This window comes from Mus musculus, chromosome 7 (genome assembly GCF_000001635.26).
Source record: "Mus musculus strain C57BL/6J chromosome 7, GRCm38.p6 C57BL/6J".
NCBI lineage: Eukaryota > Metazoa > Chordata > Mammalia > Rodentia > Muridae > Mus > Mus musculus.
This window is the reverse complement of record NC_000073.6, coordinates 142,706,974-142,779,062: the sequence shown is the minus strand read 5'-3', so window position 1 is coordinate 142,779,062 and position 72,089 is coordinate 142,706,974. Positions and strand designations below refer to the sequence as shown.

The 72,089-nt window shown below is 42.2% G+C and overlaps 1 long non-coding RNA gene and 1 pseudogene across 1 annotated transcript; both read left to right on the top strand.

Annotated features, from left to right (window-relative positions):
- On the top strand, positions 21,180-21,883 carry Gm7290 (predicted pseudogene 7290; annotated as a pseudogene).
- Gm39116 lies at positions 35,817-65,266 on the top strand. Its single transcript, XR_870062.1, has 3 exons — positions 35,817-35,862; positions 43,672-43,806; positions 65,212-65,266. It is a non-coding gene; the product is annotated as a predicted gene, 39116 (long non-coding RNA).
- Positions 65,267-72,089: the final 6,823 nt, after the last annotated feature.

Genomic DNA, 72,089 nt, shown 5'->3' with positions numbered 1-72,089 from the left:
CCTCCCTGATAATACCAGGGAGAAATTTGCAGGACCTGAGATAAAGAAAATGGGCTCCTCAGGAAATGATTCTGCCTATTTGGTTGTATCTTTAAATGATAGACCTAAGCTCCGCCTTAAGATTAACGGAAAAGAGTTTGAAGGCATCCTTGATACCGGAGCAGATAAAAGTATAATTTCTACACATTGGTGGCCCAAAGCATGGCCCACCACAGAGTCATCTCATTCATTACAGGGCCTAGGATATCAATCATGTCCCACTATAAGCTCCATTGCCTTGACGTGGGAATCCTCTGAAGGACAGCAAGGGAAATTCATACCTTATGTGCTCCCACTCCCGGTTAACCTCTGGGGAAGGGATATTATGCAGCATTTGGGCCTTATTTTGTCCAATGAAAACGCCCCATCAGGAGGGTATTCAGCTAAAGCAAAAAATATCATGGCAAAGATGGGTTATAAAGAAGGAAAAGGGTTAGGACATCAAGAACAGGGAAGGATAGAGCCCATCTCACCTAATGGAAACCAAGACAGACAGGGTCTGGGTTTTCCTTAGCGGCCATTGGGGCAGCACGACCCATACCATGGAAAACAGGGGACCCAGTGTGGGTTCCTCAATGGCACCTATCCTCTGAAAAACTAGAAGCTGTGATTCAACTGGTAGAGGAACAATTAAAACTAGGCCATATTGAACCCTCTACCTCACCTTGGAATACTCCAATTTTTGTAATTAAGAAAAAGTCAGGAAAGTGGAGACTGCTCCATGACCTCAGAGCCATTAATGAGCAAATGAACTTATTTGGCCCAGTACAGAGGGGTCTCCCTGTACTTTCCGCCTTACCACGTGGCTGGAATTTAATTATTATAGATATTAAAGATTGTTTCTTTTCTATACCTTTGTGTCCAAGGGATAGGCCCAGATTTGCCTTTACCATCCCCTCTATTAATCACATGGAACCTGATAAGAGGTATCAATGGAAGGTCTTACCACAGGGAATGTCCAATAGTCCTACAATGTGCCAACTTTATGTGCAAGAAGCTCTTTTGCCAGTGAGGGAACAATTCCCCTCTTTAATTTTGCTCCTTTACATGGATGACATCCTCCTGTGCCATAAAGACCTTACCATGCTACAAAAGGCATATCCTTTTCTACTTAAAACTTTAAGTCAGTGGGGTTTACAGATAGCCACAGAAAAGGTCCAAATTTCTGATACAGGACAATTCTTGGGCTCTGTGGTGTCCCCAGATAAGATTGTGCCCCAAAAGGTAGAGATAAGAAGAGATCACCTCCATACCTTAAATGATTTTCAAAAGCTGTTGGGAGATATTAATTGGCTCAGACCTTTTTTAAAGATTCCTTCCGCTGAGTTAAGGCCTTTGTTTAGTATTTTAGAAGGAGATCCTCATATCTCCTCCCCTAGGACTCTTACTCTAGCTGCTAACCAGGCCTTACAAAAGGTGGAAAAAGCCTTACAGAATGCACAATTACAACGTATTGAGGATTCGCAGCCTTTCAGTTTGTGTGTCTTTAAGACAGCACAATTGCCAACTGCAGTTTTGTGGCAGAATGGGCCATTGTTGTGGATCCATCCAAACGTATCCCCAGCTAAAATAATAGATTGGTATCCTGATGCAATTGCACAGCTTGCCCTTAAAGGTCTAAAAGCAGCAATCACCCACTTTGGGCAAAGTCCATATCTTTTAATTGTACCTTATACCGCTGCACAGGTTCAAACCTTGGCAGCCACATCTAATGATTGGGCAGTTTTAGTTACCTCCTTTTCAGGAAAAATAGATAACCATTATCCAAAACATCCAATCTTACAGTTTGCCCAAAATCAATCTGTTGTGTTTCCACAAATAACAGTAAGAAACCCACTTAAAAATGGGATTGTGGTATATACTGATGGATCAAAAACTGGCATAGGTGCCTATGTGGCTAATGGTAAAGTGGTATCCAAACAATATAATGAAAATTCACCTCAAGTGGTAGAATGTTTAGTGGTCTTAGAAGTTTTAAAAACCTTTTTAGAACCCCTTAATATTGTGTCAGATTCCTGTTATGTGGTTAATGCAGTAAATCTTTTAGAAGTGGCTGGAGTGATTAAGCCTTCCAGTAGAGTTGCCAATATTTTTCAGCAGATACAATTAGTTTTGTTATCTAGAAGATTTCCTGTTTATATTACTCATGTTAGAGCCCATTCAGGCCTACCTGGCCCCATGGCTCTGGGAAATAATTTGGCAGATAAGGCCACTAAAGTGGTGGCTGCTGCCCTATCATCCCCGGTAGAGGCTGCAAGAAATTTTCATAACAATTTTCATGTGACGGCTGAAACATTACGCAGTCGTTTCTCCTTGACAAGAAAAGAAGCCCGTGACATTGTTACTCAATGTCAAAGCTGCTGTGAGTTCTTGCCAGTTCCTCATGTGGGAATTAACCCACGCGGTATTCGACCTCTACAGGTCTGGCAAATGGATGTTACACATGTTTCTTCCTTTGGAAAACTTCAATATCTCCATGTGTCCATTGACACATGTTCTGGCATCATGTTTGCTTCTCCATTAACCGGAGAAAAAGCCTCACATGTGATTCAACATTGCCTTGAGGCATGGAGTGCTTGGGGGAAACCCAGACTCCTTAAGACTGATAATGGACCAGCTTATACGTCTCAAAAATTCCAACAGTTCTGCCGTCAGATGGACGTGACCCACCTGACTGGACTTCCATACAACCCTCAAGGACAGGGTATTGTTGAGCGTGCGCATCGCACCCTCAAAACCTATCTTATAAAACAGAAGAGGGGAACTTTTGAGGAGACTGTACCCCGAGCACCAAGAGTGTCGGTGTCTATGGCACTCTTTACACTCAATTTTTTAAATATTGATGCTCATGGCCATACTGCGGCTGAACGTCATTGTACAGAGCCAGATAGGCCCAATGAGATGGTTAAATGGAAAAATGTCCTTGATAATAAATGGTATGGCCCGGATCCTATTTTGATAAGATCCAGGGGAGCTATCTGTGTTTTCCCACAGAATGAAAACAACCCATTTTGGATACCAGAAAGACTCACCCGAAAAATCCAGACTGACCAAGGAAATACTAATGTCCCTCGTCTTGGTGATGTCCAGGGCGTCAATAATAAAAAGAGAGCAGCGTTGGGGGATAATGTCGACATTTCCACTCCCAATGACGGTGATGTATAATGCTCAAGTATTCTCCTGCTTTTTTACCACTAACTAGGAACTGGGTTTGGCCTTAATTCAGACAGCCTTGGCTCTGTCTGGACAGGTCCAGACAACTGACACCATTAACACTTTGTCAGCCTCAGTGACTACAGTCATAGATGAACAGGCCTCAGCTAATGTCAAGATACAGAGAGGTCTCATGCTGGTTAATCAACTCATAGATCTTGTCCAGATACAACTAGATGTATTATGACAATTAACTCAGCTGGGATGTGAACAAAAGTTTCCGGGATTGTGTGTTATTTCCATTCAGTATGTTAAATTTACTAGGACAGCTAATTTGTCAAAAAGTCTTTTTCAGTATATGTTACAGAATTGGATGGCTGAATTTGAACAGATCCTTCGGGAATTGAGACTTCAGGTCAACTCCACGCGCTTGGACCTGTCGCTGACCAAAGGATTACCCAATTGGATCTCCTCAGCATTTTCCTTCTTTAAAAAATGGGTGGGATTAATATTATTTGGAGATACACTTTGCTGTGGATTAGTGTTGCTTCTTTGATTGGTCTGTAAGCTTAAGGCCTAAACTAGGAGAGACAAGGTGGTTATTGCCCAGGCGCTTGCAGGACTAGAACATGGAGCTCCCCCTGATATATGGTTATCTATGCTTAGGCAATAGGTCGCTGGCCACTCAGCTCTTACATCTCACGAGGCTAGACTCATTGCACGGGATGGAGTGAGTGTGCTTCAGCAGCCCGAGAGAGTTGCACGGCTAAGCACTGCAATGGAAAGGCTCTGCGGCATATATGAGCCTATTCTAGGGAGACATGTCATCTTTCATGAAGGTTCAGTGTCCTAGTTCCCTTCCCCCAGGCAAAACGACACGGGAGCAGGTCAGGGTTGCTCTGGGTAAAAGCCTGTGAGCCTAAGAGCTAATCCTGTACATGGCTCCTTTACCTACACACTGGGGATTTGACCTCTATCTCCACTCTCATTAATATGGGTGGCCTATTTGCTCTTATTAAAAGAAAAGGGGGAGATGTTGGGAGCCGCGCCCACATTCGCCGTTACAAGATGGCGCTGACAGCTGTGTTCTAAGTGGTAAACAAATAATCTGCGCATGTGCCGAGGGTGGTTCTTCACTCTATGTGCTCTGCCTTCCCCGTGACGTCAACTCGGCCGATGGGCTGCAGCCAATCAGGGAGTGACACGTCCTAGGCGAAGGAGAATTCTCTTTAATAGGGACGGGGTTTTGTTTTCTCTCTCTCTTGCTTCTCGCTCGCTCTTGCTTCTTGCACTCTGGCTCCTGAAGATGTAAGCAATAAAGTTTTGCCGCAGAAGATTCTGGTCTGTGGTGTTCTTCCTGGCCGGGCGTGAGAACGCGTCTAATAACACTGAACTTCTCTATCTTTGTTGGATCTTTCTGTGGTTTAGGTATCAGAGTAATTGTGGCTTCATAGAATGAGTTGGGTAGAGTTCCCTCTACTTCTATTTTGTGGAATAGTTTTTGCAGAAGTGGGATTAGATCATCTTTGAAGGTCTGGTAGAACTCTGCACTAAACCCATCTGGTTCTGGGCTTTTTTTGGTTGGGAGACTATTAATGACTGCTTCTTTTTCCTTAGGGTAATGGGACTGTTTAGAATGTTAACTTGATCCTGATTTAACTTTGGTACCTGGTATCTGTCTAGAAATTTGTCCATTTCATCCAGGTTTTCCAGTTTTGTTGAGTATAGCCTTTTGTAGAAGGATCTGATGGTGTTTTGGATTTCTTCAGGATCTTTTGTTATGTCTCCCTTTTCATTTCTGATTTTGTTAATTAGGATGCTGTCCCTGTGCCCTCTAGTGAGTCTGGCTAAGGGTTTATCTATCTTGTTGATTTTCTCAAAGAACCAACTCCTCCTTTGGTTGATTCTTTGAATAGTCCTTCTTGTTTTCACTTTGTTGATTTTACCCCTGAGTTTGATTATTTCCTGCCTTCTACTCCTCTTGGGTGAATTTGCTTCCTTTTGTTCTAGAGCTTTTAGGTGTGTTGTCAAGCTGCTAGTGTGTGCTCTCTCTAGTTTCTTTTTGGAGGCACTCAGAGGTATGAGTTTTCCTCTGACAAATGCTTTCATTGTGTCCCATAAGTTTGGGTATGTTGTGGCTTCATTTTCATTAAACTGTAAAAAGTCCTTAATTTCTTTCTTTATTCCTTCCTTGACGAAGGTATCATTGAGAAGAGTGTTGTTCAGTTTCCATGTGAATGTTGGCTTTCTATTATTTATGTTGTTATTGAAGATCAGCCTTAGTCCATAGTGATCTGATAGGATGCATGGGACAATTTCAATGTTTTTGTATTTGTTGAGGCCTGTTTTGTGACCAATTATATTGTTAATTTTGGAGAAGATACCATGAGGTGCTGAGAAGAAGGTATATCCTTTCGTTTTAGGATAAAATGTTCTGTAGATATCCCTTAGATCCATGTTTCATAACTTCTGTTAGTTTCACTGTGTCCCTGTTTAGTTTCTGTTTCCATGATCTGTCCATTGATGAAAGCGATGTGTTGAAGTCTCCCACTATTATTGTGTGAGGTGCAATGTGTGCTTTGAGCTTTACTAAAGTGTCTTTAATGAATGTGGCTGCCCTTGCATTTGCAGCATAGATATTCAGAATTGACAGTTCCTCTTGGAAGATTTTACCTTTGATGAGTATGTAGTGCCCCTCCTTGTCTTTTTTTGATAACTTTGGGTTGGAAGTCGATTTTATTAGATATTAGAATGGCTACTCCAGCTTGTTTCTTCAGACCATTTGCTTGGAAAAATGTTTTCCAGCCTTTCATTCTGAGGTAGTGCCTGTCTTTTTCCCTGAGATGGATTTCCTGTAAGCAGCAGAATGGTGGGTCCTGTTTGTGTAGCCAGTCTGTTAGTCTATGTTTTTTTATTGGGAATTGAGTCCATTGATATTAAGAGATATTAAGGAAAAGTAATTGTTGCTTCCTATTATTTTTGTTGTTAAAGTTGACATTCTGTTCTTGTGGCTGTCTTTTTTAGGTTTGTTAAAGGATTATGTTCTTGCTTTTTCTAGGACTTGGTTTCCGCCCTCGTATTGGTTTTTTCCTATTACTATCCTTTGAAGGGCTGGATTCGTGGAATGATAATGTGTGAATTTGGTTTTGTCATGGAATACTTTGGTTTCTCCATCTATAGTAATTGAAAGTTTGGCTGGGCATAGTAGCCTGGGCTGGCATTTGTGTTCTCTTAGTGTCTATATAACATCTGTCCAGAATCTTCTGTCTTTCATAGTCTCTGTTGAAAAATCTGGTGTGACAGGCCTGCCTATATATGTTACTTGACCTTTCTCCCTTTCTGCTTTTAATATTCTATCTTTATTTAGTGCATTTGTTGTTCTGATTATTATGTGTCGAGAGGAATTTCTTTTCTGGTCCAGTCTATTTGGAGTTCTGTAGGCTTCTTGTATGTTTAGGTTTGGGAAGTTTTCTTCTATAATTTTGTTGAAGATATTTGCTGGTCCTTTAAGTTGAAAATCTTCATTTTCATCTACTCCTATTATCTGTAGGTTTTTGTCTTCTCATTGTGTCCTGGATTTCCTGGGTGTTTTGAGTTGCCTCACTTTGGGTTTTCTTTATTGTGTCCACTTCCCTTTTTAGGTCTAGTATGGTTTTGTTTATTTCCATCACCTGTTTGGATGTGTTTTCCTGTTTTTCTTTAAGGACTTGTAACTCTTTAGCAGTCTTCTCTTGTATTTCTTTAAGTGAGTTATTAAAGTCCTTCTTGATGTCCTCTACCATCATCATGACATATGCCTTTAAATCCGGGTCTAGCTTTTCGGGTATGTTGGGGTACCCAGGACTGGCTGAGGTGGGAGTGCTGGGTTTTGATGATGGTGAATGGTCTTGGTTTCTGTTAGTAAGATTCTTATGTCTGCCTTTTACCATCTGGTAATCTCTGGAGTCAGTTGTTATAGTTGTCTCTGGTTAAAGCTTGTTCCTTTTGTGATTCTGTTAGCCTCTACCAGCAGACCTGGGAGACTAGCTCTCTTCTCTGTTTCAGTGATTAGAGCACTCTCTGCTGGCAAGCTCTCCTCTTGCAGAGAAGGTGCACAGATGTCTGTTGTTCGGACTTGCCTCCTGGCAGAAGATGAAGGCCCAAAACAGGGCCTGTCCCAAAAGCTATTAGCTTCTGTTGTCCATACTCTCACCTGTGCAGACTAATCTTGGCAGGATCCGGGAACGAAGATGGCTCCTGCAGATGCTCCAGCAAAGCACTCCCGAGCACGGTGGACACCTCTCCTCTGGCAGGGAAGGTGCCCAGATGTCTGGAGCCTGTGCAGACTAGTCTTGGCAGGATCCAGGAACCAAGATGTCTCCAGCAGATGCTCCGGCAATAGCCTCCCGGGCCGGGCGGACACCTCTCCTCTGGCAGGGAAGGTGCCCGGATGTCTGGTCCCTGAAATGGGATCTGCCACAGAAGCTCTGTGGCTCCCACCTGTCCCAGAAGCTGTTAGCTTCTGTAGTCCACACTCTCACCTGTGCATACTAGTCTTGGCAGGATCCGGGAACGAAGATGGCTCCCGCAGATGCTCCGGCAAAGCCCTCACCTATTTCCTTCTACAAACTACCCTTACCTTCATTGTTAGGAATTAAAAGACTGTACTAATGGCATGTTTCTGTTTCACTCAGATCATACTGGAATCCAGGGCCTGTCTGCATTCCAGCCAGATCATATAGATCCAGGTTTTTAGTTGTTATCCATCTCCAGAGCAACCATGTTGCTGGATTAAAATTCCTCTACACACTTGAGAAAGATATTAGGCAACAGTGAGACCCATAGTAATGCCTTAGTCTCCAATAAGAACCTTGACAAGACTTTAAGACCCAGAGGGGAAAACAAAAAACAAAAAACAAAGAAGGCCTTAGACCCCCGTGAGAACATGGGAAGGTCATAGGACTCAATGAGTAAGTAACTGTAGGTGGTTTAATGCCCTGATGAGAACCTTAGGAAAGGCTTATATGTAGACATAAGTATTTTTGTAACCTACTTTTAATAAGTATTCAACCTCTCCTCAAGCCCATCACCCTGCAGAGGTAATAGAAAAGAAAAGTTATTAGGATAGGGGGAAGTGGACCTGTTCAGCAATAGTCTTTAGGGAGTGAGCTCCATCTTCTTTGGCAGCAGTTCACTCCCATATCAAACACCAAATATAACTTAGCAGCTGCAGACCAGTCTTCTAGGCAGGCAGACAACAGGCACAAGCCAGCAGCTACAGTCCAGTCCTTTCAGCAAGCAGACACCAGTCAGTGTAGTTCAATCCTGAATAAATTGCCAGGCTCACCAACTAGCCTAATGCATGCCCTCAGAAGCAACAAGAGCAAACTGAGAAGGCTGTAAGCCCCAGTGATGACCTGGGAAAGCTCTTGGGCCTCAGAGAAAACTTAGGGAAGACGTATTCCTTAAAAAAGCTGTGGGGAAGTCCTTAGACTGCAGTGAGAACCTGGTAAATGCCTTTCACCTCAATGGGAACCTGTAGAAAGATTTAGGCTACAGTGAAAATATTGGCAAATTATTCAGTCACAGCAAAATACTGCTGTAGAATTTATAGATCACATGAGATGTTGGAAAAAATTTGAGGCCTCAGCGAAAATCTGGGTAATGTCCTAGGTTCCAGTGAAAAGTTTTTCAAGGCTTTAAAATCCAGTAACAACCAGGGAAAGCCTTATGCCCCAAGTGAGAACTAGATGAAAGCCTTAGACAACACTAAGTCTTGGAATGACTTAGTCTCTACCAATGAACTACAGAAAGCCTTCACAATCTCAATGAAACTTTGGGAAAGGTCTTACATCTCAGTCAGAACTTGAAGAAGGCAACAGTTGCAGTGAGAACCTATAGACAGTTTTAGACTCCTGGTTTGTTTGTTTTTTGTTTTGTTTTTTTTTCTTTTACAAAATCTCAAGCCTACAGTTTTACCAACAAAGTTTCAGAAGCCAGAAGCTGGGGTGAAAGACTGCTTTCTCAGAGAGGCAGAGAAAACACCTAGCTGACTTTCCTCCTCAGCTGATGTTTCAAAAGAAAAGGAAGTTCTTCTCCAGGCCATCTCAAAAAACCCTCCAACTGGGTGTCCTGACCTTCTACTTCCTGTATGTCTTGATCCAGACTTCTGACTTCCTATTACTGTCTATCATTTTTTTCCTATGCTCACTTCCTACCAAGATGTTGCTTGCTTTGCTTCTTAACTTATGGTTGATTTTATTTAATCATTTTTACAGTACACTGAAAGATCTTAGATTAAAGGTGTATGCTAGGGCTGAACCACACCACAACTAGAGAAATGTTTTTTCCAGTAAATAACATCACCTCCCAGGTTCACAGAGTGATAAAATATTTTGCAACACTTCTCCATAGTCACATTTATGCCTTAGCCTCCCCCCCCCGCCCCCTGATTCTTACTGTGGTCTGAAACATTCTGAAGATTTGCCTCAGAGTCTAAAGCATTACAGAGGTCGAACTGAGGCCTAAAACACTTCACAAGTTCTCAAAGGTTCTAGGAGACCTTTGATATATTTTCACTTGGTCCGAAGCCACCCCCCCCCCCATGTTCTCACTCTAACCTAAAACTTTCTGGAGGTTCTCACTAAGGCATAAGGCCTTTTCCATATTCTGTGAACTAATGCCTTCCTCAAAGTCTTATTGAGGTTTAAGCCTTCCACAGGTTTTCAAGGGGGACTAAATCTTTCTACAAGCGCTAACTGGGCCCTAAGAACTATCCTAGATTATGACTGGTATCTAAGGCTTTCCCAGGTTTTCAGTGGACCTTAAATCCTTTCCACATACAAGTACTTGGTACAGCCTAATGCATTATTCAAGGTCTCACTGGGGCCTAAAACTTAGTTCTCACAGGTTATATAAGGTCTTTGTCTGTTTTTTTTTATCCAGTATTTGAAGGATTTCCCCATGTTCTCACTGGATCCTATGCCTTCTATAGCTTCTCACTATGCTTGAAGGCCTTCTCCAGGTTCACGCTGGGATATAATACCTTCTAAAAAGTATCATTGAGGACTTGGGCTTTCCCCAGGTTCTCGCCATGGCCTAAAATGTTCTACAGGTTTTCACAGGAGACTCAGGCAATATCCAATGTCTCACTGGGGCCTCAAATTTTCTCAACTTCTCACATATTCTGTAAGGTCTTCCATAGTTTTTCACGAGGTCTGACAGCCTTCTCCATGTTATCACTGGAATCTAATACCTTTTACAGCAGCAGTTCTCAATCTGTGGGTAGCAACTCACAAAAGACATCTGAAAATATAGATATCTATATTATGATTCATAACAGTAGCAAAATTATAGTTATGAAGTAACAATGAAAATAATTTTATGGTTGGGTGTCACTACACCATGAAGAAGTGTATTAAAGGGTAGCAGAATTAGGAAGGTTGAGAACCACAGTTCTAGAGATACTCAGACTGAAGGCCTCCTCCACATTCACACTGGATCTAATGCCTTCTTCAAAATCTCTTTGGAGCCTTAGGACTTCCCCACATTCTCACTGTGGCCTAAAACTTTCTACAGGTTCACACAGGAACTTAAGGAATTCCTCAGTATCTCAGCAAAGGCTATGTGTTTTCCTTATTCCTTTGTTAGTCTTAAGGCTTCCTCAGTTTCTCAGTAGGACTTAAAGCCTTTCCCAGGTTATTATTGGGCAATAAGGTCTTCCCATATTGTCAATGCGGCCTAAGCCATTGCAAAGGGTCTCACTGTTACCTACATTTTTTTCAAAGTTTTATAAGTCTTCCAACATATTTTCTCTAGGTCTGAAGGCCTTCCCCATACTCTCCCTTGGGTTTAATATATTTAAAAGTCTTCACCTGGACTTGTTGGCTTCCCCAGGTTCCCATTGTAACATAAGGTCTTTTCCAATGACAAATTGAAGCCTTAAGCCTTCCTCAGGTTCCCACTGGATGTTAAGGCATTCCTTAGTGTCTCAGTGGATCCTAAGGACTTTTCCATTTCTCATTGAGTTTTAAGGACTCCTCAGTTTCCCACTGTATCATAAGGCTCTTCCCAAGATTGTCCCTGTGTGATAAGGAGTTTCACCAGCGAGGACACACACACAGGACACACTCGGATCCTTCAGCAGCAAAGCTTTAATGCATCTCGAGAGAAAGATGATCAGCTTCTGGGGAGGAGACCCAGAACACAGGAAACTCGGTCCTTAAATAGACCACAAGAGCAGTTGGAGATGTATTTCACCCTGACTGGTTGCTCACCATCAGCCCAGATGATGCCACGGGACAGGCAGGGCACAAGGAATGGAAAAATACCCCAGCACATGTGCAGACTACTTGTTTACCAGTTAGAACACCGGATATCAGCGCCATCTTGTAATGGCGATTGCAAGGGTGGCTCCTCACACAAGATATCACAGAAGCCTATGTCCATCCCAGGCTCACAGTGTGACCTAAAACCTTCTACAGGTACTCACTGGCACCCAAGGCTATCCCAGGTTACCACTGGGTTAAAAGGCCTCCCTGATGTTCTCACTGGTTCTTAAATTCTTGTCCAGTTGCTCACTGTATTCTATGGCATTATCCAGGGTCTCACCAGCACCTAAAACTTTTCCAAAGTTCTCACAGGTTCTATAAGTCCTTTGATTATGTTTTCCCTGGGCCTGTAGACCTTCATCCATTTTCTCACTATATCCTAAAACATTCAGGAGGTTTCTACAAGTTTTCACTGGGGCTAAAGGTCTTCTCATGATTCGCCCTGGAATGTATGGGCTTCTCCAAACTCTCCTTTTAATTGGGTATGAAGTACTTTCCCTATGTTCTTCCCTATGTGGACTTAAAACGTTCTACAGCTTCACACCATTGCTTAAGATCTTCTGCAGGTTTGTGCTTCAGTCAAAGCCCTTCACCCAAATCTTATTGAGGTCTGGGCCTTCCCAGCTTCTCACTTGAGCCACAACTTTCTACAGGGTTTCACTGGGGCTATAGGACTTCTCTAAGTTTTCAATAGAATCTAAGGGCATTTTCAAAGTCCCATGGATTCTTTCAGGATTTCCCAGGTTCTAAGTATGGACTAATATATTCTACCGTGGGAGCGTGGGTATAGGGGAAGAGAGGGAAGGGAGAGAGCCCGTGTCCAGCCAGACTTCTGGTGCTCTGAGTGGGTGGACATGGGAGGACTGCTGGATGCTTTCAACGCAGCCCTTGGCTGTGTGAAGCCACTGGCCCCACATGGCCGGGAGTGGACAAGGGGCAGCCCCCAGAACCAGGTTCTCAGCTTCCAACATCCCACCCTGGATATGGTGGAGAAACTGAGAACAAAATAGGGGCCCAGGGGCGGCACTAGGATCTGGAGATAAGGGAAAAGGGCAGGGGGAGAGGGAGGCACTGGGTGGTTCCCATGCAGGCAAGTGTCTTTAGTCCAGTCCATGGCTGGAACACAGGAAGGCCTTCTGACAAAAGGTTAGAAGTGGCTCGTTAGAAGAAAGCCTATCCCATCGTCCAAGCACAGTGGGTCTTGATGAACAGAGACAGTCTATGGTTTTAGAGCTTTATTGTAGAAAGGCAGGGGGAAAGAGAGAAGATAAAGAGAGAGACTGGCCATGGTCAAGAGGAGAAAAGGTGGAAGGGAAAGACAGAAAGGGAGCTAGAGAGTAAGAAAGGTGAAGGCTCAGAGAGAGAGAGAAAGGTAAAAGCTTAGAGAGAGAGAGAGTAAGGAAAGTAAAAGCTTAAGAGAGCGAGGAGGGGCCAAGCAGCCCCTCTTATAGTGGGCTGTGTTATCTTGCTGTTGCTAGGTAACTGTGAGGAGGAGTCTAGCCAGAAGGCCAGAAGCTTGGGACATTGTCTAAGTGACTGCTAGCCACATGCTTCTCTTCTGGGGACTGTGGGGGCAGTAACTTTGACAGGAGCCAGGGGTCCAGGAGACATGATCAAATGCCTATCATCCCATTTAAGTAGAAATTACTATCCATCAGGTACCACAGGGTTCAAGACCTCAGCTCGACTGGAGACCAGGCTGTCTGTGCACAGCCCATTGCCCCACATTCTACTGGTTCTTGTTGGGACTTAAGGCCTTCTCCAGATTGTAACTGTAATCTAAGGCCTTAACCAAAGTCTGATTGAGGCCTACGGCCTTCCCCATATTATCCCTGGGGTCTAAGGTCAGTCCTAGGTTGTCAATGGAGCTTAAAATCCTCCCGGATCCTCTCTGGTGTCTAAGTTTGTTTTGTTTTGTTGAGACAGAGTTTCTCTGTGTATCACTACCCTATCTATTGCCTAGGTTCTTAATGAAGGTAAGACATTACAAAAGTATTCAATTGGGCCTAAATCTTTCCCAGTTTCTCACAAATGTTGTAAGACCTTTGATATATTTTCTCTGGGTAACAAAGGCTTCCATATGTTTTTAATGTGGCCTGAATCTTTCTGCATGTTGTCCTTGGACTTTAAGACCTTCTACAGGTCCTTATTTCAATCTAAGGCCTTATCTAACTCTTCTTTAGTACTTAAGAGTTCCACAGTTTGTCACAGGGATCTGTTGCAGGATATTTGATCATATTGTGAACCCCAAGATTATTTTATTTACTAGAAAAACCTGGCTCTAGTTTTTGTGTGGCTCAGCTCTAGCGCATACCTTTAATCAAAAAACTTTCTGCTTATTGTAAACAAGATTAAATAAAATCAACCAGAGGTCAAAAGGAGGAGCAAGCAACCAGTTTATAGGGGAATGAACACAGGAAAAAAATTATAGAGAATAAGGGGAAGTTAGGAGGATGGATAGAGATATGCATAGGAAGTAGAAGTGAGTAATATTCAGTCTAAGTTGAGTTCTGAATTGGAGTGGAGACAGAACTTCCTTTTCCTTTTGGGATGTTGGTCAAGGAAGAAAGTCAGCTGTGTATTTTCCTTGGCTCTCTAAGACAGCAGGCTTTCACCCAGCATCTAGCCTCCAAGTTTATTGGTAATATTGAATGTTCAATATTTTGTTAAAAACAGCAGAGAAGGCCTTAGATACAAGTAAGAACCTGTGGAAAGTTTTAACCACAATGAGAACATAGGGAATGTGTTAGGACTCAATGAGACTTTGTGGGAGAGCTTTAGCCTGCTGTGAGGACGTGGAGAAGGTACAAGTCTCCAGTGAGAACCTGGGAAAAGCAAAAGGCCTCAATGAGACTTGAAGTTCTTAGATCACAGTGAGAATGTGGAGACTGTCTTTACCCCAATGAGGACCTGTGATATTTTATAAGCCACAGTGAGAACATGGGGAAACTTTTCAGACCCAGTGAAAATCTGCCGAAGGCATTATAAGCTTCATGGAAATTTGGGAGAACTTCAAGGCACTGGTGAAATACTGGGCATGCCATAGATTATAGAAAGTACATGGGCAGGTGTGAGAGACTGTGGGAAACTAGGTCCTGCAGTTACTCTCACCCTAAAGATCCGGCTGACCCTTTGAAGGGAATTATGTCACCCCCTCCTTCATTGTCTCCACCTGGTGCCTGAGACTGCCAGCTTCACTCCCCCCTTCACTTGGTGCCTAGAACTGCTTAGATTAAGGCAGCTTTGCCTCCTCCTCCATGTCTCCATTTGGTACCCGGGACTGTTTCAGGGCCGACATTCCAAGATAAGCTACGAGAAGCCTGTAATCAGCATTTGCCCCAGATGTCCATCCCCTTCTCTGTATTTTATTATGACCCCTCGACCCCTCCCTATTTTCTCTCACTGTGTGCTTATAATCAGGCTCCTAGCCTTCATTAAATAGACCTTGACAACTCTTTGCTTGGTTCTGCTTCCCTTTCTCCACTCATTTTTCTTTCAGGCCCTGATCCTTCTCAACCCATGGAATAACTAAGTCCTGCTGGATGGGACAGGCAAGGCTTTAAGATTGAGAGACAACCTGGGAAGGCCCACAAGTGGTAGGGGAAAAGTGTTGGGAGCCAACTCTTAGCAAAAAGTGGCTATCATCTCTGCAGCCATCTCAGGCTATTTACTTACAGGTAGTACTTTTCCACCCTGACAAGAGACTTGTTTTCCTAGCACATTTTTGCAAGAAGCCCACCACAGCTGAACACACTCTGATAACATCTTGTTTTTCTCCTACAGATCCTGGACCTGTGGTTAAGTGTCTCTAGCTGCACTCCCCGGTGAGTGAATATATACCCATAGTTGCCTTCCAAATAAATGAGACTCAAAACTTGAGCAGACAGACTGTTTTGTCTCCATTCTTCATGTCTTTTGCCCCTCAGTCCCCACATTCTCTCTTGCAGACCCCATTGACTGACCCGAGAACCAGGTCAGAAAAGAAAGGTTAATAGGAATGGGGGTTGCAAACCTGTTTAGAAATAGTTCATTGGGGACTATTCCAATCTTTGTTGTCAGCACTCTACTGCACTAACAAATACCAAGCATTAATCAGCAGTGGCAATACTATCCTGAAAAATGTCTGAGAGACTCCACCATTCAGCAGGAGTCCTCAGAGTATTATAAAAAGTTCTCTGGAGAATTACTCTCTATACAGTCAAGACAAGTGAAGATCATCGACATGGTACAAGGCAAACCAATTCAAGAGCTTTATAACACTGTCCATGGGTTAAATTTATATTGTTTCTATTCATCCTTTCACATGTCTGCTTCAACAAAACATCCTTTCACCTGTGTTTGCTTCAGCAAAACATCACATGACATAACTGAGTCCCCATAGAAACCAGAAATTTCCGCTTCAACACTGAGACATGGGGGCCTAAACCCAGTGAAAACTCATGGAACTACTTATGGAACTCTTGAGAACTTGGGAAATGTTTAGGCCTCAGTGAGAACCTGGGTCATGATTTACATTCCTGTGAAAATCTATAGGACGTTTTAGTCCACATTCAAAACCTGGGCAATGCATGAAAACTTCACAAGACTTGAGAGAAGGCCTTTAATCACAGTGAGAATTCACTAAGATCTTAAGCCCCAGTAAGAACCTGTTGAAAGTTTTTTGCTCCATTGAGGATCTGAGGAAGTCCTAAGGCCTCAATAAGACTTTGGAGAAGGGCTTAGATCTCATGAAAAACTAGAGAAAGCCTTAAGACCCATTGAGAACCTGCTGAAAGTTCTAGGTCACAATAAGAATATTGCTTTAGATCTAAAGCAACCTGCCAAAAGATTTACAGAACTTGTGAGAGTTTGGCAAATTTTTCAGGCCCTTGTAGCCAGCAATGCCCTTTGTAACACCTTAGACTTCAGTGAGAACCTATTTTGGCTCAAAGACCCAGAGAAAACATGGGCAAAGCCTAAGATCTCAGTGAGTATCTGCAGAAGGCCTTATACACCAGTGAGAATCTGAGGATTCCTTAGACCCCAGTGACAAACACAGAAGCCCTTAGACCCTAGGGATTACCTGGATGAGGCCATTGGCCCCAGTGAGAACCTGGTAAAGCATTAAGACCCAGTGAGAATATGGGAAAGACCTTAGGCCAGATTAAGGATCTAAGCAATGCCTTTAGCTCTACTGAAAAACTGTAAAATGTTTTAGGTCACAGTGAGAACACAAAGAAGCTCAACAGACACACTAAAATCTGCCCATGCCTTCATAGACTCTGAGAAATTGGTTATCCTTTCAGGTCACAGACCCTGGTTAATGTCTAAGGACACTGAGAACCTAAGCAAGGCTTTATGACTCAGTGAGAATATGGAGAAGGCTTAGGTCACGGGCACAATGTGGAAAGGCTTTAAGACACATTGAGAAACTGTTGAAGTTTTTGTATCCTACTGAGAAACTAAGGAAGGCCTTAATCCTCAAGGAGACATTACAGAATTCCCCTGATCTCACGGAAAAGCTAGAGAAAGCCTTATGCTTCAAACAAGACTTCAGAAATGGCCTTTGACTGCATTTGAGAAACTTTGAAAAGAATAAGCCCCGGTCAGAAACTGGAGAAAGTTATAAGATGCCATTTGTACCTGAGGAAGGCCTAAGGTCTCAATGAGTCTATGGAGAAGGCCTTAGATTCCAGTTAGAACCTGGAGAAGACTTTAGGCTCAGGTGAGCATCTCCTGAAAGGTTTAGGCCACAATGAGAACATATGTAATGCCTCAGACAGGTAGAAAACCTGTTGAATTACTCTTAGAACCTTGAGCACATCAGAAGTTTATTGGACACCAGTGAGATTCTAGGTGATACCTTAGCCTCCATTGAGAATATGGACAAGGCTTTAAGACCCAGCAATAATACAGGGAAAGCCTGAGGCCCCAGTGACAACCTGTGTGGACCTTATTCCTCGTAGAGGACTGTAGAAGGCCTTCCTTAAACACTAGTGAGAATCTGGAAAGGCCTTAGACCCCAGTGAAAACCTAAGTTTTTAGGGCTCAGTGAATACCTGGTGTCTTAATTAGGGTTTCTATGTTGGAATGTAATATCATGAGCAAAGGCAAGTTGTTGATTAAAGTGTTTGTTTGTTTTTTAGCTTACACTTCTATATTGTTCTTCATCATCAAAGGAAGTCAGGAGAGGAGCTCAAAACAGAACAGGAACTTGGAAGCAGGAGTTGAAGCAGAGGCTATAGTGAGTTTTTGTTTTCAAAACCAATTCACAATTGGTGGATTTGTACCAAATGAAGACTTAGGAGCCAGTCCCCACCCCTGCCCCCACCTCTGCTACCCCCTGGTGAAAACCTGCTAGCTCAGAGAAGCAGAGCAAGCAGCCAGTTGACCTTCCCACTCAACATAGGTCCCAGTAGGAAAAAACCCATTCATTTCTCTACACTGTCTTTTAAATCCATCCAACTAAATATATCTCTTTTCTACTTCCTCTGTGTCTCTCTATCCATCCTCCAGACTTCCTCTCACTCTATGGTTTTGTCCTATGTTTACCCCCTGTCAATTGGTTGATTCCTTTGCTTCTTCATCTATGGTTCATATTATTCAATCTTGTTTACAATAAACAGAAAACTCTTGGACCAAAAGCATGTGTAAGGACTGGTCCATACAACTATTAACTGAGTTTTCCAGTATACAATCTCACAGTGTGGTTAAAGATCCTGCAACAGGCTGGGATTAAAGATGTGTGCTAGGGATGAGCCAAACAACAACTAGGGACAGGTTTTTTCCAGTATACAATCTCAGTGTGATCAAATATTCTGGAACAGAAGGAGCTGTTCTTTGGCTTGCTTACCTTGCATTGGTATGGAACCCATAGCACAACCTACAGTGGGCTATGCCCTCCACAGTCAATCACTAGTTAAGAAAATGCTGTATACACTTTGTCACACCCCAATCTTATGGAGATATTTTGTAAATTGAGGTTCCTTCCACCCTGATAACTTTAGCTTGTATCATGTTTACAGCAAACGATCCAGCACACTTGGACTAAATCTTCAATTAGAACCTAGTGAAACCTTATATCCCAGTGATAACAAAAGAAATATCGTATTCTCCATTGAGACTATGGAAAAAAACTTAAAGATTCAAGGAGAACCTGTAGGAGGTTTTAGGCCACAGTGAGAAATGGAGAAAGTCTTCAGACCTAGGGAAAATCTGTCCCAGCCCTTATATATCCCATGAACATTCAGAAAAATGTTAAGGCCCCAGTGACAACCTAGTTAATGCCTGAAGCTCCAATGTGATCTGGGACAAAGCTTTAAGACCCAGTGAGAACCTGGATCAGGCCAGAGGAATTGATCAGATTTTGGAAAAGGCCTTTGTAGGACTGTGAAAGGCAGTCTGGTTCCTATTTGAGTTAAGGCTAGAAACCCTGGTGACCCTAATGGGATGGTAGTTGTTTCACCTGATTCCTGGAGATCCAGGCTCCTGGTACAAGGCCACAACGCTCCATAAATTTGTGGCCATAGGTCATGTAAGGGCAATACCCCAAACCCCTCTACAGGTAGAGGATGTGATCTGTGGTCACGTAGAAACAAGACAGATCTCCATTTTAATGAGGTACCTAAAGGCCTGGAGGACTCAGCCAATAAACTCTCCTTCCCAGACACTCTTCCCTGTAAAAGGTATTTAACCTCAGGCCCTCCCTGAGAAATGGGGTATGGTTTTATTTACCTACTTTCTGCCACAACAATAAATGCCTTAAAACCATGGACTGTCTCTTTTCATAGGGATCTGATCTGGGAAATCATAGAGAAGGTCTTTGTCAATAGAGCCACCGTCTAATCTCCTGTAGAAAGTCTCATCATTGTGGATCCAGCCAGAGCTCTCCCCTCTTTTCCTTCTCAGCCCTGGGCTAGATCCAGCCCACAGACCTCCACTCTGTTCTCAGTTCTTCCTTGGCTCCCAGTGGTACCTGGGTGTCTGAGAACCTGAGAACCAGACTGTCCAGCCTTCTTGCAGGTCCAGAGACCCCCAAGTCAGCTCTGGCAGTCCCCAGGACCTCAGAATGTGCTTCCCCATCCCCATCCTCAGAGCAGTGTCCCGAGAACCTGTAGAGAAGGTTTTAGGACACATTGTGAGCAAGGAAAGCTTTCAAACAGCGTGAAAACAAGGAAAGATCTTATGGAACCTGAGATAACTTGAGGAAAGCTTAAGGACCCATTAAAAGCCTGGGTAATGCCTTAGGTTCCAGTATGAACCTGGGCAAATCGTAAAACTTAGTGAGGACACAGGGAAGGGTTTAAATCTCAGTGACACCCTGGAACGTCTTTAGGTCTCAGTGAGTTTGTATAGAAGGATTTAGGCTCCTGGAAGAACCTGAGGACTGTCCAGGCTAGTTGACTCTGTTGGTCTTCCTGTGGAGTTCCTAGCCCCTTCTGGACCTGCAGTCCTTCCTCCTATTCTTCCATCAGAGTCCCCAGACTCTATCCACTTTTTCGCTTTGGGTGTCTGTATTTGTCTGAGTCAGGTGCTGGGTGGAGCTTCTCAGAGGACAACATGTTCCTGTCTGCAAGCATAACAGTATCTTTAATAGTGTTAGGGACTGGTGTTTGTCCATGGGATAGGTCTCAAGTTAGGCGGTTATCGTTTCACCATTTCCTCAGTATCTGCTCCCTCCTCCATGCCTCCATTTCTCGTAAATAGGATAAATTTTGAGTTGAAAGTTTTGTGGGTGGGTTTGTGTTTCTATTGCTACACTGTGGTCCTTCCTGGGTACAGGAGTTATGTCTGAACCACCAACTAAAGAACATACATAGGCTGGACCTAGGCCTCCCCACACATGTGTAGCAGTTGTGCATGTTGGTCTTCATGTGGGTCCCAAACAACTGGAGCAGGACTATCCCAAAAGCTGTTCCCAGTGTGTGCAATATGTTCTTCTAGCTAGGCTGCCTTGTCTGGCCTCAATGAGGAGGAAGCACCTCACCTCTCAGAGACATGAAGTTCCAGGGTGTGAGGATACCCACGGGAGACCCACCTACTCAGAAAAGAAGCTCGGGGGAATTCGGGGAATGACTGTGGGAGAGGGTGACCAGGAGAGTGCAGTGAGCAGGATGTATAGTGAATATAAAAAATAAAAGAACCTGGGGAAGGCCTTCAGACCCAGTGAAAACTTGTCAAAGGCCTTGTAAAACCTGTTGTCAGAAATTGGGGAAACTTTAGGAAGCTGTTAGACCCTGCATAATGCCTTAGGCTCCAGTGAAATACTGGGCAAGGCTTTAAAGCATGAGACCATATGTAAAATCTTAGACTCCAGTGACAATTAGGGAAAGCATTAGGCCCCATGGATAATGTGCAGAACTCCTTACACACCAGTGAAAATCTGGGAGGGCCTTAGGACCCAGTGGCAACCTGGACAGACCTTAGGCCCCAGGAATAACCAAGGGAAACAATTAAAGCTCACTGCTAACCTGAAGAACTATAGCACCAAGTGTGGATATGGAAAAGATTTTAGGTAGCACTGGAAACCCTGAGATAGGTCTTAAGGCCCAGTGAAAACCTGTAGAAAGGTTTAGGTACATTGAGAACCCTGAGAAGGCCTAAGGTCTTGTAAAGGTCTCTGATCACAGAACATATAGAAGCTTTAAGCCCAAGTGAGAACCTATAGAGATTCTAGGCCATAGTAAGAACACGGGGAAGGCTCGGCTGTTCTCCTGTATAGGAGGCAACCATGGCGCCCAGCCGGAATGACATGATCCTGAAGCCCCACTTCCACAAGGATTGGCAGCAGCAGGTGGACACTTGGTTCAACCAGCCGGCGCGCAAGATCCACAGGCGCAAGGCCCGGCAGGCGAAAGTGCGTCGCATTGCCCCTCGCCCCGCGTCCGGCCCCATCAGGCCCATCGTGAGGTGCCCTAGAGTGAGATACCACACCAAGGTCCGGGCTGGCAGGGGCTTCAGCCTGGAGGAGCTCAGGGTGGCTGGCATCCACAAGAAAATGGCTCACACCATCGGCATCTCTGTAGACCCGAGGAGGCGAAACAAGTCCACAGAGTCACTGCAGGCCAACGTGCAGCGCCTGAAGGAGTACCGCTCCAAGCTCATCCTGTTCCCCAAGAAGCCTTCTGCTCCGAAGAAGGGAGACAGTTCTGCTGAAGAACTTAAGCTGGCCACCCAGCTGACAGGACCCGTAATGCCCATCCGGAATGTGTACAAAAAGGAAAAGGCCAGAGTTATCACAGAAGAAGAGAAGAACTTTAAGGCTTTTGCCAGTCTCCGAATGGCCGGTGCCAATGCCCGACTCTTTGGCATCCGAACAAAAAGGGCGATGTTGAAAAGAAAAAATAATTCCGTGTTGGAGAGTTGCAATAAATTTTCCATAAAGCAAAAAAAAAAAAAAAAAAAAAAAAAGAACACGGGGAAAGCCTTCAGACTCAGTGAAACTGGTTGGAGATTCCTAAAACCTGTAAGAGTATGGGAATGTGTTTTAGGACCAAATAAAATCCAAGGTTATGTCTTACATTCCAGTGAGAACTCTGGCAAGGCTTAAGACTCAGTGAGAACCAGGGGACGGTCTTAGACCTCACTAGCAATGTGTGAAGACTTTAGGCCACATTCTGAACCTTTAGAAGGTTTTATAGCCCAGTTAGAATTTGGAGAAGGCCTTCAGACACAGTGAAAATCTATGAGATTTTGTAAGTAAGCTGTTTCACTCACATATAGAATATTTGAGAAATTGATGATAATGATATAATGAATTGGAGTCTTCTATATATCTTAAGGCTTAGACTTTTCTTGGGCATTGTCCCAGCCAGCTCCTAATTTAACTGTCAAGCCTATATCCTGACCATATGGCTAAATCTATACCTCTGTACTCCACTGCAGGCTGTGTGTGTTCCTTTCCATGTCTTCCTCCTATATCCTTGACATGTGCTTTCTTCTCCCAGGGTCCCCCCACCTAGGAAGTTCAGCCCCCACTTCCTGCACAGTATTTGCCATCAGATCTTTATTGTAACCAATCAGCCATGAGATAACCTCTAATACAATTCTAGATCGTGCTTAGGCAGGTGATGAAGGACAAATATTTACAAAATAGAAAAAATGATGATAGGCCATATAAATGACAATACCAAAATCCTGCCAGCATTTAGCTCTCTGCTGGTACAGAATTAACAATTGAAAATATAGAGACATATCTTCACATAATTGAAAAACAGTTACCCCAACGGGGAAGATCTTAGACCCCAGGATAACTTGAGAGGTCCTTAGAACCCAATGAAAACAATAAGAAGGCCTTGGACATCACTGAGAGTTTGGAAAAGGCCTTAGATCCAAGTGAGAACTTGGAGGAAGACTTAAGCCTCGTGAGAACCTGTAGAAGGGTTCAGCTTCTTTAAGAATCTGAGAAGGTCTTACACTCCACAGGGAACCTGTAGAGGGTTTAAGATCCCAATGAAAACCTGGGGAATGTCTTAAACCTCAATGAGACTCAGGAAGGTAGGATTGTAAACCTGGAGAAGGCCTTAGGCACCAGGGAAATCAGTTAGAAAGTTTTAGTCTTTTCAGAAAATGTGGGGAAAGTCTAAACGTCGATGAGACTAGAGAAAGCCTTAGACTGCAGTAAGACCCTGTAGATAGCTTTTGTCCACAATGAAAACATGGAGAAAGCCTTCAGTCTCAGACCTGTCAAAGGCCTTATAGAACTTGTACTTGGTTTCTGTGATCCAGAATCGCTCAAACTTAAAACTTCTATACATATTCCCAGGTTATGAGAACTTGGTAAATATTTTAGGCATCAGTGAGACCCAAGATGTTGTCTTAACTTCCATGAAAACATGGATAAACATTTAAGAATCTGTGAGACCATGAGGAAGACTTTAGACTGCTGTAACAATCTAGAAAGGCCTTAGGTCCAAGTGAAAACATGGGGAAGTCATTGATCCCCATAAGAGCCAGAAACTTTTAGAGCAAGTAAGAACAGGGGAAAGCCTTAGGTACTACTAAGACTCAGAGGAATGTCTTAAGCCTCAGTGAGAATCTGTGGAAAGCTTTAGCCTGCTGAGAACCTGAGCATGGCTCCAAGCATAAATGAAACTTTCAGAAAGGCCTCAGATCACAGTAGGTACATGGAGAAGCCTTGAGACTCAGTGAGAACCTATAGAAGTTTCAAGGCATGGTGAGATTCTGGGGAAGGCCTTAGGCCTCAGTGAGACTTGGGAGAAGTCCTTGGATCACAGTGAGAAACTAAGCCTCAAGCCTCAGTGTGAATATTTAAAAGGTTTTAGGCTCCAGTGAGATCCTAACCAAAGACACTTTGGAGATAGAATTAGTGAGATCCTGGAGAAGGCCTTAAGTCCAAGTGAGCAACCGTAGAATATTGTAGGCCCCAGAGAGATCATGGGGAAGACTTTAGAGACAGTGCCTCAGGGAGAACCTACAAAAAGTTTAAGGCCACAATGAGAACATAAACAAGAATAGCAAAAACAAAACAAACAAATAAAAAACAAACAAACAGGCCCAGAGCAGGGGGGAAAGAGGGGGCAGAGCAAGAGGGAGAAGGGAAGGGGAAAAAAAAACAATAGCAAAAAAACTATCGAATGCCTTACAGAAACAGTGAGAATGTGGAAAAATGGTTAGACCCCCTGAAACTTGCAGAATATTTTAGACCCCACACAGAGCATGGGGAAAACATTAGACCCATTGACACTGGTCTATGTTCTAGAATCTATGAGAATTTGTGAAAATTTTTAGGACTCAGTGAACTTTAGGTTCCAGGAAGAACCTGGACAAGGCTTTAAGACTCAGTGAGGATGTGGAAAAGATCTAAGACCCTGTGACAATCTGGAAAGGGCTTAGGCACTAGTGACAATCTGGGGAAGGCTTGGGCCTCAGTAAGACTTTGGAGGAGACCTTAGATCACAGGTAGAACCTGAAGTAGGCCTTAACCCTGAGTGAGAACCTATAGAAAGTTTAGGATCCAGTGACAACATGCTAAGCCTAAGGTCTCAATAAGATTTAGAAAAAGGCTCTAGAATCCATTCAGAGCCTGCAGAACGCCGCTAGCTCGAATGAGAACTTGCATAAAAATTTAGACCACAGTGAGAAAATGGGGAATGCCTTCTAACCCAGTGAAAACCATGTATACCTTGTGAGAATTTGGGAATTTTTTAGGCCCCAGTGAGATCCTGGTTAATGTCTTAGGCTCCACTAAGAAACCGAGCAAGGCTTTCAGATACAATGAGAACACAAAGAAGACTTTTGCACCCAGGGATAATCTGGGGGATGTCTTAAGCCCCAAATGAGAACTTTTAGGAGATTTTGAGGAAGGCCTAAGACTTCAATGTAAATGTTGGGAAGTTCTTAGATCCCAGTGTGAACCTAGAGAAGACCATAAGCCCCAGTGAGAACCAGTGAAGGCTTTAGGCCCCAGGGAGAACATGGAGAAGGCCTTCAGACCCAGTTTAAAAAACAAAAAGATGGGGGCTAGAGAGATGGTTCAGTGGTTAAGAGCACCTACTGCTCTTCCGAAGGCCCTGAGTTCAAATCCCAGCAACCACATGGTGGCTCACAACCATCTGTAATGAGATATGACGCCCTCTTCTGGTGCATCAGAAGACAGCTACAGTGTACTTAGATATAATAAATCTTTTTTTTTTAATTTTTAATTTTTTATTACGTAATTTCCTCAATTACATTTCCAATGCTATCCCAAAAGTCCCCCATACCCCCCCCCACTTCCCTACCCTCCCATTCCCATTTTTTTTGGCCCTGGCATTCCCCTGTACTGGGGCATATAAGGTTTGTGTGTCCAATGGGCCTCTCTATCCAGTGATGGCCGACTAGGCCATCTTTTGATACATATGCAGCTAGAGTCAAGAGCTCTGGGGTACTGGTTAGTTCATAATGTTGTTACACCTATAGGGCTGCAGATCCCTTTAGCTCCTTGGGTACTTTCTCTAGCTCCTCCATTGGGAGCCCTGTGATCCATCCAATAGCTGACTGTGAGCATCCACTTATGTGTTTGCTAGGCCCCGGCATAGTCTCACAAGAGACAGCTATATCTGGGTCCTTTCAGCAAAATCTTGCTAGTGTATGCAATGATGTCAGCGTTTGGAAGCTGTTTATGGGGTGGATCCCTGGATATGGCAGTCTCTAGATGGTCCATCCTTTCTTGACAGCTCCAAACTTTGTCTCTGTAACTCCTTCCATGGGTATTTTGTTCCCAATTCTAAGAAGGGGCACAGTGTCCACACTTTGGTCTTCATTCTTCTTCAGTTTCATGCGTTTAGCAAATTGTATCTTACATTTTGGGTATCCTAAGTTTTAGACTAATATCCACTTATCAGTGAGTACATATTGTGTGAGTTCCTTTGTGATTGTGTTACCTCACTCAGGATGATGCCCTCCAGGTCCATCCATTTGCCTAGGAATTTCATAAATTCATTCTTTTTAATAGCTGAATAGTACTCCATTGTGTAAATGTACCACATTTTCTGTATCCATTCCTCTATTGAGGGGCATCTGGGTTCTTTCCAGCTTCTGGCTATTATAAATAAGGCTGCTATGAACATAGTGGAGCATGTGTCCTACTTACCGTTTGGAACATCTTCTGGATATATGCCCGGGAGAGGTATTACTGGATCCTCCGGTAGTACTATGTCCAATTTTCTAAGGAACCGCCAGACTGATTTCCAGAGTGGTTGTACAAGCTTGCAATCCCACCAACAATGGAGGAGTGTTCCTCTTTCTCCACATCCTCGCCAGCATCTGCTGTCACCTGAATTTTTGATCTTAGCCATTCTGACTGGTGTGAAGTGGAATCTCAGGGTTGTTTTGATTTGCATTTCCCTGATGATTAAGGATGTTGAATATTTTTTCAGGTGCTTCTCTGCCATTCGGTATTCCTCAGGTGAGAATTCTTTGTTCAGCTCTGAGCCCCATTTTTTAATGGGGTTATTTGATTTTCTGGAGTCCACCCTCTTGAGTTCTTTATATATATTGGATATTAGTCCCCTATCTGATTTAGGATAGGTAAAGATCCTTTCCCAATCTGTTGGTGGTCTTTTTGTCTTATTGACGGTGTCTTTTGCCTTGCAGAAGCTTTGCAGTTTCATGAGGTCCCATTTGTCGATTCTCGATCTTACAGCGCAAGTCATTGCTGTTCTATTTAGGAATTTTTCCCCTGTGCCCATATCTTCAAGGCTTTTCCCCACTTTCTCCTCTATAAGTTTCAGTGTCTCTGGTTTTATGTGAAGTTCCTTGATCCACTTAGATATGACCTTAGTACAGGAGATAGGAATGGATCGATTCACATTCTTCTACAAGATAACAACCAGTTGTGCCAGCACCATTTGTTGAAAATGCTGTCTTTCTTCCACTGGATGGTTTTAGCTCCCTTGTCGAAGATCAAGTGACCATAGATGTGTGGGTTCATTTCTTAGTCTTCAATTCTGTTCCATTGGTCTACTTCTCTGTCACTATACCAGTACCATGCAGTTTTTATCACTATTGCTCTGTAGTAAAGCTTAGGTCAGGAATGGTGATTCCACCAGAGGTTCTTTTATCCTTGAGAAGAGTTTTTGCTATCCTGGTTTTTTTGTTATTCCAGATGAATTTGCAGATTGCTCTTTCCAATTCGTTGAAGAATTGAGTTGGAATTTTGATGGGGATTGCATTGAATCTGTAGATTGCTTTTGGCAAGATAGCCATTTTTACAATGTTGATCCTGCCAATCCATGAGCATGGAAGATCTTTCCATCTTCTGAGATCTTCTTTAATTTCTTTCTTCAGGGACTTGAAGTTCTTATCATACAGATCTTTCACTTCCTTAGTTAGAGTCACGCCAAGGTATTTTATATTATTTGTGACTATTGAGAAGGGTGTTGTTTCCCTAATTTCTTTCTCAGCCTGTTTATTCTTTGTGTAGAGAAAGGCCATTGACTTGTTTGAGTTAATTTTATATCCAGATACTTCATTAAACCTGTTTATCAGGTTTAGGAGTTCTCTGGTGGAATTTTTAGGGTCACTTATATATACTTTCATATCATCTGCAAAAAGTGATATTTTGACTTCATCTTTTCCAACTTGTATCCCCTTGATCTCCTTTTGTTGTCTAATTGCTCTGGCTAGGACTTCAAGTACAATGTTGAATAGGTATGGAGAGAGTGGACAGCCTGTCCAGTCCCTGATTTTAGTGGGATTGCTTCAAGCTTCTCACCATTTACTTTGATGTTGGCTACTGGTTTGCTGTAGATTGCTTTTATCATGTTTAGGTATGGGCCTTGAATTCCTGATCTTTCCAAGACTTTTATCATGAATGGGTGTTGGATCTTGTCAAATGCTTTTTCCGCATCTAATGAGATGATCATGTGGTTTTTGTCTTTGAGTTTGTTTATATAATGGATTACATTGATGGATTTCCGTATATTAAACCATCCCTGGAATAAAATCTACTTGGTCAGGATGGATGATTGCTTTAATGTGTTCTTGGATTCGGTTAGCGAGAATTTTATTGAGGATTTTTGCATCGATATTCATAAGGGAAATTGGTCTGAAGTTCTCTATCTTTGTTGGATCTTTCTGTGGTTTAGGTATTAGAGTAATTGTGGCTTCATAGAATGAGTTGGGTAGAGTTCCTTCTACTTCTATTTTGTGGAATAGTTTGTGCAGAACTGGGATTAGATCTTCTTTGAAGGTCTGGTAGAACTCTGAACTAAACCCATCTGGTCCTGGGCTTTATTTGGTTGGGAGACTATTCATGACTGCTTCTATTTCTTTAGGGGATATAGGACTGTTTAGATCGTTAACTTGATCCTGATTTAACTTTGGTATCTGGTATCTGTCTAAAAATTTGTCCATTTCATCCAGGTTTTCCAGTTTTGTTGAGTATAGCCTTTTGTAGAAGGATCTGATGGTGTTTTGGATTTCTTCAGGATCTGTTGTTATGTCTCCCTTTTCATTTCTGATTTTATTAGGATGTTGTCCCTGTGCCCTCTAGTGAGTCTAGCTAAGGCTTTATCTATCTTGTTGATTTTCTCAAAGAACCAACTCCTCGTTTGGTTAATTCTTTGAATAGTTCTTGTTTCCACTTGGTTGATTTCACCCCTGAGTTTGATTATTTCCTGCCGTATACTCCTCTTGGGTGAATTTTCTTCCTTTTTTTCTAGAGCTTTTAGATGTGTTGTCAAGCTGCTAATGTGTGCTCTCCAGTTTCTTTTTGGAGGCACTCAGAGCTATGAGTTTCCCTCTTAGAAATGCTTTCATTGTGTCCCATAGGTTTGTGGCTTCATATTCATTAAACTCTAAAAAGTCTTTAATTTCTTTCTTTATTCCTTCCTTGACCAAGGTATCATTGAGAAGAGTGTTGTTCAGTTTCCACGTGAATGTTGGCTTTCCATTATTTATGTTGTTATTGAAGATCAGCCTTAGTCCATGGTGGTCTGATAGAATGCATGGGACAATTTCAATATTTTTGTATCTGTTGAGGCCTGTTTTGTGACCAATTATATGGTCAATTTTGGAGAAGGTCCCGTGAGGTGCTGAGAAGAAGGTATATCCTTTTGTTTTAGGATAAAATGTTCTGTAGATATCTGTTAAATCCATTTGTTTCATAACTTCTGTTAGTTTCGCTGTGTCCCTGTTTAGTTTCTGTTTCCATGATCTGTCCATTGATGAAAGTGGTGTGTTGAAGTCTCCCACTATTATTATGTGAGATACAATGTGTTTTGAGCTTTACTAAAATGTCTTTAATGAATGTGGCTGCCCTTGCATTTGCAGCATAGATATTCAGAATTGAGAGTTCCTCTTGGAGGATTTTACCTTTGATGAGTATGAAGTGTCCCTCCTTGTCTTTTTTGATAACCTTGGGTTGGAATTTGATTTTATTAGATATTAGAATGGCTACTCCAGCTTGTTTCTTCAGACCATTTGCTTGGAAAATTATTTTCCAGCCTTTCACTCTGAGGTAGTGTCTGTCTTTTTCCCTGACATGGGTTTCCTGTAAGCAGCAGAATGTTGGGTCCTGTTTGTGTAGCCAGTCTGTTAGTCTATGTCTTTTTATTTGGGAATGGAGTCCATTGATATTAAGAGATATTAAGGAAAAGTAATTGTTGCTTCCTTTTATTTTTGTTGTTAGAGTTGGCATTCTGTTCTTGTGGCTGTCTTCTTTTTGGTTTGTTGAGGGATTACTTTCTTGCTTTTTCTAGGGTGTGATTTCCATCCTTGTATTGGTTTTTTTTCTGTTATTGTCCTTTGAAGGGCTGGATTTGTGGAAAGATATTGTGTGAATTTGGTTTTGTCGTGGAATACTTTGGTTTCTCCATCTATGGTAATTGAGAGTTTGGCCGGGTATAGTAGCCTGGGCTGGCATTTGTGTTCTCTTAGTGTCTGTATAACATCTGTCCAGGCTCTTCTGGCTTTCATAGTCTCTGGTGAAAAGTCTGGTGTAATTCTGATAGGCCTGCCTTTATATGTTACTTGACCTTTCTTCCTTACTGCTTTTAATATTCTATCTTTATTTAGTGCATTTGTTGTTCTGATTATTATGTGTCGGGAGGAATTTCTTTTCTGGTCCAGTCTATTTGGAGTTCTGTAGGCTTCTTGTATGTTTGGGTTTGGGAAGTTTTCTTCTATAATTTTGTTGAAGATATTTGCTGGCCCTTTAAGTTGAAAACCTTCATTCTCATCAACTCCTATTATCCATAGGTTTGGTCTTCTCATTGTGTCCTGGATTTCCTGGATGTTTTGATTTAGGATCCTTTTGCATTTTGTATTTTCTTTGATTGTTGTGCTGACGTTCTCTATGGAATCTTCTGCACCTGAGATTCTCTCTTCCATTTCTTGTATTCTGTTGCTGATGCTCGCATCTATGGTTCCATATTTCTTTCCTAGGGTTTCTATCTCCAGCGTTGTCTCACTTTGGGTTTTCTTTATTGTGTCTACCTCCCTTTTTAGGTCTAGTATGGTTTTGTTCATTTCCATTACCTATTTGGATGTGTTTTCCTGTTTTTTTTAAGGACTTGTAACTCTTTAGCAGTCTTCTCCTGTATTTCTTTAACTGAGTTATTAAAGTCCTTCTTGATATCCTCTACCATCATCATGAGATATGCTTTTAAATCCGGGTCTAGCTTTTTGGTTGTATTGGGGTGCCCAGGACTAGGTGGCGTGGGAGTGCTGCGTTCTGATAATGGTGGGTGGTCTTGATTTCTGTTAGTAGGATTCTTACATTTGCCTTTCGCCATCTGGTAATCTCTGGAGCTAGTTGTTATATAGTTGTCTCTGGTTAGCACTTGTTCCTCAGGTGATTCTGTTAGCCTCTATCAGCCAACCTGGGAGACTAGATCTCTCCTTTGAGTTTCAGTGGTCAGAGCACTCTCTGCAGGCAAGCTCTCCTCTTACTGGACAATGACAATCTAGGAAGTCCATAGTCATCTAAGAAAAACCCAGAAAAATTTATGGCCAAGGTACAACCTTGGAAGTCCTTATATTCCAATTAGAACCTAAGGAAACATTAAGATCCCATGAGGGGATGGAGGTACAGCTCAGAAGTTAAGAGCGCTTGACCCAGACCGCAGGTCAGTCAACAGGGTCTGCAAGGCAGAGAGTGGGGATAGAGGGTCAAGAGACTCTCAAGAATGGAGACAAGACAATCTGTCTGCTCAAGTCTCACTTATTGAATGGCAACTATGGGTGTATAAGCACAAGCTGGGGAGTGCAGCTGGAGACACTTAACCACAAGTCCAGGATATGTCTGAGAATAACAAGACGTTATCAGAGTGTGTTCAGCTGTGGTGGGCTGCTTGCAAAAACATCATGCTAGGAAAATAAGTCTCTTGTCAGGGTGGAAAGTACCAACCTATAAGTAAATAGCCCGATATGACTGCAGAGATGATAGCCACTTTCTTCTAAGAGTCGACTCCCAACAAGCACTGACTGTTCTTCCAGAGGTCCTGAGTTCAATTTCCAGCAACCACATGGTAGCTTACAACCATCTATAATGGGATCCAGTGCCCTCTTCTGAAATGTCTGAAGACACTGACAGTGCACTTATATAAATAAAATAAATAATTTCTTTTTAAAGTTGGGTTTAAAATGAAAATCCTGTAAGAACAAGGGAAAAATTGTAGGCCCCCATTGAGACATAGGTGTGCTTGCCTTAAACTCAAGTAATAGCCTGTAGAAGCTTTTAAACCACAGTGAGAACATGGAGATGGTTTTCAACCCAGTGAAGAGATGTCAAAGGCTTAATAGATTCTTTATAACTTGGGAAAGATTTTAGACAACAGGGAGCCCTTCAATAATGCTTTAGTCTATAATGATAATCTAGGCAAGGCTTTGAGAATCTGTGAGAACACTGTGAAGCCTTACACTCCAGTGTCACCACAGGAAAAATCGTAGGACATTGGAGCCTGCAGGTGGCTCTAGACACCAGTAAGAATTTGAGAATGCTTTAGGGCCCAGGAGAACCCAGAAATGCTTTAAGACCCAGTGAGAATATGGGAAAGACCTTAGGACAAACTAAGACTCTGAGAAATGTCTTAAGCTCCAATCAGAAGCTGTATAAGACTTTAGACATAGTAAGAATGAAGGGAAGTTCTAAGATCTAAATAAACATCTTGAGAAGGCTATTAGTTTTAAAAAACAAAAAACAAAGAACAAAAAACATTGAAAATGCTGCCCGGCCCTCCTGGTCCCCCCTCACAAAATTCCTCTCTTTATTCCCCCCCGCCCCTCACTTTGCCACTGAGTATGTGAAATTCCATGGTATTTCCCCACCCTGGTGCCTCAAGCCTCTGCAAAATTCGGCAAATCCTTTCCCACTGAAGGCAGCCCTCTGCTACATATGTGCTGGAGAGACTGGACCAGCCCAGTATACTCTTTGGTTGGTGGCTCAGTCTCTGTGAGCTCTCAGTGGTCCAGGTTAGTTGACACTGTTGGTCTTCCTGTGGGGTTGCCACCCCCTTCCGGGCCTTCAATCCTTCCTCTAACTCTTCCATAAGGGTCCCATTCCATTGTTTAAATGAACTGCATTTTCTGTATCTATTCTTTGGCTGTGGGACATCTGTGGTTAGGCACAGTGAGAACCTTAGAGGTTTTATGCCTCAGTGAGGACTTGGGGAAGACCAGTGGCTCCCTTGAGAACCTGAGGAAGTCTATAGACCCAGTGAGAAAATGGGAAGGCCTGAGAACCCATTAAAAACATGGGGGGACCTTAGATGCCAATGTCTAGTGAGTTGGGTTCCCAAGAATAGAGCTGCCTTAAGCAGGACACAGTGGGCACACAGCCATAGTCAACCAATGCACACTTTCAGACTCTTTTATACAGTAAACAGAATAAAGATTTCAAACAGTTTCTCCTTCCCACCAGGTGTTGTTTACCTTATCTCGGCTCAAGGTGACCCAAATCTCACACACTGAGAAATCTGTCTGTGCTCCAACTCTTTGGTGTGATGTCTAATTAAACTATAAACAAAGTTACTTCTCATGAGAAAAGAAGCTTGACAGTCACTTCCTCAGATTTGCAGTTTACTCCTCAGAACACCAGGATTCTCTGCTTGAGAGAGTATGCTTCCTCAGTCTCAGTCTGCTGAGAATAACAAAGACCCTGGGTTGCCTCACACTTATGCTCCATTGAAACTCTTAGTAAAGTGTGAGGTACCAGTGAGAACATGGGCAACGATTTAAGACACAGTGAGTACATGGGGAAGATTTAGATTACAGTGATCTGAGAAGGCCTTCAACTCCACTGAGTAGGCTTTAGGCAATAGTGAGAAATTGGGAAGGTCTTAGGCCTCATAAATAATTTGAAAAAGGGTCCAATAGTCAGAACCTTGACCAGTTCTTATGACCAATGAAACTTGTAAAAAGTTTTAAGCTTTACTGAGAAGCAGGAGAAGACCTAATGCCTCAAAAAGACTTTGGAGAAGACCTTATGATATAGTGAAAACTTAAGTAACAACATGAGTGAGAACTTGTACACATTTTCCTATACTGGAAACATGTGAAATGTCCTCAGACCTAGTGAATATCCGTATAAGGCTTTATAAAACCCTAGAAGTTTGGAGAAATTTTTTAGGCACCAGTGAGATCCTGACAATACCTTAGGCATGAAAGAGAATGTGGGCAAGGCTATAAGATACAATGAGAACATAGCAATATCATAGAACAAACAATGGTCATAGGCTACACTAAAGTCCCAGAAGGCCTTATGCCAACAGTGAGAATTTGAGAAGGCCTTAGATTAAAGTGAGAACTAGAAGGTTTTATCATACAGTGAGAACTTGGAGAAGCCCAAAGGCCTCAGTGAGAATTGGAGAAGACCATAGATGCCAGTGTGAACCAAGAGACAAACTTAAGACCCAGAAATAATGTAAATAGGGTTATTGGACACAGGAAGAATATGGAAAAGTTCTTAGACAGTATAAAACTGAAAAAGAGCTTCTAGAATCTGTGAGGACTTTGGAACATTTTTTAGACCACGGTGAAAAGCTAGGAAAATGTTTTAAAATCCAGTGAGAACATGGGGAAAGACTTGGACACTGGTGACAATCTGGTAAGTCCTTAGGACCCACTGAGTACCAGTAAAAGGTTTTAGGCCTCAGTGGGAACATGGAGATGCCATAGGACTCAATGAGCGATTGGAGAAGGCATAGGCCTTAGATTGCAGTCAGAACCTAGAGAAGGCCTAGGCCCCAGGGAGAACCTGAAGAATGTTTTAGGCCACAGTAGGATCATGGGAAAAGGCTTCAGACCCACTGAACAACATATAATGACCACATAAAACCTTTGAGAACAAGAGTAAATTTTTAGGCTCCACTCAAACTCTGAGTAGTTCCTGGAGTCTTTAACAATAACGTGGACCAAATTTTAAGGTCTAGTGAGAACAAAGGTGTCTTAGTTTGGGTTTCTATTCCTGTGAAGAGACATTATAACGAAGAAAGCTTATCAAGGACAACATTTAATTGGGGCTGGCTTATAGGTTCAGAGGTTCAGTCCATTATCAATGTGAAAAAATGGCAGTGTCTAGGAAGGCATGGAATAGTAGAAACTAAGAGTTGTGCATATTGATCCAAAGGCCACCAGAAGATTCTTAATCACATTAGCCAGATTTAGGCCTGTATGTGAGGTTTGAAAACCCCACCTCCACAGTAACACACCTTCTCTAACAAGGTTACCCCTCAGACAATCAGGCCATGCCTCCTAATAGTGCTACTTCCCATGGGCCAGGCATATTCAAACTACCACAAAGGGAAATTTCAGTAGTCTCCAGGCCTTTGGTCCCTGTAAGAGTCTGCTGAAGGCATACACCAGTGAAATTCTGTAAAGGTCTCAGGCTCCAGTGGCAACTAGCTTTAGTCCTCACTGAAAATCAGGGAAAGACCTTATGTACCAGTAAGAACCTACAGAATTCTTTAAGTCTCAATGATACTTTGGAGAAGGGATTAGGTCACAGTTAGAACTTGGAGCAGGTCTTAAGTCTCAGCAAGATCCTGGAGAGGGTTTTAGGCAAAGGTTAAAAGCCCAAGTGAAATGCAGGGGAAGGTCTTAGGTCCCAATGAGATCCTAAGAAGGCCTTAGGACTGAATCAGAATATTAGGAAGGCCTTTGTAGAGCTGAGTACTGGGAAAGGTACTAAGACCAGTGAAGCCCTATAAAGGTCTTAGTGAATAGTGAGAGGGTAAAGGTCTTCTGACATGGTGAGAACCTGGAAAATCCTTGGGATCGGTGAGTACTCAAGAAGGCATTCGTCCCCAAGGAAATCCTGGGGCAAGGCTTAGACCCTAGTGAGAAACTCAAGAAACTTAGATTCAAGTTAGAATCTTAAGAAGGCCATAGGCCCCAGTGTCATGAGGAAGAAAGTTGGTATTTATACTTTTACCAAAAGGTATGTTTTGTTATACCCATGAATCACACTCTTAAATTCCTAACCACAATCCTAGTCTACCTCTTCAAGGCTGGTCAGCTTTTGACAGTCCCAAGTTTTCATGAGGGTCTACAGCCACCCAGTGATTCTCACTGAAGCCAAACAACTTCCTCAGTATGACAATAATAATTTTTTAAAAAGCCTTTTAATCATAAGCTTAGTCTGGAAACTCTCTAGACCCAAGCTGCTCCTGATAAGGAAAAACCAGTGTCATCACTTACTAAAGATAATGAGACATGTGACTACATAAACAGACAATGCCACCTGCCAACTTGACAGTGTATAAGCAGAGACCAAGAGCAACGAATATCACTTTGCCCCTTTAGGACTGCTGAAGACATGGGAGTAGACACCATGTTGATCTGATCTGTGGCTGGAGAGTCTCCCCTGGGATCCTGACCCTTGAACTTGAACCTACCATGAGAGAATGGACATGATCTTTGGCTAAGATACCTCATGCAGGTGAGCAGCTTGGAGAGATAGAGTTAGAACCTGTTAGGAACTTAGGGTGTACACTTTATGTGAAGACACTCAGCATAAGAAAATACAACGTTTGTTATAGTAACTGTACATACCTACCATCTAGATCACAATATGCCGTGAATAACTGGAGAAGGTATTAAGTCTCAGTGAGGTCCAGGGATAGCATGACACTCCAGGTAGACACAGGGAAGTTCTTAGAACCTAGTTTGAATCTATGGAAATAATTAGGCCTCAATGAGACTATGAGAGAACATGAGGTGCCAGTTGCATTCTGAGGACAACCTGACACCTCAATGAAAACCTGAGGAAGGTACTAGGCCCCTGTAAATATCCGAGGAAAGCTTTGTGCCCTAGTAAAATTGTGGAAAGGCAACAGGTCCAAGTGACACACTGGAGAAGGACTGAGCCCAAGTGAGAATCAAGGAAAGCTTTAAACCTTTAGGAGGTTCTAAGGAAGACTTTAGACTTGGTGAGATTCTTCTATAGCCCTCACATCCCAGGGAAAATCTCTGAAAAGCCATAGACATGAATGAGAATCAGGGGAGTGATTTATTTTCCAGTGAGAATATGGAGAAAGCGTTAGGGCCAGTGAAAAACTGGAGAAGGCCCTAAGCCACAGTGAGAATTTGGGGAAGGCCATAGGTCTCAGTGAATAACTTTTGAAAGCCTTGGGTGCCAGTAAGAACCCAGAAAATCCTTAGAACCCAGGGAGGTACTGGAGAAGGCTTTAAGATGCTGGATGATCCTGGGGAAAGCCTTAGACCTGACTGGGAATGTAGGGAAAACCTTAGGATCAATGAGTACTTGGGAAAGCCCAGGATGCCCAGTGTGATCCTAGCAAATCTTTCTTCACAACTAAGATTCTGGAGAAGGCCTTTAGTAAAGGCTTTATGACCAAGCCAGAACGTGGGTAAATCCTTAGGTACCACTGAGAACCTGGAGAAAGCTTTGGACCGTAATGAGAACCTAGAAAAACCCTTAGGAGTTGTTGAGATTCTGTAGAAAGCCATAGGCTCCTGGAGAAAGCCTTAGGTTCCAGTGAAATAGTTGGGAAAGCATGGGCCTCAGTATAACCCTGGAGAAGGCCTCAGGTTACAGTGAAAACCTTAGATAGCCTTTAGACCCTATAAGAACATGAAGAAGGCCTTAGGAAACCCAGTCAGGACCAGGGTAAAATGAAGCCTTAGGACCCAGTAATAATATGGAGGAAGGCCTTACCATACTTATATTATGAGAATGACCTCAGACATTATTGAGAAGCTGGGGAATATCTAGGCCTCATTGAGAATTTGTGGAAGGGCACAGGTCTGCAAAAATCTGAGGCTCCAATGAGATTCAGGGAAAGGGTTAGAATAGTGAGAACCAGACAGAGGTCTTAGGGCCCAGTGAACCCTGAGAAGGCCTTAAGACCCTGTGGTATTCTGGAGATGGTCGAGGACCCCAGTGATAATTTGGGCAAAACCATAGGCCCCACTAGTATCCTGGGAAAGCCTCAGGCCCCTGAGAGAATCTGAGAAAGCCTGAGACATCAGTGAAACACAGGGAAGGCCTTAGATTCTAGTAAGTTTGAGAGTAAAGCCTTGGGTTCCAGGGAAGCCATGAGAAGCCCTTAGGATCCAGTTACATACTGAAGACAACCTTAGAACCTACTGGAGAAGGCTTTAGGCCACTGTGGAAACCTGACAAGGCATTATGTCCTAGTGATATACTGGGGAAGGCCTTGTGCCCCAGAGAACCTGAAAGGCCCCAGGTCTCAGTACAAACCTTTGCAGGCTTTAGGGCCTTTTGAGCACTAATAGCTGGTATATGGTACGAGTAAGAACCTGGAAAAGTCTGTGGCTCAGTGAGGTACTAGTGAATCCCTCAGTTCCTACAGAACTAGGCCATAACATACAGAGAAAACCAAGGGAAGCCTTAAGACCCCAATGAGAATGTGAAGAAGCCTTACTCTGCAGTGAGAAACTGGAGTAGGCTTATTACCCAGTTATAACCTGAAATAGCATGAAGACCCAGAAACACCTAGGGAAGGCTGTAGACTCCAGTGGTAATTTGGGGATGACTTCAGACCCCAGTGAGAACCTCAGGAAGACTTTAGGTACCAGTGACAACCTTGCAAGTCCTTAGGACCCATGTAGTACAATTCAGTTGGAACATGGAGATGCCATAGGACTCTATGAGCAATTAGAGAATGCATAGGCCTCAGATTGCAGTCAGAACCTAGAGGAGGCCACAGTGAGAACATGCAGAATATTTTCAGCCACAATAAGAACATTGGGAATGGCTTCAGCCCAAGTGAAAAACCTACCAATGACCACATAAAACATGTGAGAACAAGAGAAAAATTTAAGGCTCCACTTAACTCTGAGTAGTCCCTTGAGTCTTTAATAATAATGTGGACAAAGTTTTAAGAACTAATGAGAACATGGTGTCTTAGATTGGGTTCCATTGCTTTGAAGAGACACCATGACCAAGGCAACCCTTATCAAGGAAACATCTAATTGGGGCTGGCTTACAAGTTCAAACGTTAAGTCCATTATCAATGGGGAAGAATGGCATTTCCAAGCAGGCATAGTATGAGAGGAGTCTAATGTTACCAGGAGAAGACTCTTGATCACACTGGCCAGACGTAAGCCAATACAAAAGACCTTAAAGCCCCACCTCCATAGTAATATATTTTTCTAATGAGGTTATCCCTCATGCAATAAGGCCACACCACCTAATAGTGCTACTTCCCTTGGGCCAAGCATATTCAAATTACCACAGGCCTTTGGTCCCTGTAAGAGTCTGCTGAAGTCATACACCAGTGAGATTCTGTAAAGTTCTTAGGCTCCAGTGACATCTTCGGAAAGCCTTAGTCCCCAGTGAAAATCAGGGAAAGACCTTAGGTACCAGTGAGAACCTGGAGAAGTCCTTAGGCCTCAATGATACTTCAGAGAATCAATTAGGTCATAGTTAGAACCTGGAGTAGGCCTTAATCCTCACCAAGATCCTGGAGAGGGTTTTAGGCAAAAGTTAAAAGCTGAGAAAGCCTAAGTCCTCAATGAGACTGTGTGGAAGGTCTTATATATTATATACACTTAGGATATACTTGTAATTCCCAATGTGAAGTGCTATAATATTGAAGGCCATGATGAGAACACAGACCGTTTAAATCTCTCTAAAGCCTTATAGATCCTATGAAAAAGGCATATATTTTAGGCAACAGTGAAACCCAGAATAATGCCTTAGTCCCCGATGAGAACCCATGCAAAGTTTTAAGACCCAGAGACAAATCTTAGATTTTAGATACCATTGCGTAAAGGGACACATTTGGCTTCAATGAAAATCTTGGCAAGGCTTTATGACCCAGTGAGAACTTGGGGAGACCTCACTGACCACATGGGAAGTCCTGAAGTGCCAGTGAGATTCTGTGGAAGCTCTTAGATAACAGTAAGAAACATGGAAGATCTTAGGTAACCATTAGAGCCTGCTAAAACCTTAGGACACAGTGAAAATTGTAATATTCTTTATGTTCCAAAAGGAATTAAGGGAAGGCAAAAGGTCTCCATAAGACTTTGAAGAAGGCCTTTAGCCACATTGAGAACATGTGGAGCATTATAGGTCACAAAGAGAACATGAGGAAAGTCTTCAGACCCAGTGAAAATCTGGTGACGGCTTTCTAGAATCTATGAGAACTTAAAATTTTAGGCCCAATGGAAACCTTGTGCATATAGGCTCTAATGAAACCTGGACTAGGCATTAAGACACAGAAACAACTTTGGAAGCTGCAGGCTACGGTGATAACATGTGAAGCCCTGAGGCCCCAGTGAGAACCTGGAGAAAGCTTTATGCTTCATTGTGACCTGGGTAAGGTCTTAAACCATAGTTAGTGTTACCATTTAAATTATCCACCCGGGGATCCAACCCATAATCAGTCACCAAACGCAGACACTATTGCATATGCCAGCAAGATTTTGCTAACAGGGCCCTGATATCTCATATGAGGCTATGCCAGTGCCTGGCAAATACAGAAGTGAATGCTCACAGTCATCTATTAGGTGGAATACAGGGCCCCCAATGGAGGAGCTAGAGAAAGTACCCAAGGAGCTGAAGGGGACTGCAACCCTATAGGTGGAACAACAATATGAACTAACCAGTACCCCCAGAGCTCGTGTCTCTAGCTGCATATGTAGCAGAAGATGGCCTAGTAGGCCATCATTAAGAAGAGAGGCCCTTGGTCTTGCAAACTTTATATGCCCCAGTACAGGGGAACGCCAGGGCCAAGAAGCGGGAGTGGGTGGGTAGGGGAGCAGGGCGGAGAGAGGGTATAGGGGACTTTTAGGATAGCATTTGAAATGTAAATGAAGAAAATATCCAATAAAACATTGAAAAAAGAAGAATACTATCGCCTTAAAAATAAAAATAAAATAAAAATTATCCAGTATCATTAATGGTTTTTATATTCTGATGTTAATTCTGCTCCCTCAAGAGTTGTCCCCAAGGAGCAGTCTATCAAGTACCCAGGTGATTTCATATGAACCTTCTTCCCATATAAACTGGTCAATAAAGCTAGAGCCTGTGGTTGGGGAGTAGAGGGAAAGATGAGACTAGAGGTTTGACAGTGGGGACAGGTAGAGAGAGACAGGAGGACAAAGGGACAATGAGAGAGAGCTGAAGAGGAGGAGAAAAAGACCTGAAACTCATGACCAGGAGAAAGTGCAAGTAGCAAGGAGTATTATAGCTGGAGAATAAGTTAGTATAGTGTTTGACTAACTGGTTTATAGAGAGCTACTTAGGAGCTCCCTCCCTAAGCCCAATGCAAACCATGGCAAGCAGAGGCAGCAACACATTCCCAAGCTGGTCCAGTGTCACAACAAGGTTAGGTTTCCCTGAGCCTAAAGAAGGACCCTAAGGCTCGAATGCCTGTGAAGCAGCCTTCACAGCTGAGAATCAACAGCTGAAAAAATGGCAGTTAATTATCCAAAGCCTTCTCATAGGTACATAGGCTGATTCAGACATCTCTGCCTGAGCAAGCCTTCCTGTACTTGCTTTCCCATATCCCCCACCTCTAAACAGGACATGGGACAGCCATATTCTCGATTGGCCCACATGCTGTTGCCCTTAACCCAAAGACAGAGATGGCTCAGAAGAGCTGTTGCTGCAGGTCCTTCTACTGTCAGTTCCTCCCTACAAATAAAAGAATTGGAGAGTGCTGTAGTGCCTAGAATCGACCACCAGAGGGAGACCAAGACACAAGAAGTTCCAGATCAGGTAATAAGGATTAGAAATTGAAATGCTAATTTGAATGATTCAAAAGGGATGGATTCAAGTTAAGTATCTTGGTTTGCTATGTCTTCTCACAAGACAGCGCTATAAATAAAAAAATTGAGACTTTAAAAGAGATTAGATTTTATACAACAAAAAATTCAGAAAAATGAAGGTTGGAGATAAGCTGAAACAGACACTAGAACGTCAGATTCATATATCAGACTGCACAACAGAGAGAGAGCAATAAAATTTGGAAGCATAGCCTAGAAAATAATTTACTAAAGTTATTAAATCAAAATAAGGTAGCTTCTAGAATATCAGAATTACAATTCACAGATCAGACTGAGCTACAGAGAGAAAATAATGAGGATTGGAAGCAAGGCTCAGAGGAGAATCTTTTAAAATTAACCAATCAAAATAAAATAGACATCAGAATAACAGAATTAGAATAAGAATTAGAATTAGAATGTGTAAGAGGAATCTTGAACATCGAACACAGGTACTTATGGAAGAAGATATTTATAAAGAAAAAAACAAAAACAAAATTATGGAAACAGAGCCTAAAACAGATGATACAGGAATTTATAGGGCAAAATGAACAACAGAGAGAGAAATGTAAGACTTGGCAACAGGGCCTAGAGGAATCACAAGAACTAAAGGTGCAGGAATTTATAGGTCAAGATAAACAACAAAGAGAGCAAATGGAGGTTGGAGACAGAAGATGGAGAAGATGCTAGAACAAAGGCTGAGACAACTCACAAATCAGGCTGATCTGGAACTTCTTGTGTCTTTGTCTCCCTCTGGTGGTTGATTCAAGGCACTACAGCACTCTCCAATTCTTTTATTTGTAGGGAGGAACTGACAGTAGAAGGACCTGCATCAACTGCTCTTCTGAGCCATCTCTGTCTTTGGGTTGAGGGCAGAATAGAAAATAATGAGGAATGGAAGCAAGGCTTGGAGGAGAATCTTTTAAAACTAACCAATCAAAATAAAATAGATATCAGAATAACAGAATTAGAATAATTAAAATGTGAATAATAATAAGAATCTTGAACATTGAATACAGGAACTTATGGAAGAAGATGAGCAACAAAAGGAGAGATATGAAACATGGACACAGACCTTAAGGGAAGAACTTAAATATTGATTAGGGAAAATACTCAGGTAGAGACAGAAGATAAAATTAGAAAAAGATAACCAAAGTTTGTTAGGAAACAAAGTTTACTTTATCCAGTTAATTAATATACAACAAGGACCAGCAGATGCTGATCATCCACAGAATTATCAGGAATCATAATGGCAACCTGTGGATGTGTTAGAACTGAGAAATTTTAAGGTAGGTGTCACTAATTTTAGAATGCATTTGCTGTTTCTAAAACAAATGCTGACTTCTTGGGATTTAAAAAAATAGAACAATCCCCAGAACTGGAAAGATATGACAAAAGCAATCTAGAACCTGGGTCACATTTAAAGTGGTTCTCGTGGTGGAGAGAAGATGTGAAGGAGATAGCATGACAAAATAAAGTCAGAGGTATCACTATTTCTAAAGATCAGCTGTTTGGTGAGGGTTTTGCTGAGGTAGAGGTGCAGGCTGAATAAGATGAAGCAACCTTATTGTGTCCCTTGGCAGCCTTAATGCCTGAGACAAGGTCGCAGAGACAGGGAAGACACTTGAACCATTTTCTTAGGTCACCCCTTAGCCAAAGGACGATATTAGACCCCAGTGAGATAAAATGGAGAAAGCTTCCATCATAGCCTTCCTGAGAACCTAGGAATGCTTTCTTCTCAGTAATAAACTAGAAAAGGCTTTAGGTGCCAATGAGAACTTGAGAAAGTCCTTGGGCCCAAAGGAGATACAGAGGAAGTATGTAGGTCCCAGTGAGAACCTGAGAAGGCCTCAGACCCAATTACAACCCAAGGAAGGCGTCTGTAGAGCTCTGAGTACCTGGGGAAGGCCCTGGGTCCCAGTGAAACCCTAAAATGACTTATGACAAAATGAGAACTTGTGGATGTGAGTGAGTTCTTAAGAAGACATTAGACCCAAAGGAAACCCTGGGGAAATGCTTAGACCCATGGGAGAGTCTCACAAAAACCTTAGGTTCAAGTTAAAATCTTAGGAAGGCCTAAGTCCCAGTAAACATCATAAGCAAGAAGGTAGGTACTTATATTTTTAACAAAAGTTATATTTTCTTCACACAAGGTTCAGACTCTAAAGTTCCTAACCACAGCCCTAGGCTACCTCTTCAAGCTTTGTGGCAGTCCAAGTTTTCACTGGGGCATACAGGCATGCACTGATTTGCACTGAAGCCAAAGGCCTGCCTTCGTATGACAAGCATAATTTTTTAAAAAAAAAAATCCCTTTAGCAACGTTTATTCAGGAACCCCACTATATCTAAGGTTCCTCTTAATAACCAAAACCAAATGACATCATTTACTAAAGATAAAAAGACATGTGCCTGCATGAGCAGACAATGCAACCCTCCCCACTTGACAGTGTATAAGCAGAGACCAAGAGCAATGCATATCACTTTGCCCCTTCAGGGCTGCTGAAGACATATGAGAGACAGCATGTTGATCTTCCCTGTGGCTGGAGAGTCTCCCCTGGGATGTTGACCCTTGAACTTGTGTCTACCATGAGAGACTTGACCTGAGCTTTGGCTAAGATACCTCATACAGGTGAGCAGCTTGGGGAGATAGGGCTAAAATGAGAGTTAGAATCTTGAGGTATAACCTAATGTGATGACCCTGAGCATAAGATTAGACAACTTCTGTTGTCCTAGGAATCAGTGAGTTCTTGAAAAAGTCTGAGGCACCAGTGAGACACAAGGAAGTCCTTAGGAAATGCTTTAAACCTATGAAGATATTAGGCCCCAGCGAGACTATGAGAGGACATTAAGTACCAATTATATCCTGGGGCAACCTTGCACTTCAATGGGGGCCACCTTAAACCTCAGTGAGAACCTGGGAAAGGTATTAGACCCCTGTAAGTACCTGGAGAAAGCAATGGTCTCTAGTGGAATCATTGGAAGGCAACAAGACCCAGTGAGATAGTGCAGAAGTACTTGAGCCCAAGGAAAATATTTTACCCCTAGGAGATCCTAAGCAAACGTTTAAGACTTAGTGAGAACTGATGGAAAGCACTTAGATGCTAGGGAAACCCTCAGGAAAGCCATTGACATAAGAGAGAATTTGGGGAAGGCCATAAGCTCTATGAGTATCCTGGGAAAACCTTAGGTCCCAGCAAGAACCTGGGAAGGCCAGAGACATCAGTAAAATACAGGGAAGGCCTTAGATTCCTGGGATGATTGGAAGAAAGCCTTAGGTCCCAGTGAAGCCTTAAGAAGCCCTTAGATACCAGTTACATGCTGGGGATAACCTTAGACCCTACTGGGGAGGGCTTTAGGCCCAAATGAAAACCTAGAAAGGCATTAAATCCCAGTGATGTACAGGGGAAGGCCTTGTGCCCTAGTGAACCTGAAAACGGCCCAGATCACAGTAAAAACCATGGAAGGCCTTAGGGCCATGTAAGTACTTATTGCTGGTACTCAGAAACTGGCAAAAACTTCAGGCCCTGTGAGAGCTTAGGGAAGCTCTTAGACCCTAGAAAATTAGGCCTTAAGATACAAAGTGAATGCGGGAAAAGCTTAAGACCACAGTAAGAATGTGGAGAAACCTTTGTCCCCACTGAGAAACTGGGGTAATCCTAGAACTGCATAAGAACCAGGGAAGACATTGGGTCTGAGACCAAAGAGAGGCCTTAGGCTCCAGTGACAAACTAGGTAAGCCCTTAGGTACCAGTGAGAACTTAGCAAAGTCCACAGGCCCGAGGGAGTCATGGGGGGAAGATCTTAGGTCCCAGTGAGAACATGGGAAAGGCATGTGGCCATATTCATGTTCTGGGGATAGCATCAGACCCCAGTGAGAACCTAAGGAAGATGTTACTCCCCAGTGAGTACTTGGGAAAATGTTAATGGTCAGTGAGTTCCTGGTGAAGCCCTTTGACCATAGATTAGATGGAAACCCCAAAGTAAGAACATGTAGAAAACCATAGAGGCCAAATAGAATGTGGCAGAATCATAGACTAATGAGTCTTGGAAAGGCTTAAGTCTCGAGTGAGAATCTTGGGAATGCCTTGGGTACCAGTGAGAAGGCCAAGCAAGAAGGTACCAAGCAAAGGCCTCAGGCTCCACTAAGAACCTGAAGCAGACCTCAACTCTACTCTGAAATTCAAGAAGACCTTATGCACTGTGAGTACCTCAGAAAGGTCTTAAGCCCCATTCAGACCCTTAGACCATCGGCCCCAGTGAGACCTAGTGAAGATTTTCACACTCAGTGTGTAACAGGGTCCCAGAGCTGAATAGTTCCACAGAGCTTAGCACAACTATAGACAGCATGTAAATGAGGAGATCAGGACTGAGTTGGATGCTACAGCAATGATCAGCTAGCTCATGTGAGCTGTGTGGTGCAGGTAAGAATGAGGTACTGACCCATGATGTAACACTAGAGTGTGATTGGCTAGAGTGTGACTGCCCCCTTGGAGCTAATAAAAGCAAATGCTCACATCAGGAAATGGGGGATTATCAACACTTTGAAGCCAACTGCTATTTAAGCTGCAGGAAGAGCTAAATTGCAGGGAAACCAATGAAAGACTGGTTGAAACTTCTGGCGAGAAAGGCTGATAAGTGATTGGAAAAAAAGTAATTAAAAAAAACACTTTGGGTGGTATATAAAAAAACTATTAAAGCTCTATACTCCCTAGCATATATGATAACACCAGAATGAAGAAGCTAAATAGTAGCTAATGTCGTGAAAGTGAGTCCAGATGGCACAGATCCCACAAAGAAGAAATGGCTTGGAACAAAGAATAATGCAAAGAGGAAAGCTGAGTTTAAAGATGTGAGATTGAGGTCTCTCTAACAAATCCACAAGTAGTACAGCCATTGCTAGAACACAAAGCTAGTAAAGAAGTTCCAGCAATACTGATGAAAACCATAGTGGACGTAAATACAGTCTGATGTGCAAAAGGCTAGCCACTAATGTAAGTAAGAAATGGGGTGTGGGGCAAACAATCCCTTTAAAGGTACTCTCCTAACCCAGAGTCCAGTAAAGACAGCCATATCCCTCCCAGTGACATCTTCCAAGGTTAACACACCTAGAGGAGTCACAGTATTTGGTAACAATGATTAAGAGCAGCTTAACAAATAGAAATTAGACCATGCACTCCTCAAGAAATAAGTCAGTTGAGACAAGAATATGACCAGAATGGAATGAAGGATGCATCCTATTTGATAAAACTCTGGGAAAAGGGGCAGACACAGTAATGCTGTTAGAACTAGAGATGAGGAAAATTAAGAATATAATAGAAAACCTAGCAGTGTATGAAGATTTAGAGCAAATCCTAAACACTGCTCGAGGCAATGTACACCCTGTCTTGGACTGGATAACCATCGTCTGAGGTTAAGCATGTTCCTCTTTAAACCTTACACAGTTTGAAGCAGCCACAAAATGGAACAGTTTCCAAGAGCTCATTCAGCTCATGAGAAAATTAGGAGTACTGTGGTTTATATATAGCAAAGTAGCTATATCACAGGAGACACCACCACACATGAGAATTAATTTGCAAGACCACTTCATAATGACATAACAGTTTCTGAGGTAATTGATTTCTTTAAAGGATTCAGGGAATTAGACTGAGAAAAATTATAAAATTAAATGTAAGAAGGGAGCCATTTAATTTAAGAACACAGATTTTCAGATCATTCACAAATATTAGATCCTTTCACAAAAAAACCTGGGATGCTATTTGTAAACAAAACGTCACAGAAAGATACACAAAATAGGATTTATAAGGAATAAACCTAAGCCTTTTTAGGGAACAGAAGGCCACCACAAAGGTGTCCACCCATACAAATGAACAATTAGCATCCAGCTAGTAGAAGGCAAACACATACACCTTTCATCAGGAATCATGATAGGTGACAATACGACCATGTATTTTGTTGCTCCTAAAAATTAAAAATGAGATAAAGGTTAATGAGATAAAGGTTAATGAGATAGATGGTTAATTGATACATGCAGTGATGTTAATATATACACAGAACTATGAGACACTATACCAAGTAAGAAAAAAAAATGATTATAGAAGAGTGGCAGGAAAATCCATAGCACCCATATGTAAATTAGAATTAATAGTAATGTGATAAAATAATTCCCTTGGATTTTGCATGTTGCAGAGTACCTTAAATATTTTAGACTTCCCAGTGATCCTGAAAGTTTTCCCTAATTTCCCAAAATCTTAAAAAAATTTGCCAAAGTAAAATGCATTTTATCGGAAGTAAAAATAGAGCCTGTAAGGCTACCAACAACTAAACCTGTTGTGGAAACTCCAACCCCAATAATCCTGTTCAAGGAAAACACAACTCAATTAGTATGACTAGTAGCTGTGTCCCCAGATTGGGCAGATCCACCACTACACTACTATATTCTCCATCTATGAAATCCCTTGGTACTTGTGGTTCCCTCAGGCCACATGCTTCTGCTCCATCTTCCTTTCACCTCCTCTTTGTTTGTCTCCTTTCTTTCTCTTTTCTAGTCTCCCTCCTTCTTCCTCTCCCCTTCTCTAAAACTTTCAGCTCCACCTTTTCCTTCCACTACCCAATCACAGACTTTAACTTTTATTTTTACCAGTTAAAAACAGGGAGAAGGTTCACACGAAATCATCTGAATACTTGGTTCACTCCTTGTCTAAGGCAGCCCCTCTGAGAAAAGCAGAATTAGCATCAAAATACAAACAGCACCATGGCAATCCACAACATTTCCTCCATTCTGTCCAATTTAAAAGGCTCTTTTCTCTCAGATACAAATTGAGCACAACTATTACCATTCTGCAATTTATAAAGTATAAGATACACTTAACACCCAGTCCATCAATTTTTGTCGATCAAATAAAGCACTCTACCATCTATCCTAAATTAAAAGGTTTACAATTCTACCCCTGAATTATGTCATGATTTTAGATTGTATACCATCTGAAAACCATCCTCTCAAGTCTATATCATCCTTCTCAATGCCAAACAGCTTGGGTGGCTATGAGACTACAACCAGTCTTCAAACCTGTCAGAAATCTGAGAATGACTAATATTTCTGAAAATATAAGAAGCACAAAACATAGTTTCCAAAACTTAGCCAATTTATAGAGACTGCTGATCACCAAGACAGTCCCTCATTCCTCAAAATGTTGGAGCATCAGTCTTCAGCCTTCTGGCCCTAGATCATCTGACAGACCTTTTTAACACAGAATTTTGAAGGACTGATTACCCTGTCTTGGCAGAGATTATCAGTTGACTATTGTGTATAGTATGCCCTTTTTCTGGACAGTATTTTGTCTGTAGATGAATTGAGGCAGTTCTTGCCTAGTGACTGTCTAGACACAACTGGAGCAACTCCATTGATGCTCAACTTCTTCTTTGAATACAAGAAAGGAGTGCTATCAGGAGCAGACATGACTCTAATCAAATGATCTTTAATAAAGAAATGGCCATAAACACCATATTCTGTGGACTTCTTGCCTTTGAAGGCTATTTACACAAATCTTTTCTGAACTGTTAAGCCTTTACTACTCTCAGCCATTTCTAATGGAAATATCTCAAAAAACACTCTTTTAATTAACTCAGAAACATGAATTTGCTATCTGACCCATAACTCATATCGCTTAATCATCTTAAAACAGTTTGTAATAGCAATTATAGAAGAACTAGATCTAAGCCTTGTATTCTTAAATGTGTAGTGTAGGCACAATACCTATGTGAGAGTAACAATATTAATCCTAATTTTTCTATCAATAAAGAAATTCATTCCAATGAAAATCTTAAATTTGTATCAAAATCTGTACCAATGTAAGAGATTAGAACTTCAACTTTGCATCAATTATAAAGATTTCTACCTATGTAAGATACAGGTATACAATGTTTTGTTTAAGAGTAAATTTGACAACCAATCCCTATTTTTCTATTTCTCTAATTGTCGAAATCTCATTTTTCCTTTTTGTATCAATTGAGAGACCTTATTTTATACCCTAGATAACTAAAAGATTCCCCTCTTTGTATTTTCTCAATTTGCAATCCCCAGCAAGGCAAGGTTTTGGGTTTTTTTTTTTTTTTTTTTTCCTCATCAAACATTCATTCCAGGATATTTATATCTAGCAGCCAATAGGATGTCATCCATATAATGGTAAATAATGGATTGAAGAAATTGTTTATGAATCATCTCCAATGGCTGTTCTACAAAATATTGACACAAGATAGGGCTATTCCTTGTGGCAGGATTTTCCAATGATATCTTTTTATTGGGCGACCTATATTGAAGGTAAGTACTGAGAAATCAAGCCTTTCCTTACCACTTTCATGTAGAGGAATTGTGAAAAAACAATCTTTTAGATCAATCGCTATGATAGGCAACAAGGAAGGCAATGGGGTTCCAGGCTCCAAGGAACCCATTAGCTGAATAATCTTATTAATCACTCCGAGGTCTGTCAATATCCTCCATTTGCCAGATTTTTTTTTTAATGACAAAAACTGGAAAATTCCAAGGGCTGGTAGACTCCTCTACATGATGAGCCTCCATCTGCTCCTGGACTAGCTGTTCTAATGCCTGTAGTTTTTCTTTTGTCATAAACCACTGCTCAATCTAAATGGGTTGGTCAGTCAATCACCTTAGTGATAAGGCTATTGGGTCTTATCAGCAGTGGCTCCTGGGGTAGAGCTAAGTTATCACCCTATGTTATATCTTGTTTATGGACAGCTTGAACTGTCTGTAACTGCCTTTGATAATGTTCCCTAACTAATTTAAAATGTTTATTAAGAGCCAGACTGGTTTCGTGGCCAGACACTGAAACTGAGGAGATATTAATATGTGTTTTCCTCTATTGTAATAGATCTTTTCCCCATAAGTTAATGGCTATATAAGCCACATATGGCCTCAATTTTCCTACCTGACCTTCTAATCCTGTACATTTAAGCCATCTGGTTGCTTTGCTTTATTTGGGATAAAGTACCAACTCCTTGAAATTGGATGTCTACTTCTTGAAGTGGCCAACTTGCAGGTCATGACTTTGGATAGATAATGGTGACATCTGCTCCACTGTTGACCACTCCTTCAATCTCAATATTGTTTACTAGTATTCTTAGTTTTGGCCTTTGCTCCTCTATAGAAGTTTGCCAAAATATTCATCTTTGGCTTCCTTATATGTTTTTTGTATTGTCTATAAAACTTGCCTCAGCTTTGTTATCTGGTATTACAACATCTGTTTTTGAAGCAGTGATGTTTAGTTGTCCTAAGAAAGAGAAGACCCCCTGTCTGGCATTGAGACAGTCAAGAGGCCTCCCTGGGAGTTCTTTGGTAAGGTGTTGCCCCATTTGTCCGTTGTTGCTGTACATTCCCTAGTCAAATGTCAGCCTTTGCCACATCTTTGACATATTCCAGAAGGCATAGGTCCCCTATTAGGATTACATTGGTTTTTCCTGCAATTATTTCTGAAATGATCCTACTCACCACAATTAAAACATTTGACATCTTGGGCCATCTATAGATGTCTAGTTGCAGCTTCTCCTATTACAGTAATATCAGGTGAACAAGGTTTAACATCAACTGTATGTCTAATCCACTCACCTATTGATGTTGACCTTGCCCTCAGTGGTCTGATTACTTCCTTGCATTCAGCATTCACATTTTCAAAGGCTAAACACTCGATTATTGCCTTGCTTGATGCTGAATCTGATATACTCCTTTCCACTACTGAGGCTAGCCTTTGCAAAAAATCAGGGAAGGTTTCTTTTGGACTGAGCATGACTTGAGTAAATGGTTCAAGTCTTTTCCCTGATACTGTGACTTTGTCAAAAGCCTTTAAGGCTGATAATCAACACAATGCCAGAGTTTCTTCATCATATACAGCCTGCACCTCTACCTCGGCAAAGCATCCTTCACCAAGCAGCTGATCTGTGGAAATCTCTCTATCCCTGACTCTATTTTGTTGTGCTATCTCCCTTGCCTCGTCTCTCCACCGTAAGAACCATTGTAAATGTGCAGCAGGTTCTAGTATTGCTTTTTCCATATCCTTCCAGTCTTGGGGACTACCCTATTTTTAATAGTCTAAGAAGTCAGGATTTGTTTTACAAATGGCAAATGTATTCCAAAATTAGTGACACTTTCCTTAAATTTTTCAGTTGGAACACATCCATAGGATGCCATTCGAATTCCTGATAACCCTCATCATCTGGAGGTCTTTGTTGCATATTAACCGGATACACTAAAGTTTGTTTTCTGATAACCTTTGGTTGGCTTTCTCTAGTTTTATTTTCTGTCTCTACCTGAGTATTTTCCTTCATTGAAAATTTAAATTCTTCCCTTAAGGTCTATATCCATGCTTCATATTTCTCCTTTTGTTGCTCCTCCTCGTCCTTGAGTTTTGGTATTCTCTTTTTAAGGTTCTGCCTCCACATTTTAATTTTTTTATATTGCAATTCTGATACTCTGTTGTCCATTTTATTTTGATTGATTAATTTTAAAAGGTTATTCTCCAAGTCTTGCTTACAATCCTCAATATCTTCTCTTTGCTGCTCAGTATGATCTGTGAGCTGTTATATCCTTTGTTCTATCATCTTTTCCATCTCCTGTCTCCAACCTTCATTTTCATCTTTTTGTCTCTTATTCTGATGTGTAATTTCCTGTGTCTTCAATTCTAGTGTTTCCTCTAGGCCATGTTACTAAATCTTAAATTTCTCTTTCTGTTGTTCATGCCCCTCTATAATTTCCTGTATCATCTATTCTGGGCCCTGCTTCCATAATCTTAGCTTCTCTTTATGTTGTAATTCTGATATTTCAGCATCTGCCTTATTTTGATGTACTAGCTTTAATAAATTACACTCTAGACTATGCTTCCAAATTTTAGCTCTACCTCCTTGCCGTTTGGTCTGATCTGTGAATTATTGAATCCTGTTTTCTAGCATCTCTTCCAACTCATTTCTCCAACCTTTATTCTCCTCTTTCTGTTGCTTATTTTGACCAATAAAATCCCAAATCCTTAGTTCTAGTGTTGCCGCTAGACTTTGCTTCCAAATTTTATCTCTATTTCCTTGCTGTTCAGTCTGATCTATGAATTGTTGAGTTATTTTTGCTAGCATCTCTTCGAGCTCCTATCTCCAGCCTTTATTCTTCTCTTTCTGTTGCTTATTTTGACCTATAAAATCCTGAACCTTTCGTTCTAGTGTTTCCTCTAGGCTATGTTGCTAAGTCTCAAGCTTATCTCTCTGTTGCTCAGTCTCATCTATGACTTTCTGAAGTTTCTGTTCTAGCATCTCTTCCCACCTTCTGTCTCCTGCCTTTATTCTCCTCTTTCTGTTGCTTATTTTGAGTTGTAGAATCCTGTGCCTTCAGTTCTAGTGTTACCTGTAACCTCTTTTCTAAGGCAAGGAATTTTTTTTTATCTAGAGCCCCTACTTTTGAGAAGACATAGTAAATCAAGAAGATAAATATTTCAATACCAGTAAATGACAAGGTGTCTACTACCTTTAAATCTATCCCTGTCAAAACATTCAAAATATCATCCCATAAAGCCCAAAAGGTATTTTTGTGTTTCTCATCTTTAAGTATCAAAAATGTTATATATCTCTCTTTATTATCAATTTATTACCTGATCTGGAGCCCTTTATACCTTTGTCTCCCTCTGCTGTTTGACTCAGAACACTGCAGTCCTCTCCAATTCTTTTATTCACAGGGAGGATCTGACTGTAGACTCATAGAAGAGGCCTCTGTGCTTCTATTTAGGTTGCAGCTGGCAGCGTGTGCTTGTGTGCTGATCTCAGGCAGCCTGCAGCGCAAGCAAGCAATTGAGAGAGCCAGTCCAACTGTTCCTGTCCTGTGTAGACACTGGGGATATGGGGAAGTGAGCACAGAAAGGCCCCGATCGGGTTACCTGTGTCTGCCCGAAAAGTAGCTCACAGGCAGCTGTGCTCCAGGGTCCCCGTCCCTCTCTGGGCGTCCTACATGACACTGCCCAAGTCCAGCTGTAGGCTGGGGTGCTGTCCCTGGCCTTAGCTTTCTGCCTGTGACTTGGAGGGAGCCTCTCTGCAGTTCTCTGTAGGCCCCTCAGACCCACTCAGCTTTCAATCTACACTGCTGCAGCCTAGATTCCTGCCCCAGCTGTATATTCATGAATGGAGGAAGGGGCAGTGAATTTTTATCTCAAGCTAGTTGAGTTCTAATCAATACAATGGGTGCCAATTTGTTGCAGTAAGCTCCAACCCCAATAAGCCCATGCAAGGAAAACACAACTCGATTAATATGACTACTAGCTGTGTGCCTAGATTGGGCAGATCTACCACTATACTACTATATTTCCCATCTATGAAATCCCTTGCGACTTGCAGCTCCTTAAGGCCGCGTGCTTCTGCTCTGTCTTCCTTCTACCTCCTATTCTTCAGTTCCCCTTTCTTTCCTTCCTCTTCTCTTCTCCCTCTTTCCTCTTACTTCCTTTCTAAAACTCCCAGCTCCACCTTTCCCTTCCATGGCTCAATCACAGGCTTTAGCAATTATTTTACCAGTTAAAAATGGAGAGAAGGTTCACATGAAGTCACCTGAGTACTGATTCACTCCTCATCTGAGACAGCCCCTCTGAAGGAAGTGGAATTAGCATCAAAATACAATCAGCACCAAGGCAATCCACAAGATAAACCCTCATTTATGTTAAAATACCAAATTCAAGGAAGAAATGGTGAGATATCTGAAACCATTAAACCCTACAAAGGAAGGAGTAATTAAACTAACTCAAAACTTCCATTTCAACAATCAACTTTGCCCAGTTTTAAAACTAAATGGTAAATGGTGAATGTCAGTAGCTCACAGGAGAATTAATGAATTGTCCCCTAATCTGTCAGGACAATTACCAGATGTAGAAGATATTTTCATGGGGATTAAGAAAGTATGATCAGGGGCTGGAGAGGTGGCTCAGCGGTTAAGAGCACCTACTGCTCTTCCGAAGGTCCTGAGTTCAATTCCCAGCAACCACATGGCTCACAACCATCCATAACAAGATCTGACTCCCTCTTCTGGAGTGTCTAAAGACAGCTACAGTGTACTTACATAGAATAAACAAACAAACAAACAAAAAAGAAAATATGATCAAAATGGCTGGCAACTATAGATATGTCAGACATGTTCTTTGGCATGCTACTGTACCCATAAAGCAAAAAACACACCACATTCACTTGACAAGGAAGACAGTAGCAATTTTTAAGACTAACACAAGGATAAATAAATAGTACAATCATTGCCCACATACATTATAAGATGGTCACTGGATAAGGTCACTCCAGCACCTAATTCTGTCATATATTCATTTGTTGATGGCCTTTCGATAATAGGACAAGAAAAGGAAAATATACAGAAAACAGACCAAACCACACAAGTACTGACAGGTGATGGCTGGACCAACAATAAGGATAAGGCATCAGGACCAGATAGATACAAAGGTCAAGTTCTTGGGTGTAATGTGGTCTACTGCAGGACCAAGTCATAGGTAAGTTAAAACAACTTAAAACACCAACCAATAAAACAGAGGTACAACATCTTATAGGATTAGTAGGGTTCTATTGTAAATGCTTCCCATGGTTGGAAAACAAATACTCTATCTGAGAAAACAATTTGTACAGGATAAGAGGCCTTTAAAACTTGCCAGAGAATGCTTCAAAACAAGCAAGTGATATTCAGAACCACCATCACGATCCTAGATTGAATCAAGGCACCAGAGGAAGCATGGGCCTGACCAATCCATGGAAGGGAAAGCACTACGATGGAAGTGGCAGAGCTCCTTCACTCTGGTACCCTGTCTGCAAAGAGGTCTGTGTCAAATGCATTGGAGTCAATACTTTAGACCAACTACCCTATGACTCCACAGGGATTATCAATCATCCCAAATGCCACCTCTCCCCAGAAACAGGGACTACGAGGACATTGGGGAACAGGAGAGTACCAGCCTTCCCTGGTTAATGCCTGATTTATGGAAGGCAAGCAGTAAACAGAATATGATCTTGTGAAAGGTGGCAGCCTACAGACCAAGGACTAGAATGGTGATTACGGATCAATCATTATGACAGGCCATTCCTTAGCTGACAAGGAAGGCAATGGGATTCCAGGCTGCAGGGAACCCATTGGCTGAAAATTCTTATTAATTGCTCTGAGAACTGTCAACATCCTCCATCTTGCCAAGACCTTTTTAAAATGACAAGTAATGGGAAATTCCAAGGGCTGGTAGACTCCTCTATAGTAGACTCCTCTGAGTCTCCAACTGTTCCTGGACTAGCTGTTCTAGTGCCTGTGGTTTTTCTTTTGTCAGAGACCGTTCATCAATCCAAATGGGTTGGTCAGTTAACCACCTTAGTGATAAAGCTGTTGGTGTTTTAACAATAGTGGCTCCTTGATGCAAAGTTGAATTGTCAGCCCCTACTGCATCTTATTTATGGACACCCTGGACGGTCTATAACTGTCTTTGATAACATTCCTTAACTATTTTTTTTTTTAATTAGGAGTCTAACTGGTTTTATGGCCAGCCTCTGAAACTGAAGGGATATTGATTTGTGTTTTACACTGTTGTAACAGATCTCTTCCCCATAAGTTTATGGCTATACCAACTAAGTACGGCCTTAACTCTCCTATCTGATCCTCAGCCACTCATCTCTTGATGCTGCCCTTGCCCTCAAGGGGCTGATTACTTCCTTGGATTTGGCATTCACATTTTCAAAAACTAAAGACTTAACTAGTGCTTTTCTTGTTAATGGATCTGATATACTCCTTTCTATGGAGGAAGTCAACCTTTGCAAAAAGTCAGAGAATGTTTCCTTTGGACTTGGCATGGCTTGAGAAGATGATTCAAGTCTTTTTCCTGTCTCTGTAACATTGTCACAGGCTTTTAAGGCTGCCAGGTGGCACAAGGTCAAGGTTTCTCCGTCATATGTAGCCTGCACTTCTATCTCAGCAAAACAGTCTTCACCAAGCAGCAGATCATTAGAAATATCTCTACTCCTGGCTCTATTTTGTCCTGCTTTCTACTTCACCTCTATTCTCCACCATGAGAACTATTGTAAATGTGACACAGGTTCTGGTATTGCTTTTGTCATATCCTTCCAATCTTGGGGGGGGGTGTTACTCTATTTTTAATAGCCCAAGAGGTCAGGATTTCCTTTACAAACAGTAAATGTATTCCAACATTAGTGACACTTTACTTAAATTTTCTCAGTTCTAACACATCCATGGGTTGCCATTCAAGTTCCTCATAACCCCATGGATGATCATCGTCTGAAGGGCTTTGTTGTATACTAACCAGATAAACTAAAGTTTGTTTTCTAACAACCTTTGGCTGGTTTTCTCTAATTTTATCATCTTTCTCCACTTGATTATTTTTCCTAATTGATGTTTTAAGTTCCTCCCTTGAGTTCTGTGCCCATGCTTCATATCTAACCCTTTTGTTGTTCCTCCTGTTCCATAAGTTCCTGTATTTTCTGTTCAAGGTTCTGCTTCCACATTTTAATTTTTCTTTATATTGTAATTCGGATATTCTGCTGTGTATTTTATTTTGATTGACTGATTAATTTTAAAGGGTTCTCCTCCAGTACCCCCAGAGCTCGTGTCTCTAGCTGCATATATAGCAGAAGATGGCTTAGTCGGCCATCACTGGGAAGAGAGGTCCCTTGGTCTTGCAAACTTTATATGCCCCAGTACAGGGGAACGCCAGGACCAAGAAGTGGGAGTGGGTGGGTAGGGGAGCAGGGCGGGGGGAGGGTATAGCATTTGAAACGTAAATAAAGAAAATATCTAATTAAAAAAAAAAGGTTCTCCTCTAAATCTTGCTTCCCATTCTCATTATTTCCTTTCTGCCACTCAGTCTGATCTGTGAGCTACTTCATCCTTTGTTCTACCATCTTTTCCAGCTCCTGTCTCCAACTTTCATTTTCTTCTCTCGATTGCTTATCATGACCTATACATTCCTTTGTGTCTTTAGTTCTAGTATCTCCTCTAGGCCATGTTGCCAAGTCTTAAATTCCTCTCTGTTGTTCATGCTGCTCTATAAGTTCTTGTATCTTCTGTTCTAGGCTCTGCTTCCATAATTTTAATTTCTCTTTTTGTTATTATTCTGATATTATAGCATCTACCTTATTTTTATTTACTAGCTTTAGTAAATTATCCTCTAGACTCTGCTTTCAAATTTTATTGCTATCTCCTTGGTGTTCAGTTTGACCTATGAATTTCTGTATCTTTTATTCTAACATCTTTTCCAGTTCCTGTCTATAACCTTCATTTTCTTTTCTCTGTCACTTATCTTGACCTATAAATTCCTGTACCTTGAGTTGCAGTGTTTCCTCTAATCCCTTCTCTCTCTCTCTCTCTCTCTCTCTCTCTCTCTCTCTCTCTCTCTCTCTCTCTCGGTTTTTTGTTTTTGTTTTTGTTTTTGGTTTTGGTTTTGGTTTTTTGGTTTTGTTTTGTTTTGTTTTGTTTTTTGGTTTTTTGAGACAGGGTTTCTCTGTGTAGCCCTGGCTGTCTTGGAACTCACTTTGTAGATCAGGCTGGCCTCAAGCTCAGAAATCCGCCTGCATCTGCCTCCCGAGTGCTGGGATTAAAGGCGTGCACCACCTCGCCCAGCTCTAATCCCTTTTCTAAGGCTCTTTTAAAAAAAGAATCCTAGACCCCTGTCTTTTGAGGAAACATGATAAACCAAGAAAGATAGTAAATATTGTAATGATAACTGGTAACATGTCAATTTCCTTTAAACCTATCCCTGTCAAACCATTCAAAATATCATCCCATAAAACCCAAAATTGTGTTTCCCAGCTTTAAGTATCTTAAAATTATATATATATCAGATATATATATATATATATATATATATATTATATATTATCAGTTTATAATTCTTATTACCTGATTGGGATCTTCTTGTACCTCTGTCTCCCTCTGCTGTTCAACTCGGGACACTGCAGTTCGCTTCTGGGCTGTCCTGCCTTTGTTTGGGTCATGGTTGCTGATCTCTGGTTGTAGAGCAGATCTGGCTGTCCTGAGCCTGTTTAAACCTGGTGGGGAAGGAGGAAGCAAGCACAAGAAGGCTCTCTAGTGCAGAGATGCCCAGATCAACCCACTGTGTCTGTGAGAAGGCTCCCTCACAGGCAGTCACAACCCAGAGTCTCTGGTCCCTCCCAAGGCTCAGGGAACCCAAACCATGTTGGGCACCCATGCTGCCCAAGTCCTGCCTAGGGCTGGGGTGCTGCCCTGGCTGCCTTTGAGAGGGAGCCTCTCAGCAGCTCTCTATAGACCTCCTCAGACCCACTCAGTGTTCAATCTACACACTGCTGCAGCCATAGATCATAGGCCCCGCCATATACACTGGGCACAGAGGACTTTTATCTCAGGTTAGTTGGATTCTAAGCCTAACATAGGGGTCTCCAATTTGTTGCAGTAATTTCCAACTCCATAAGCCCTTATAAAAACATACACACACAATCTAGTTATTATATTTATAAGCTATATACCTACATTGGGCAGATCTATTTCTATACTGATTCCCCAGCTATGAGATCTTTCGCTACTTGCAGTTTCTCCTGAATACATGTTTTTTTTACTCCATCTTCCTTCCTCCTCTTCCTCTGTCCTCTCTCCTTCTCTTTTTCCTCCTTTTACCTGCCCCCACTCTCCAAGAAATCTCCTCCCATCTTTTCCTTCCACTGCTCAATCACAGCTTCTAGCCTCTATTTGACCAGTTAAAATTGGGGAAAGGTTCACATGAGATCACCTGAATATGTGATTGACTACTCATGGGGGAGGTAGGGCATGTCCCTCTTAAAGAAGCAGAATTAACATCAGAATACAAATGGCATCAGGACAAATGGCATCTCCTGCTGCTTCTCCTCCACCTCCATCAGTCTCTTAAACCTTTCAAGTAAGCTTCCCTTCTCCTACCCATCTTCCCTGCTGGCTGAGCCATCTGGTCCAAAACAAGCATCCTGCCATCCCATGGGGACATCCATCCTTCTGCCATCCTTCTGCCCACCTTCATCAGACTTGGGTCTCCTGAACCATACAGAACTGCAGGTCTAGAACAATACAACCCAAGAATAACTATCAAAGGCCTGCCACACCAAGACTATCCAGGTTCACCCCAACCCCCAGTAGCTTCTACGAGAACATCCAGGCAAAGAAAATAAATAAAACTATGCAAGGCCTGAAAGTGGAAACAGAAGAAATAACAAAAATATAAACTGAGGAAATCCTGGAGATGAAAAGCCTAGGGAAGAGAACAGGAACAACAAATGCAAGCATCACCAACTGAATACAGGAGATGGAAGAGGGCCTAGAAGATACAATAGAAGAAATTGATACATCAGTCAAATAAAACGTTAAAGCTAAAAAATTTCTCACACAAAACACCCAGGAAGTCTGGGATACCAGGGGAAAAAAAATCTAACCTAAGAATAATAGGAATAAGAGAAGGTAAAGAGTCCCAGCTCCATGGCCCAGAAAATATTCTCAACAAAATTATAGAAGAAAACTTTCCTAATTTAAAGATAAACGTGCCTACAAACACATAAGAAGCTTATAAAACACCAAGACTGGACCAGAAAGAAAATCCTCCTGGCACATAATAATCAAAACACAAGAATCTATAGAACAAAGAAAGAATATTAAAAGCATTAAGGGAAAAGGGCCAGGTAACATACAAAAGAAGCCCTATCAGAATTATACCTGGCTTCTCAACGGAGACTCTAAAAACTAGAAGGACCTGGACAAATATCCAGCAACCTCTAAAAAAACCACAGATGTCTCCCTAGACTATATCCAGCAAAACTCTTAATCACCATAGAGCAAGAAAAGAAGATATTTCAAAGACCCAGAAATAAAGCCACACACCTATAGACACTTCATTTTTATAAGGAAGCCAAAAAGTACAGAATAGCCATGATACAACCCACAGATGGTAAGAAGTTTAACAAGAAGTAAGGCTCACGTGAGGATGGTTTAATCCCACTTAGAAGGGGAAACAAAATAATCACAGGAGGCAGAGGGAGGGAGGGATCTGGGTGGGAGAGGGGAGGAGGAAGGGAAAATGGGGGCAGGATCAGGTATGGAGGGAGACAGGAAATAAGCTCAAAGGGCCAGGAAAATGAATGAAAATATGCAGCTACAGAGGATGGGGTTGGGGGAACCTATAAATCCCAGAGGCATGGGGTGTGAGAGCCTCCCAGGACTCAAAGAGAATGATTTTCGATGAAATGACCAACAGTGGGAAGATAGTCTTCTGAAGAGATCACTTCCAGTAGATACACAGGGCCCCCAATGGAGGGATGGGGTCACCAACCTTCCTTCAAAATTTTGACCCAGAATTGTTCCTGTCCAAAAGAAATGCAGAGGGGACTGGAGAGATGGCTCAGCAGTTGAGAGCACTAACTGCTCTTCCAGAGGTCCTGAGTTCAATTCCCAAAACCACATGGTGGCTCACAACCATCTGTAATGGGATCTGATGCACTCTTCTGGTATGTCTGAAGAGAGAGACAATATACTCACATACATAAAATAAATAAATCTTTCAAAAGAAGAAGAAGAAGTAGAAGGAGAAGAAGAAAGAAGAAGAAGAAGAAGAAGAAGAAGAAGAAGAAGAAGAAGAAGAAGAAGAAGAAGAAGAAGAAGAAGAAGAAGAAAGAAGAAGAAGAAGAAGAAGAAGAAGAAGAAGAAGAAGAAGAAGAAGAAGAAGAAGAAGAAGAAGAAGAAGAAGAAGAAGAAGAAGAAGAAGAAGAAATGCAGAGACAAAAATGGAGCAGAGATTGAAGGAAAGCCTATCCAGAGACCAGCACAACTTGAGATCCATTCTGTAGGTGAACACCCAACCCTGACACTATTACTGATGCCATGTTTTGCTTGTAGACAGGAGTCTAGCATGACTGTCTTCTGAGAGGCTCTACCAGCAACTAAGACAGATGCAGATACTTACAGACAACCATTGGACTGAGACCTGGGACACCTATGGAACAGTTAGGAAAAGGATTGAAGGAGCTGATGAGAATGTTGGCACCATAGGAAGACCAACACTGTCAACAAACCTGGAACCCTGGGAGCTCCCAGAGACTAAGCCACCATTCAAAGAGCATACAAGGGCTGGTCCACCACCCCCAATACACATGTAGCATAGGACTGCCTTGTCTGGCCTCAGTGGGAGAGGATGCACTTAATCCTGTAGAAACTTCATGCCCTCAGGGAAGGATGGGGTGGGTGAGTGAGGGGGTGGGTGAATGGGTTGGGGAGCACCCTCTCTGAGGCAAAGGGGAAAGGGAATGAGGTAAAGAAGTCTTGGAGGGGAGACCAGGAAAGGGGACAACATTTGGAATGTAAATAAACAAAACAATTTGAAAAGGGAAAAATGAAAGTATCTTCAACAAATGGTCCTGGACTCACTTGATGTCTACATGTAGACGAATGAAAATAGACCATACTTATCACCTGCACAAAACTCAAGTCCAGGTGAATCAAGGACCTCAACATAAAACTGGATGCACTAAATTTCAAAGAAGAGAAAGTGGGAAATACCCACGTCTAAGATTGACAATTGATTAAATGAGACCTCATGAAACTATAAAACTTTTGTAAGGAAAAGGACACTGTCAGTAGGACAAATCAGCATCCCCACAGATTAGGAAAGGATCTTACATCTGGCAGAGGGCTAATATCCAGATTTTACAAAGAACTCAAGAAGTTAGACACCAACAGCCCAAATAATACAATTTTAAAATGGGGTACAGTACTAAACAGAATTTTCAACAGAAGAATCTTGGATGACCAAGAAGCACTTAAATGTTCAAAGTCCTTAGTCATCAGGGAAATGCAAGTCAAACAACTATGGGGTTCCAAATTATACCCATCAAAATGGCTAAGATCAAAATTTAGGAGGTAACACATGCTGGCAAGGATGTGGAGCAAGGGGAGCACACCATCAGTGCTGTTGGGAGTGCATACTTGTACAATCAGTTTGGACATCAATTTCTCAGAAAACTGGGAATATTTCTATCTCAAGACCCAGCTATACCACTCCTGGGCTTATGCCAAAAAGATGTTCCAATATCCCACAAAGCCACTTGCTCAACTATGTTCACAGCAGCTTTATTCATAATATCCAGAAACTGGAAACAACCTACATGTTCCTCAACTGAGAGTGGACAAAGAAAATGTGGTACATCTACACAATGGAATACTATTCAGCTATTAAAAACTAACATTGTGGCTGGAGAGATGGCTTAGTGGTTAAGAGCACTGACTGTGCTTCCAGAGGTCCTGAGTTCAATTCCCAGCAACCACATGGTGGCTCACAACCATCTGTAATGGGATCTGATGCCTTCTTCTAGTATGTCTGAAGACAGCTACAGTGTACTCGGATACATTAAATTAATAAATAAATCTTAAAAAAAAAAGACATCATGAATTTTGCAGGCATATGGGTGGAACTTGAGAATATCATCCCGAGTGATGTAACCCAGTCTTAAAAGAATACGCATGGCATGTACTCACTTATAAGCACATATTAGCCATAAAATACAGGTACCATGTTATACTCGGACAGACCCAAAGAAGCTAAACAAGAAGGAAAACCCAGTGAGGAAGCTTGACTCAGGTAGAAGCAGAAGATAAAAGCCAACCAAAGGTTATTAGAAAACAAGCTTTTATCTGTTTAGCATGCAACAAAGACCTCCAGACAATGATCATCCACAGGATTATCAGGAACTCAGATGGCAACCCATGGATGTGTTAGAACTGAGAAAATTCAAGGAAAGTGTCACAATTTTGGGATGCATTCACCATTTGTAAACAAACCGTGACTTCTTTGGATATTAAAAATAGAATAATCCAAGACTGGAAGGATATGGCAAAAGCAATCTAGTACCTGTGTCACATTTACAATGGTTCTCATGATAGAGAGAAGAGGTGAAGAAGATAGCATGACAAAATAGAACCAGTTGGTAGGAAGGGAATAAAATAGTCATAAGAGGCAGATGGAGGGAGGGAACTTAGAGGGAGGGGGTATGGGGAACGGAATGGGGAATTCAGGATCAGGTGTGGGGAAGAACAAGAGAGATGGCTATATGGCCATAAAAATGAATGGAAATCTGCAACTGATGTAAATGGAGGGGGCATTTTTGGGAGGAGACAGAGACCTTAGGTAAGGGAGGTACCCAAGAATCAATGGGATGATCTTAGTTGGAACTCATTACATTGAGAATATGGAACCTAAAGAGGGCATCTCCTGTAGCCCTACAGGAACCCCAGTGGAGCAATAGAGACACCAACCCACCCACACAACTTTCAACCCAAATTTTATCTTGTCTGCTCCCTCCCCCTGCCTAAATTATTTGTAGACAGGTAGGGGGCCAACCAATAACCTGCCCAACTTGAGAATTGGTGTCCATCTTATTGCTTAGAACCCAACTAGTCTGAGATAAAAGTCCACTGTCTCCCCACCCCACCCCACCCCCCAAAATAAAAAGCTGAGCAGATCTAAAGCTGCAGCAGTGTGTGGATTAAAAGCTGACTGGGTCTGAGGGGTCTACAGAGAGCCACAGAGAGGCTCCCTCCCCAACCCCCCAGCAGACAGCTACAGCCAGGGGCAGCACCCCAGCCTGGAGCTGGACTTGGGGAGTGCCAATGCTGATTCCCAGAGATGGAAGGGGGACCCTGGAGCGCAACTGACTGCAAGGTAGTTTTCTGATAGACACAGTGAGCTGATTGGGGCATCTCCTCCCGAGCCTTTCCATGTTCGCTCCCCCATAAGCCCCGAGTCTACACAGGACACCTGACAGCCAGACCCGCTCTCCCGTCTGCTTGTGCTGCAGACTGCCTGAGATAAGCGCACAAGGTGCCAGCTGCAACCCCAACCAAGACAGAGCCAGCTCAGAAGCACAGAAGCTGCAGGTCTTTCTACAGTCAGCCCCTCCCAGCAAACAAAAGAATCCGAGAGGACTGCAGTGTCCTGAATTGAACAGCAGAGGGAGACAAAGGTACAAAGGGCTCTGGAACAGGTAATACAAATTATAAATTGATAATAAAGATATATATTCATGTAAATGATACTTAAAAATGAGAAACACAATAAATACCACAGTTGGGATTTATGGGATGATATTTTGAATGGTTCGACAGGGATGGGTTTAAAGGAAATAGAAACCTTGTCATTTAACATTAGTGCAATATTTATTCTCTTGACTTACTACATCTTCTCAAAGACTGGGCCCTAGATAAAACATTACATGCCTTAGGAAAGGGATTGGAGCAGACACTAGAGAAGTTTATAGATGAAACTGAGCAACAGAGAGATAAAACTTGGCAACACAGCCTGGAGGAAACACTAGAACTGAAGGTTCAGGATTTTATAGGTCAAGATAAGCAACAGAAAGGGGAGAAGAAAGGTTGGAGACAGGAGCTAGAAAAGATACTAGAAAAAAAGATACAGAATTTCGTAGGTCAGACTGAACAGCAAGGAGATAGAGACAAAATTTGGAAGCAGAGTCAAGAGGATACTTTACTAAAACTAGTAGATCAAAATAAGGTAGATGCTACAATAACAGAATTACAACATAAAGAAGGTTTTCAAATGTGGAAGCCGAACCTTGAACAGAGAATGCAAGAACTCAAGGAACAGGAAGAGCAACAAAAGGAGAGACATAAACACAGACCTTAAGGGAGGAATTTAAATTTTCAATTAAGGAAAATACTCAGGTAGAGACAAGAGAATTAGAGAAAGCCAACCAAAGGCTATTAGAAAATAAGCTTTTGTTTATCCAGTTAATATACAACAAAGACCTCCAGACGATGATCATCCACAGGGTTATCAGGAACTCGAATGGCAACCCATGGATGTGTTAGCACTAAGAAAATCTAAGGAAAGTGTCACCGAGTTGTGTGTTTTTGCAGGAGCTTATTGGAGTTAAAGATTTACTGCAACACCCATCCCATGGGCAAGCACCAATCCTTAACACTATTAATGATACTCTGTTATGCTTGCAGACAAGAGCATGTCGTCCTCTGAGAGCCCCCCTCCACCCACAGCAGCTGACTCAGACATCGACAGCCAAACAATGGATGAAGCTTTGGGACTCTTATGGAAGAATAGGAGGAAAGATTGCAGGCACCAAAGGGGATAGGAATTCCACAGAAAGGCCAACAGAGTTAACAAACCTGGATCTTTGGGACTTTCAGAGCCTGAAACATCACAAAGAACATACCTGAGCTGGACCGAGGCCTCCCTGCTCATATGTAGCAAACATGCAACTTGGTCATCATGTGGGTCCTGAACAACTGGAAAAGGGGCTATCTTAAAAGTTGTTGACTGGAAAGGATTGAAGGAGCTGAAGAGGATGGCAACCCATAAGAACACCAACAGTATCAACTAATCTAGACCCCTGGCAGCTCCCAGAGACTGAGCCACCAACCAAAGATACACATTAGTTGGTATAAGGCTGCTAGCATATATGTAACAGAGGATTGCCTTGTCTGGCCTCAGTGGGAGAGGACGCACTGGATTCCTGCAGAGACTTGGTGTTAAGTGAGAACATAGAAATGGCCTGCATACCCAGTTTAAACCTGTCTAAAGCCTTATAGATCCCATGAAAACAGAAAAGATTTTAGGCTTCAGTGAAACACAGAATAACACCTTAGTCCCTGGTGGGAACCCGGGCAAGGCTTTAAGACCCAGAGACAAATCTTACATTATAGACACCAGTGAGTAACTGGAGAAGCATGGCTTCAGTGAGAACCTTGGCAAGTCTCTATGACCCACTGAGAACCTGGGGAAGGCTGGAAGGCCTTAGATCCCATTGACCACCTGGGAAATCCTGAGGTGCCAGTGAGAACCTGTGATAAGAACTCTTAGATAACAGTAAAAACCACAGAAGGTCTTAGGCTCTGGTGTTAACCTGTAAAAGGCCTTAGGACTTGTTGAGTTTCTCAGGAAGGCCTTAAAAAACAGAAAATGCAAAAAGCCTTAAGGCATAGTAAGAATCAGTAAAAGCCTTTATGTTCTTAAGTTCTTTCTTCCAAAAAGAACTTAGGAGAGGCAGAAGGTCTCAATAAGACTTTGGAAAAGGCCTTTAGCTACTTTAAGACCATGTAGAAGGTTGTAGGGCACAGGAAGAATATGAGGAAAGTCTTCAGACCCAGTGAAAATCTGGTGGTAGCCTTCTAGATTTCATTAGAACTTAAAATGTTTAGGCCCAGTTGAAACCCTGGGCATAGGCTCTAGTGAGAACCTGGGCCAAGCTTTCAGACAGAGAAACAACTTTGGAAAGACTTAGGCCCCAGTGAGAACTTGGGGTAACCCTTAGACCTTAGTGAGAATATGTGAAGACCTCAGGAACCTGGGAAGGACCTAGACACCAACGATAACCTGAGAAAGGCCTTAGGCCTCAGTGATGCCTGGGGAAGCTTTAGGACTGAGTAAGAACATGGAGACATTCTTAGGCCTGAGACCCTGAGGAATTCCTTAAGCTCCAGTGAGAATGTGTAGGTTTTACAGCACAGTGAGAACCAGTGGAAAACCTAAGACATCAATGTGACTAGAAAAGACTTTAGGTCCAAGTAACAATTTGGAGTAAGAACATGGAGAGGGCCTTAAGGTCCAATAAAAATTTGTAAAATGATTTATGCCCAATGGAGAAGCTTTCGAATGTTTAAAGCCTCATTGAGAAATTTTAGAAGTTTTAGTCTCCTGTAAGAAACTGAGGAAGGTCTTAGATACCAGCATGGATCTGAAAAAGACTAAGGCCCAGTGAGAAAATAAGAAAGTCCTTAGGCATCAAAGAGCATTCATGGAAAGCCATAGATTATAGTATGCATCTAGCAAAGCTCTTAAATCTTAGTCAGAACCTAAATAAAGTTATGAGCTCCAGTGAGGACCTAGGAAAGTCCTAAGGCCTCAGTGAGATGTTGGAGAACATCTATTGGAGCGAGAACCTTGGAAAGGCCTTAAACCAAATGGAAAGCCTGCAGAATGTTTTAGGTCACAGTGAGAATGTAAGGAAGGCCTTTAAACCCAATAAAACCCACTGAAGGTCTTACAGAACCTATGAGAACTTGGGAAATTTTTAGGTTCCAGCAAGACTCGGGGTAACGCATTTTAGGCTCCAGTGAAAAATTAAGACCCAGTGAGAACACAGGGAAGGCCTATGACCCCAGTGATTTCCTGGGAAGACTATTGAAAACCTGGAAAAAACCTGAGCCCTGAGGATAACTCTGGAAAAGCCTTGTAACATTCTAAGGAAGCTTTGAATCTTAGTGAACATGGGAAAATCTTTAAGCCCTATTGAGACTCTGAGGAATGCCTTAAGCTCCGTGAGGCTTTGTCCAGGAATAGAAACCCTGACTAAGACAAATTGGTACCAGCATAGTAGGGAATTCCTGTGACAACCTGACCATGTTTGGAGGAGGGCTGTGGAAGGACTTTGGAACTTTGGGCTAGAAGATCCATTCAGTGTTAAGAGCTCTGGGATGTTGTGTAGGAGCTTGGAAGATAATGTTGAGAACAGGGCAGAAGATGGAGGCCTGGCTTGTGAAATTTCAGAAGGAAGATTAAAGACTCTGTATCAGGGCTGTTGCTATTTTTGACTGTGAAGATTCTGTGGTTCTGGTTAGCTGGGGTTTAAGAATCAGCTGTGATTAACAAGATACCAGAGCTACTAAAGTGAAACCTTTGCATTACTGGGACTATTGATGCTGGTGGAACTAAGAAATTAGCGGTGATTAAGAAGAGATCAACATCATTGAGGTGAAATCTTCTGGGAAGTGTTTTCTGAGAGCACAGAGACTGTATTCCAGAGATAGGGAAGGTTGTATCTTGTGCTGTGGCTGGACTTGGTAATGTGTAAGAGTCACCCAGGTGGTACTGGTTTTGAAGGCATGAAGGGGTCCTGAAGAGCAGCTGAGGCTCAGCACTGTGAAAGGCCATGGAAGGCCATTGGTAAAGGTGCAGCCTCAGTTGCAATTGATGGCAGGACTGAAGGATCATGCAAAAGAGTTGAGGTTTGGCACCATGAAGAGAGCCTATGAGAGGCTGTTGGTGAAGCCTAGTTACAGCTGAAGTCAGCAGTGTTTTGGAGATGCCAGTACCATGAGATGACCACCAAGAACAGCAGCAGCAGTTCAGTACAGGCATCTGGAGCCTAGAAGAGAAGGTGTGTGCTGCAAAGGGCAGAGCTGGAGAAGTGACCCAAGTCCTTGGAGGTATCCAGAAGATCATGAGTGGATCCCAGACATTGGACGGTTGGAGTTTGATTTTGCTTTTGATTGTGAATGTGTCCTGATATGTTTCTCTCTTGAAGAAGGTATTACAGTGGAGCCCACAGTTAAGAGATTTTGAATTTTTAAAAGATATTGGATATTTTAAAAGGATTGAACTTTTTTTGATTTATTTATTTATTATATGTAAGTACGCTGTAGCTGTCTTCAGACACTCCAGAAGAGGGAGTCAGATCTTGTTACGGATGGTTGTGAGCCACCATGTGGTTGCTGGGATTTGAACTCCAGACCTTCGGAAGAGCATTCGGGTGCTCTTACCCACTAAGCCATCTCACCAGCCCAGGATTGAACTTTTAATATGTAAAGACTGTGGGACTTTTAAAGTTATTTAGGTCTTGGGGATGAATAAGAAAGTAAGGGTTGAGGCTTACCAGTGATGTGTTTGTGTGTCAAGTTGACAAGGGGTCAATTGTACTGGCTGGTTTTGTGTGTCAACTTGACACAGGCTGAAGTTATCACAGAGAAAGGAGTTTCAGTTGAGGAAATGCCTCCATGAGATCCAGCTGTAAGGCATTTTCTCAATTAGTGAACAAGGGGGAAGGGCCCATTATGGGTGGTGCCATCTTGGGTTCTATAAGAAAACAAGCTGAGCAAGCCAGGAGAAGCAAGCCAGTAACATCCCTCCATGCCCTCTGCATCAACTCCTGCTTCCTGACCTGCTTGAGTTCCAGTCCTGACTTCCTTTGGTGATGACCAGCAATGTGGAAAGTGTAAGCTGAATAAACCCTTTCCTCCCCAACTTGCTTCTTGGTCATGATGTTTTGTCCAGGAATAGGAACCATGATTAAGACAGGCCCCATTAAGGACCTGGGGGATGCCTTAGCCTCTACCAGTAAGATCTCAGGACATGTTTTAAGACTCTCTGAGAACATAAATACAGCCTTAAATTCCACTGACAACTTGGGAAGACCTCAGGCCCCAGCGCCAACCTGCAGAGACCTTAAGACAATACTGAAAATCGGAAAATATTAGGCTCCAGGAACAACCTTGGAAGGCCATTGATCCAGTGAGAACCTCAGTAAAGCTTAGGCCTTGAATCTTTTAGGAATGCTTTAGATTGTGGTTGAAATGTAAAAAAAAAAAAAAATGTTTTTAGTCTCTGGTAGGAACTTAGGAAAGGCAGAAGGGCCTCAATGAGACTTTAGAGAAGACCCATTGAATATATGTTGACTATTTAGACCACAGTAAAAACATGGGTCTTCAGACCCAGTATAAATCTGGTGAAGGCCTTCGAGAGCCTGTTAGAACTTGAGAAAAATTTTAGGTCCAATTATAACACTGGGTTTAGGCTCCAGTGAGAACCAAGGCAAAGGTTTAAGACCTAGTAATGTAGAAAGGCCTTAATATCCCATGAGAACATGCAGAAACTTTTGGGCCACAATAAGAACATTGGAAAGGCCTTCAGACAAAGGAAAACCTATTGACTTGGGTTTTTTTGTTGTTTTGGGTTTCTTTTTTCTCTTCTGAGACAGGGATTCTCTGTGTAGCCCTGGCTGTCCCGGAACTCACTTTGTAGACCAGGCTGGCCTCGAACTCAGAAATCCGCCTGCCTCTGCCTCCTGAGTGCTGGGGTTAAAGGCATGTGCCACCAAGCCTAGCTTGGGAAAACCTATTGAAAGCCTTATGAAACTCATGAGAATATGGGAAATTTTTAGGCCCCAGCTAGACCCTGTATAAGGCTTTAGACCCCAGTAATAACATGGGGGAAGGGCTTAAGTGACTACGTGGGAAGGTCTTAGGCCACAGTGAGAAACTGAGGAAGGTATTAGATACCAGTGAGAGTCTGGAAAGGTCTTAGACTCCAGTGATAACCTGGGAAGGCCTTAGACCCAAGTAATAACATGGTGAAGCCCTTATATTTCAATCAAGTACCTGGAGAAAACTTCAGGTCTCAGTGAGTCTTTAGAAGAGGGCTATGTCACAGTTAGAACCTGAAGTAAACCTTAAGCTCAAGTGATAACCTGTAGAAAGCAGAAGACCTCAGGGAGAGTTTGTAGAAGGCCTTAGATCTCAGTAAGAACAGAAGGCCTTTAGCCCCAGATGAGAACCTGTTGAAAGTTTTGGGCCACAGTGAGAACATAAGGGAAGTGTTCAAACACAGGAAAAACCTGGCAGAATTTCTTCTTCTAGAGCCTGTGAGAACTTGGGAAAATTATTAGACCCAACTGAAGCCCTAGGTTTAGGCTCCAATGAGAATCTGGGCAAGAGGCTAATACCAAGTAACACATTGGGAAGGCCTTAGGCCCAAGTAAGAATCTATAAAAAGTTTAAGGATCCAGTGAGAACCAGGGAGAGGCCTAAGGTTTGAGTTAGACTTTAGAGAAGGTTTTCAGCCACAGAGAGAACCTGGAAAAGGTTTTAAGCCTGAATGAGAACATGTAGAATATTTTTAGGTAACAATGAGACCATGAAAGAAGGGCTTTCACAGTAAAAACCTATTAAAGGTCTTATAGAAGCCGTGAGAACTTTAGAAATGTTTAGGACCAGTGGGAACCTTTAAGATCTGATGAGAACATGAGGAAAACCCTGTACAACAATGAGGATGACCTGGGAAGGTCTTTGATGCCAATAAGAATCTAGGAAGACCTTAAGTCCCAGTGAAAGAAATTGTGAAGTATTAGGCAATTATAACTAGGGAAAGACCTTAGGCTCCAGTCTAAATAAAGGAAAACTTTAAGATCCAGTGAGAACATGAGAAAGACCTTAGGCTATATTGAGACTATGGGGGAAGGTATTTAGATCAAGTGAAACCCTATAGAATTTAGGCTAGAGGAAGAACCCGAGGAAGGCCCAAGGCCTCAATGTGACTGGAGAGTGCTTTAGAGCCCAATGAGAACATGGACAAAGCCATTAGGCCCAGTGAGAACCTGAAGAAAATTTTAGGCCCCAGGGAGAATCTGTAGAAGATTTTAGGCCAAGTGAGAAACTGGGGAAAGTTGTAGGATCCAGACAGAACCTGATCAAGGTTTTAAGATACACTGAGAATATGGGGAAGGCCTTAGCCACATGGACAACCTGGGAAGGGTTAGTCCTCAATGAAAACCTGCAGAAACCCTTAGATACCAGTGAAAATCTGGAAAAGCCTTAGGCTCCAGTGATAACATGTGGAAATGTAGGCTCTAGTGAGAAACTCAGGAAGCTCTTAGACCTAACTCTTTCTGAAAAGAATTAGATTACAGTTAGAATCAGAAAAAACTTAAGTAAGTCCAGGTGAGATCAATAGGTTTTAGGTTCCAATATGAACATGGGGAAGGCAGGAGGCTTCAAAGATACTTTCAAGAAGGCCTTGTGTTCCATTGAGAACCTGAGAAGTCCTTTAGCCATGTGAGAATCTGTAGAGTTTTTTCAGCCACAAAGAGAACAGGGAAATTCTTCACACCCAGTGAAAACCTGATAAAGGCTGTCTATAGACTATGAGAACTTGAAAAAATATTTAGGCCCTAGTGAGTGTTTGCTTTCTGACCCTGGGTCAAGGGACTGAGGTGCATATTTAACATACCAAAGCAGACCTGGCCTCCAGGTTCTCCCAGCATCCCTCAGTCCCTACCTGGCATACCTTGCCCCTGGGCTGTTCTTCCCTATACAATCCAGAC